General features: G+C 39.9%; 3 protein-coding genes across 6 annotated transcripts in view; all 3 read left to right on the top strand.

Moving 5' to 3' along the window:
- Positions 1–24,650, top strand: part of LOC127431314 (connector enhancer of kinase suppressor of ras 2-like) — a 68,334-nt gene extending 43,684 nt beyond the window's left edge. For both annotated transcript variants that reach the window (XM_051681706.1, XM_051681707.1), the window contains exons 10-22: positions 2,545–2,678; positions 5,547–5,737; positions 10,506–10,595; positions 11,199–11,404; positions 11,551–11,602; positions 12,030–12,205; positions 12,339–12,412; positions 13,877–13,948; positions 14,141–14,208; positions 15,984–16,078; positions 19,824–20,355; positions 23,248–23,447; positions 23,644–24,650. In XM_051681706.1, coding sequence (XP_051537666.1) covers positions 2,545–2,678; positions 5,547–5,737; positions 10,506–10,595; positions 11,199–11,404; positions 11,551–11,602; positions 12,030–12,205; positions 12,339–12,412; positions 13,877–13,948; positions 14,141–14,208; positions 15,984–16,078; positions 19,824–20,355; positions 23,248–23,447; positions 23,644–23,694 — 1,941 coding nt within the window. In that variant the 3' untranslated portion in view covers positions 23,695–24,650. The remainder of the gene's footprint in view (positions 1–2,544; positions 2,679–5,546; positions 5,738–10,505; positions 10,596–11,198; positions 11,405–11,550; positions 11,603–12,029; positions 12,206–12,338; positions 12,413–13,876; positions 13,949–14,140; positions 14,209–15,983; positions 16,079–19,823; positions 20,356–23,247; positions 23,448–23,643) is intronic.
- Positions 24,651–33,638: 8,988 nt separating this feature from the next.
- LOC127431325 (spermine synthase-like) lies at positions 33,639–48,427 on the top strand. Its single transcript, XM_051681723.1, has 11 exons — positions 33,639–33,813; positions 34,846–34,966; positions 39,003–39,090; positions 39,565–39,629; positions 39,721–39,896; positions 40,006–40,162; positions 44,088–44,175; positions 44,557–44,671; positions 44,765–44,844; positions 44,938–45,053; positions 47,416–48,427. The coding sequence occupies exons 1-11, from the start codon at positions 33,768–33,770 to the stop codon at positions 47,444–47,446; spliced, it is 1,083 nt and encodes a 360-aa protein (XP_051537683.1). The 5' UTR covers positions 33,639–33,767; the 3' UTR covers positions 47,447–48,427.
- A 1,483-nt stretch (positions 48,428–49,910) lies between these two features.
- On the top strand, positions 49,911–67,278 carry LOC127431323 (protein phosphatase methylesterase 1-like). Of its 3 annotated transcripts, XR_007895571.1 has the most exons (15): positions 49,911–50,166; positions 53,274–53,368; positions 54,728–54,819; positions 57,631–57,688; positions 57,870–57,921; positions 58,001–58,155; positions 58,308–58,398; positions 58,630–58,695; positions 64,341–64,470; positions 65,468–65,597; positions 65,768–65,812; positions 65,917–65,981; positions 66,308–66,479; positions 66,572–66,639; positions 66,742–67,278. XR_007895571.1 is itself a non-coding variant. In XM_051681722.1 (14 exons), coding segments are annotated over exons 1-14 (1,185 nt in total). In that variant the 5' UTR covers positions 49,911–50,029; the 3' UTR covers positions 66,743–67,278. The 3 variants fall into 3 exon arrangements, 2 of the variants coding, with proteins under 2 accessions (XP_051537682.1, XP_051537681.1); XM_051681722.1 differs by lacking the exon at positions 66,308–66,479; XM_051681721.1 differs by lacking the exon at positions 66,308–66,479 and having other exon boundaries at positions 66,572–66,659.
- The last annotated feature ends 4,811 nt before the right edge of the window (positions 67,279–72,089 follow it).

The raw sequence follows: 72,089 nt of genomic DNA, 5'->3' as shown, positions 1-72,089 counted from the left end.
CTCCAGGATAAGGTGTTGGAGTGATGGCTGCTGGAAATGGGGCCTGTCTAGATTTGATCAAAAATGACTTTTTTCAAATAGTGATGGTGCTGTTTTTTTACACCAGTAATGTCCTGACTATACTTTGTGATCAGTTGAATGCCACTTTGGTGAATTAAAATACCAATTTCCTTCTGAAACAGCAAAATCTGTTCATTATTCCAAACTTTTGGCTGCCAGTGTGTGTGTGTGTGTGTGTATGTGTGTATGTGTGTGTGTGTGTGTGTGTGTGTGTGTGTGTGTGTGTGTATATATATATATATATATATATATATATTACACACACACACACAGTTGAAGTCAGAAGTTTATATACACCTTAGCCAAATACATTTAATATGAGTTTTTCACAATTCCTGATATTTAATCATAGAAAACATTCCCTGTCTTAGGTCAGTTAGGATCACTACTTTATTTTAAGAATGTGAAATGTCAGAATAATAGAAGAGAGAATTGATTTATTTCAGCTTTTATTTCTTTCATCACATTCCCAGTGGGTCAGAAGTTTACATACACTTTGTTAGTATTTTGTAGCATTGCCTTTAAATTGTTTAACTTGGGTCAAATTTTTTGGGTAGCCTTCCACAAGCTTCTCACAATAAGTTGCTGGAATTTTGGCCCATTCCTCCAGACAGAACTGGTGTAACAGAGTCAGGTTTGTAGGCCTCCTTGCTCGCACACGCTTTCTCAGTTCTGCCCACAAATGTTCTAGCGGATTGAGGTCAGGGCTTTGTGATGGCCACTCCAATACCTTGACTTTGTTGTCCTTAAGCCATTTTGCCACAACTTTGGAGGTATGCTTGGGGTCATTGTCCATTTGGAAGACCCATTTGCGACCGAGCTTTAACTTCCTGGCTGATGTCTTGAGATGTTGCTTCAATATTTCCACATCATTTTCCTTCCTCATTATGCCATCTATTTTGTGAAGTGCACCAGTCCCTCCTACAGCAAAGCCCTCCCACAACATGATACTGCCACCCCCATGCTTCACGGTTGGGATGTTGTTCTTCGGCTTGCAAGCCTCACCCTTTTTCCTCCAAACATAATGATGGTCATTATGGCCATACACTTCAGTTTTTGTTTAATCAGACCAGAGGACATTTCTCCAGAAAGTAATATCTTTGTCCTCATATGCACTTGCAAACTGTAGTCTGGCTTTTTAATGGCGGTTTTGGAGCAGTGGCTTCTTCCTTGCTTAGCAGCCTTTCAGGTTATGTCGATATAGGACTCGTTTTACTGTGGATATAGATACTTGTCTACCTGTTTCCTCCAGCATCTTCACAAGGTCCTTTGCTGTTGTTCTGAGATTGATTTGCACTTTTCGCATTAAACTATGTTCATCTCTAGGAGACAGAATGCATCTCCTTCCTGAGCGGTATGATGGCTGCGTGGTCCCATGGTGTTTATACTTGTGTACTATTGTTTGTACAGATGAATGTGGTACCTTCAGGCATTTGGAAATTTCTCCCAAGGATGAACCAGACTTGTGGAGGTCCACAATTTTTTTTCTGAAGTCTTGGCTGATTTCACTTGATTTTCCCATGATGTCAAGCAAAGAGGCGCTGAGTTTGAAGGTAGGCCTTCAAATACATCCACAGGTACACCTCCAAATGACTCCAATTAGCCAGTTAGCCTATCAGAAGCTAATTGGCTAATTGCCTAAAGGCTTGACATAATTTTCTGGAATTTTCCAAGCTGCTTAAAGGCACAGTTATCTAAGTGTATGTAAACTTCTGACCCACTGGAATTGTGATATAGTCAATTACAAGTGAAACAATCTGTCTGTAAACAATTGTTGGAAAAATTACTCATGTCGTGCACAAAGTAGATAAACTATAGTTTGCTAATATGAAATCTGTGGAATGGTTAAAAAATGAGGTTTAATGACTTCAACCTAAGTGTATGTAAACTTTTGACTTCAACTGTATGTATGTGTGTATATATATATATATATATATATATATATATATATATATATATATATATACTGTATATATTGCCATTTTTAATTGTATTATAGTATAGCAATGAAAGGAAATGATGGTCAGAAAAGGGCGAACAGGATTTATAAATGTCATGAGCCGGCCTTGAACTCACATGAGCGCCACAGTTCAACATGTCAGAACAAATGCATTCAACACTAGGCGTGTTTAGTGTTGGTATTTATTCACAATCCAGTAAGCATGCATACATTGCAGAGATATCTGGAAAGCATCATATTTTATTTTAACCATCATTTTTGTTTAAAGACATCCGATAAACATTTTAAAGGGAGCAGATTCCCATTCATTTTAAATTTTAAACATTGTTAAAACATCTGCTGAATGTTGTTCGAACATCCGACAATGAACTTTATAGCGATGTATTGTCCCACAAAAGGAGATGTTAGCCTTAATGAAAGTGAACGGTGACTATCTTCCACGCCTTTTGCCAAGGCAAATTTTGAGAATGGCCTATATCGAGGCACAACTGATATTTGTGGGCTAATTGCACCTCTGCTTTTAGCCCATCATCCCCCTCAGCCCAAGTAGCAGTGTGGCCACGCCCTCCAGCACCCTCAGCACCCCATCCAGACGGGACAGCTGCGCTTTACAGGACCTCTTCATCCCCCCTCCCCCAGACGAGCCGTACACACCCAGGTACAGACACACCTAAAAACACAAACAACAATCACCGAAGCAAGAAGATACACCAAGAGTGTCCACAGACACACAATGCATTTACAATTCTACAATAAGCCTCTGAGATTTTGGCCATTACACCCTAGAGTGGACATTGGAGGGATGTTTGTCTGCCATTTGTGCAGCAAACTGTTAGTGTTGTATCTACAGCAGGAACTAAAAACAAAATGTTTTTCATTTTGGTTCATTCTGAGCAAAAACTATATTTTCGTTCTGGTTCAGAAGTTCCGCAGCCTCCTTTCCAAAAGGTTACCAGTTAGAACAAAATAAAAGAATGGTTAATAACGTTCTTTTTAAAATTACAGTACTCTGCGCTAAGGGGCGGGTGAAATACCAGTTGCAGTGTTGCCAGATCTTGCAAGAGATACAAGCAACCTGTTCTGGAAAAAAAAGCCACTTATTTAAGCGAAAGTAAGCAATTACATTTTTTCCTGTGTGGTGGATTTATCATCATAGAAATCAAAACAAGCCTCCAGTTAATTAACTAAAGTATAATTTTAATTACAGATCTGTCAAAACCCAGCAGCATCAAATCTGTATTAATCCATCATATCTAACAATAATTCAGTGAAGACTTGGAAACAACTGAGAAGTGTACTTTTTACCTCTAATAATGTTTTCCTTGTACCTGGATTAGCTGTGCATGTAGATGTAATAATTATACATCGTTGTTAAAAAGGTCTTCATTCACAGAATGCAACAACCGGCAATTAGGCAAAGAAATGTGTGATGCAGCGGTTTCTTTCAGGATCAAAGCACGTTTCATTTTTGGGGTCATCATGAAGTGGTGTAGTGGCAAAAAATTACTGTGATAAACCCTTTGGCCTTTAGTTTCATGAAAAAATAATCAGAAAGAAATTAACCGGTTATAACCAATTAACAGCATTTAAAATAAAGTTTTCACTACGGAACAATGGAAAATCACTTTGTTCCTGTTTTCGGTTACGTTCTGCAAAAAATCATTAGTTTTTGGTTTTCGTTTTTGTTCCTTGAACTGTTTTTAGTCCCTGATGAGCAGAGTAAAAATTTAACACCAAGGGCTCTATTTTAAGAGCGCTAGCATTAAGCGCAGCACTATGCCATAAGTCATAAGCGCAAAGTCAGTTGGCATGGCCATGAAGTTTAGGTATATTCGTGCAAGCATGCGCTAAGTCTAGGCGCAAGTAGGTTTGGCAAAATCGCACGTGCAATTTTCAAATGCAAATGGGCTGGATTATGTGCAATTCTGAGGTTCTTCTCCAGTTATTATTCCACCGTCTTTGTCCTATTATACAGTTCATTCCCTTAAGCACCAGCGATATAAACCAAGACAGCACATTCATAAGAATTTGGTAGTGTAAATGGACTGTATGCAATGAATTAGAGGAATAAATTAAGTTCTTTTGTGCATTAACTGCATTGATTGTCGGGCATATGTCTATGACAGTGACACGCTCCTTTTATACGCATGGAAAAATGTGATTCACCTCAGAATTTAGATGTAGGCTCCGTTAAATTACAGAGAATGTAAGTATTATAAATCATTTTCATCTACTGTCACACAAATCATGGCTAGTATTAACAGTGATTTTATCGGCATGCACTTCACTTCCAGACCTACAGGTCGATTTTGATTTTGAAAAATGTAATTAATTTATTGAAATACAAAAAATAAATAAACCAAAAATATTTCTAAATTGAAATTACACTTTAAAAAAAAGAAAAAAAGAAAGAAAATCTGTGGTCAAAAAATCCTAGCCTACCAATTCCAAACATTTTACTCTTCCCAACTTCTTCCACCGGCCCATTTTGCAGTGACTTAAAAATCACTCTGACAAAAAATACCTGGTAAAATACCTTTAGGCTTACAAATTAGACCATAAATACAATTGTAAATTCAAATAATAATAATAATTGAAAAATAAACTATGACATATAGATAGTTTAACACAAATCTCATAAATTTTTGTTTCATATAAGACAGCTACAACTCTGATCGTCAGGGACTTAATTTGATGTTCCACTAGATTTACAGAGTTTGGACATGAACTTTATTACCACCTGCTGGTGGAATCTACAAACTGCAAATGCTGGAACTGAGTTTAAACTGGTTTTCAAACATCTTAGCGCAATGACCTATTTCTCAGGAAAATAGCAAATTGCGCTTTGGGCCACTTCATTAAAATACAGTACATCCACCCACAATAGCGCAAACAATCACGCCCACTTGCACTTTGTACAGGCACAAAAATTGTGATTAGAATAATGCTCTCAAAAAAATTGGATAAGACGTTGCGCATGGTCATAGCGGGTAGCGCTGTGCTTTGCACGCTCATGAAAAATTTATCCCCAAGTGCCAAATGCAAAAACAGAAATGGCTTTGGAGAGTAAATAAAATCCGTGTCCAATAAATGTATTAGGAACTGCAACATACTGTAATACATACATATATAAATCGCAAAATAAGAACAATGCATTTACTATTTTTTCAATTCTCGCCAACCACTTTCTCAAATAAATAGTGTATCAGTGTTAAATCACTTTAGGATACAATATAAGTGCCAAAAGATGTAGGTTTACAGAAATGCATAGTCATGTGAAATAACATTTCATTCAGTAAACAATTTATATGGTTTATTACTCTTACTTGCTCATGTAATAGCATGTTCATTGATCCCCATCATAATACTAGAGATTACTTTCTTAATACTACATTGTAATGCAATTCATCTTTAAGACAGTCTTTAGAAGAAAGACTGATGAAGTCTTTATTTCTCCAGAATAGATTTATAGGTCCGTTTATAGGTTGTAGAAGGAGGTAATAAAAGATTGCTTTTACCATTGCAGAGAGGACATGGGGAATTTGACCGGCAACGGCCAGCATGCCGCCAAGGGTTCTGAGTCACCCAACTCTTTCCTGGATCAGGAGTGCCAGAGGCGTTTCCCTCAGCTGGATGAGGATGCGGTCCTGTACTGTTATGAGTATGATCAGAATCAAGGCCCCCCACCTGTACGCAGGGACAGCACTCCCACATATGGTACATGCTTTTAAGTACTTCTTACATACCTTACATGATGATGTTTGGACTTTACAGGCAGACTTCAGTGTAAAGAGAGGTCTAGCAGGTTGATCAGGGATCTGTCAGTCTGAAGGAGTTTTATGTCTGCAGCACAGCACTGAGAATGTGTTTAGGTATGGAGCACATTATAATCTGATTTGTAGAATTTACTTAAAAGGTGTAGAGACAAAGGCTGTGTTTCACTTCACTTTTAACATCCACTGGCTAACTCCCCTAAGTACTTCCCTTCGGGGTAATCCCCGCCGCCATTTTGGAAGTCTGTTCCGCTTCGTTAAGTGAGCGAGGGAAATTCTGTTGACAGACCCTCGACCCCTCGATTTTGACCGAGGGAGCGAGCCTACACACATGTACGCTTCAGGCAGCTCCATATCCCACGACGTGAAAGCAGATTGCGCTTCATAAACCCCACCCCCACACAGCTCTAATGTACGTATAATGAAAGTGAAGTTAGGTCAATTAAGCAGTTTAGAAAAGTTATATTGAGATTTAATCAGGGCTCGAGTTGAGGGGGATGTGAGGGGATGCCTTGTAGCAAGAAATACCAAAAACCATATCCGTTGTAAAACCACCATCCCCTCTTACCATCCCCTTCAGATCAGCTGTGTCATGTATTACTTAGAACTAATCATGCAAGTAAAATATTTAATTCTCTACATTTGATGAATAACAGATTTTAAATAGAATTAGATTTCGACATGTGTGGGGTTGCCAGATTTCAAGTGGTGAAATACCCCAATCAGATCTTTACACATATTCTGCCAGTCTTGCGCTTTATTTATGCAATCTTGCAGCCTTGAGCACGCAAGCTCTCTCTCCACTGCGAAAAGGCGCCGGTTATGAAAACAGCGGCAAACAGGTATGTCAGAGTTTAGCGATGGATTGACTTGTCCTTCCTAGTGTTCACATGAAACTTTTTCAAAAGTTTTGCAGACTTTCAAAAATGGCCAAGAGAACAGTTCAAGGAAATCCTTTGTCTTTCTTTAAAAAAAGAGAACAGAAGGTAAGATATTGCTAAAGTGTACAGTTACAACATGAACATTTTTCAGGGTTTCATTCATAAGACGCTTTTGTGTAGAACAACAACTTTTTTATACCACTGTTTAAGCATCCTTCATAGAAACAGCCCAAACTTACTTTGGTTATTGGAGTAGAAAAAATGTGTGTGACAGTGAGCGAACAATCTAGAGAAAAACCTTTTTCACGATTTGCATGGGTTCTTTTCACAGAATTCATCAAAACACAATAACAGAGGTAACAGTTGCATATTATGACCACTAAGGGTCAATGAAGTGATGCTAATTTTTTTATTTTATTTTGTCCAGAACTATTAAATTATTAAAAAATAAAAATGCAATTCACACAAAACATTTGCTTGAAAACATCTTACACCATGAATACACTTGAATATTTTCTGATCATACCAAGGTCTGTTCGAATACTTGATTCTGATTGGCTGGAATGTGTGCGGTTCAAACCGTTGAACATACAGGTAGTTTTGGTCAGTTTTAATCACCGATATTAATGCGCTGTTTGTAACCATAGCAACATAACATTACAGAGCAAGCAGAGTGAGCAATAGCTATTAAAAACATTTCCTAACCACTTTCAGCAGTTTAGCTAATATAATGGAATTCAGTTTGTTTTGCACAGAGGGAGAGAGAAGGATATCAGGACCTATTAAATGCGTCGCTTTCTGGCAAGGCGATGCAAGACTATTTAAACTGTAATGTGTTGTGTATGATGTGCTGCTGTGCTGAAGTGCCACCTATAGCCACTAGAGGCCCCCCGCACTCACATCTCTAACTCAAACGCTGAAGGAGAAGCACTGTTTGTTTACAAAATGCAGGGAGCATTTTGCGATGAAGCGCAAATGTGCAAGGACAAACTGCGAATTCATTCTTTTCTGATTAACACTTTTTATTGATTCAGACACATGAAACAGAAAAGCAAACATATATACACCGAATCAACTTTTAACCCCCATTATTCCCTTTCACCCTCCCAATCCCCAACCCCACCCTGACCCTCAACAAATATCCCTGTGGTCCAACTTGATAATGCACACACAAAATTAAAAAAAAAAAAAAGATATAATTTTTTTTAAATAAAAATCACACACATTTAAAACGCATCTCTCTCCACTTGCCCTCCCCGAGAGCCTTCCAAAAATGCCAGATAGGTGCCCCATTTTTTATTAAATAACTCCAAGTTTCCCTGCCTTCTATATGACATTTCTTTGAATGCCGCCACCATGACCATCTCTATTCACCATTCCTGAAATGAGGGTGCTCGAGCCGACTTCCATCACCTAAGGATGACCTGCCTGCCGATCATAACACTGGCTAGGACCCAATTTTTTATGTATTTATCCCCTATATTAATGACCGCCCCATCGCCTAAAATGCAGAGTCTGAGGCTAAATGAAATTTGAGTGTCCAAAACGTCACACATAAAACTCTGAACACTTAACCAATAATCTTGGATCTTAACACACCACCAAAAAACATGGCTTGTGTCCCCATCTTCTGATTGACATCGCCAGCAGGTGGGTGCGAATTCATTCGTAATTGAGTCGATCATGCAGCCGTGATGGATACCATACCGATATCTCAGCAGTCTAAATCTGCAGGTTCCAGAGTGTTTTTAATGGTTTTCCCCTTATCATACAGTAAGTGCTACTTTTACTGTCACTGCCATGTTTGTAACTTCGTTAAATAATGCATTTCCTCTGGAGTGTCAACCCCTCTACATTCTGTGGATTATTATTTCAGGATTGTGCATTTAAATTCACAGTTTTGTCCAAGTGTGTGATCACACTACTTTTTCTCTGTGTCTGATTTAGAACAGGCAGAGCTGCAGATCTAACGGCCCTTAGATAACATTAACCATTATTTTTTTATTCTTCCAGTTATAATTTTTGCTGCAAAAAAATCTATGACAGCTGTAACTAATCAGTGCTGGCAGATGACCATGGTATAAGTGGGATAATTCATGGCTAGGTGTGCATTAAACGATTTTAAATGCACGACATGGAGGCGAAGAACAACCCGACGCGAAGCGTCTGGGGCTTAAAGTAAAATATGTCATGTGGTGTCCAGAGACAGTAAAAAAAATAAACAATAAATAAATAAAAATCATTTAAAGCTGAAATTCTAGAAAAAATAAATGTTGGCATGACTAGTGCAGAATAATATTTTATTGTTTTTTTCTTTTTTTTAAAATAAACAGTGAAACATTTGTGTTTTAAAATATGATTAATATTTAAAAACACTTTTGTCCACCAAATCAAAGTCATGTGGAGCAACCATAGGTAGCTATTTTCTTTTTTATGTTGACAAAACCCATAAAACAGAGTGGGCACCTTTAGACCCTCAAGACTGAGCATGAAGTTTAAAAAAAAAAATCTAATATTTATTTTGACATTTTTATGAAAAGGGCACATTTTTTTCAGGTCATGTGGTGTAACCCTGAGAAAACTTATTGACATTTTTGTCTCAAAAATGCATTATATTTATATTTTTAAAAAAATAAATACCTTGAAAAATGTGTTTGAAAACATTTTTGAAATTAACAATTAAGTTGTTTATACTCTTATGTATTTAAGGTGCAAGGAAAGTATTATAATACTTTTTACTTGATGGTTACACCCAGCCACGGCCTTTGCATATTAAGTCTAGGTCTTCAGTGTGATTTATGCCATTAAGAAAACACAGATTCACAATGAATAAGACACCGTATGCCTATCATACATTACGTGGCAGTCAAATAATAATACCAACTGACATTTTTAAAACCCGTCCACGCACGAAAGCCAGAACCAAGGAGGTCTAATACCAAGAAAAAGCTCTCTAATAATATTTGCGATTTAAATTTTGCTTGCAATAAAATTTGTTTCGTCAGGGTACATGGTTACTTTTCAAAACAGCCTAATTTACACTTAGAAAACTCCTGATGTTGCTATAACAATGCAAAAAGCACTTACCAATTAGTTTGAAGTGAAAATCAGTCCTCCTTTCCTGATTAATTAATCAGTCGCACAATCATGCAGAACATCTCAGGTTTTTAAATCCATGAGGATCTCTTTCTCAACTGCAATACCAGCAGTGATGACAGCCGACTCATCAGCTAGATCTTGCGCTCTTCGCTTTCAAATTATGTACATCACTTAAAGCGTGATTGCATCACTCAAGGCCAGCTAGAAGGCCTGGACTGGGCTCTGCTTCGGGCATGCGATTTCTGAAACAGTTGTCACACTTTGCTTGTAAGCATCGAGGAATAAATTCTGATTGGATACATTTTTTGGTTTTTTTTGCTATTTGTTTGTAGATGAATTAGGAGTGGAAAGCGATTGAAAATACATAGGCAAAAAGGTCAATGAGAATGAAAGATGAAATGATGAAATGAGGATGAAAATTATTTATTTATTAGGCATGTTACGCCAGCAGAGAAGGCTTTGCTGGCCCTGAGAAATCACCACTGGTTACACCACATAATAAGTTTAACAATTTTTTGTAGAAAATGCTAAAAAGGATTTTTAAGAAATTCATGAAATCAAATTGGACACAAAAGATTACATTTCTAAGAACTTGAGACATGTGTTTTAAAGTAGAGTTTTAAAATATTTCTAACACCTCGGACAACCTTATTTGTCAGTGGCCCATTAAGCATTAAACACTGCTGTAATATGTAATTCGATTTTTATTAGATATCTCTGTTTGTGTACTAGGACGGCTAAGGCCTATTTCCATGCCTGTGGAGTATAATTGGGTTGGAGACTATGAAGACCCAGCCAAGCTGAAAAAAGAGCTCAGGAGAGGTGCGTGCTTGTGTGTGGGTGAGAGAGAGGGGGCTGTTGTTTTTATCTCTCTTCCGTAGGTTATTTGGAACCTATGATTTCATACATTTTGCCTTGACCTCTTAATTGGCATATTTTATATATCATATCTTTGGCCACTGCTCTCAATTGGTCCCCCATATCCCCTATTATATTTACCTAATTTTGTGCTTAAATCTGTCTGCCAGTATCTTCATGGCTCTTTGTTTAAGATTTTGGGATTTTTTGGTTTTCCATTGCCATGGTAACGCCAACATAGAGGTCTTGCCAAGATGCTGGGTTCTGATTGGCTAAGACCAGGCTCGGTTGCTGAAGGAGTGGGAGCAGAGAAAATGCTTTCTTTAGTCACACTGGCAGATTTTTTTTTTATTTATTTTTTTCATGCACAACCCAACATGTTTCAGCCCTGTTCTTTGATCATAAACCCTTTGATTTCAACTTTAACCATTACATTATTCAGGAAAGCAGAATCAAAACTGAACCTTTGTTTAACAAGAATTCTGAAATAGAGAAAACACATTGTAGATGTGCTGTGTCCCATATTCTAACCTGCATAGTTTTATAATACCACACTTTTGTTAACAGAAAATTCCCAGCTGCGATATGTGAGTGAAGAAAAGGCGGGGCCAGAGGAGTATCACATAGGAAGTCGCAGCAGTAGGCGTAGCAGGAGGAAGAGTGAGAAAGGTAGTAGCCCCGCCCACTATGCCCTTGTCCCCGCCCTGCAGATGGATATGCTGCAACAGGACTCCCTGGCCACGCCCACATCAGAAACCTCTACTGTCTATCTTGTGAGTGTACTGTGTCTACTGAGGAGAACTCAATGTATAAATCAATCGAAAGTATGGGGGACTGCATGAAATTACATTTATTTCCAACTTTTATTTATCATTAATAATTAAATAATTAAATGTATTATTTATTTATTCCCTTTCAGACGTTTGATCGATCGTCAATGCACTCCCGGTCAAAGAAAGTTAAGTTAAGAGGTGAGATGTTAACTATTAAATATTGCTAGAAAACATTTTGATAAAGATTACATAACAAGTTCTTTCTTTGACGTGTAGTAATTATGTACATTAAAGTGCTTCACAGTTTATTTTTTTAAACAGTTAAACAACTGACATACCAAATAAAAAAAATGTAATTAAACATTTCATTCAACATTCAACATTTCACTGAGCATTTTTGGATTCAATTAGAAAAGAATGCAAAATAGAAGCATTTTCACAAGTGATCTCAGACTTTGGACCCCACTGTATTCGTGCACAGAATAAACATTATGTCAAGACATTTCTCTGTCATTATATGGCTGTAAATCAAAAAATCTTCACTGATTTGATGCTGTTATTGCCCCCAACCTTTCATTTATAATGCCCATGCTGACATCTCTGGTCTCTCTCTCTCTCTTTTCAGCTGGCTCCCTGCCCTCCATCAGCAAGCGGCGAATCTCCTGCAGGGACCTGGGCCATGGTGATTGTGAGGGCTGGCTTTGGAAGAAGAAGGATGCAAAAAGCTATTTCTCCCAGAAATGGAAGAAGTACTGGGTTGTGCTGAAAGATGCCTGCTTATACTGGTACACCAATGAAGAGGTGAGGGCATGAGGTCATTCTTCTGTCTGCAGCACTTTAAACAGAACAGTCCATTTGGTTGCTTACAGAAGCACCCTGCCTACCCATAACACATCAATCTATCTCAGTTTTCCAATCCACTGTTCTTTCTCAGGATGAGAAGGCAGAGGGTTTTGTCAGCCTGCCTGAGTTCAACATTGATCAAGCCAACGAATGTCGCAAAAAGTTGTGAGTACACTCAAAAAATATAATTTGTCCAATTATATTATTGAATATAATGTTTCCATGCAATTTAATAAGTTAAATTAAACATTTTCAACTATTTAAATAATTGTGGATATTTTCTAGTCTTGTTAAAATAAATGTAAATTATTTTATTTGTTCTTACTACGGTAGATACAATAAAAATGGAAACTTATCTCGATTTTAAATTAAATACACTATATGGGCGGGTGATTTTTAAGAAATGCTTGATTGAATTTCCAACGTTTCTGTGTCAGTCTTTGTGCTCTATTTTAAGAGTGCTAGTGCTAAGCGCAGCACTATGCCATAAGTCATAAGCGCAAAGTCAGTGAGAATGGCCATGAAGTTTTGGTATTTTCATGCAAGCATGAGCTAAGTCTAGGCGCAAGTGGGTTTGGTGAAATCGCTCCTGCAACACGCTAATGGGCTGGGTTAAGTGCTATTTAATTCTGAGGTTCTTCTCCGGTTATTGAACTGTCTGCATCTTATTTTATTTCCTGTCAAGCACCAGCGATATAAACAAAGACAGCACATTCATAAGAAGTTGGTAGTGTAAATGGACTGTATGCAGTGAATTAGTATAAACGAAAGTATAATCAAAATAAAAAAAAATCAAATCAAATCCAAACATTTTATCCTCTACAACTTCTTTCACTGCCACATTTTGCAACAGGTGGAAACATACCAATACAAATTAGATACATAAATACAATTGTAAATATAAATATAACATTATTAATAATTGAAAAATACACCATGACCTATAGAAAGTTTAACACAAATCTCATAATATTTTGTTTCATAAAATGGCTACGACAGTGATTGTCAGGGACTTAGTTTAATGTTCCACAATATTTTCATAGTTTGGGCTTGAACTTCATTACCACCTGCTGGTGGAATCTCCAAACTGCAAATGTAGGAACTGAATTTAGACGTTGCGCTGAAAACAGACATGGTATTTAAACGTCTTAGCACAGTGACCTATTTCTCAGAAGAATAGCAAATTGCACTTTGCGCCACTTCATTACAATACAATACACCCACAGTTTACACACATACACCCACAGGCAGTGCAAACACTACCACCAGTGCCCACTTGCACTTTGCGCTGGCATGAAAATTGCACTTAGAATTAGTGCTCTCACAAAAATGTTGCCCTTTATCTGGATTTCTGTGTATCCGGTTATGGCCAGCAAAAATTATTCATGTAGTCCTGACATGTAGTCAACTTCCATTTACAAATTTTAATTAAATGCACACAATAAAATTACTAGAACATTTTCAAAAATTAATTAACTACTTTTAATTAATTATACTGAACAAACAGCAAAAATAATTTGAGTGTAAAATTTAGAAACCCATTAGGTTCGTTTGCCTTTTTTTTTTTGTAGCTTAGAGATGCAAGGTTGCCATGTTTTGACACAGTTTGTATCTTTTGCCTGTTTTCAGTGCTTTTAAGGCTTGCCATCCTAAAATCAAGAGCTTCTACTTTGCTGCAGACAACGTGGATGATATGAATAGGTAAGAAAATGTAAATGTAAAATAAAAAATTTAAACATGCCTTGTTTTAATTGCCATTAAAACATGATTCATAGTGTAGATTCAAAGGTACTAATTTTAGCAACATCCCAAATGGCTCTTTCAAATTCATGTGGCATTACAGCAGTGTTAAGAGCTTCCCAGGTAACTGCTGTTTACTATGTATGCTTGCAGGTGGCTCAGCCGAATGAACATGGCGGCAACAGCTCACTTGGAGCAGAAGAGGATTCGACAGGATCATGGTGAGAGGATGCCTTCATGCTTGGCTAAGCCTGTCAGATCAATTATTCTCACACTCTGATGTTGTGTGGTCTGGTTTGCGAGTCCTATAAAGATATGTATATGAAGTAAAACGTGTTAGATGCGTGTGCTGGCCGTTCAAATTTAAAGTGTTCTCATGACAAGAACATGCGATAAATGGTATAAATTAATATAATTTCAGTCATGACAACGGTCGGAATGATTTAGCATGTTAATATGGGTATGACATAATGGTAGGATTTGGTCTTGGCAAACTAGATTTTCTACTTCTGCAGAACAAGTATGGAGACTTGCTACTACTAGAACATACACAGACATACTGTGTTAGAATGTGAACATGCTGCTGTTGCTGTTCAATTAGACAAACACAAGACATGCTGTATCGAGCATGTAGGACATGCTGCTGCACAATTAGACATGCATACAATCCCCCAACAAAGCAGGGAATCCACACAAATGCATAACACAAAACACAAACCCCACAGCAGTGGAGATCTACCTTGAAGACTTGTGTACTACTGATGCTCTGAAGAGCCATGCGCACCGAGTGTGTACTAGCTACATGTGGCTGGGCCAGCTTAGAAGAATGGCTACTGACATAAATCTCTATGTGTGCCTGAGCCAGCTTGGCCACTTTATTTAACTAGTGACTTAGCCTTGCTAAATGTGGATACATTTAATTACCTAAGATGGTGAAGGCTTACCTTGTTAAAAAAAAAAACCTTCTATGTGTCATGGCCAAAGCTGACCATACCGTGCAAGTTGATAAAAGAAAACCCCAGCAACCACTTGATGAAAATTCATTGTAATGAAACCAGCTTATCTGCAAAACTGCACAATTTAAATGTTAGACTATGAGTATGAAAGCTGATTGACTAACTGATTGCATGTCAAAGGCCCTATCAGCTATCACCATGCAAGCCGATTGGCTTAACACATCGCATGTGAGAAAGCCAATTTGCTAACTGATAACAAGTTGACAGAACCTATCAGCTTGCGCCATGTAGTTTTATGACTGAACTTCAAGTCATTTTATCTGTATAGTTCACCCAAAATTCTGTCATCAGTTATTCACCCTCATGTTGTTCCAAACTTGTATGACTTTCCTTCTTCCATGGAACACAAAAGTAGATGTTAGGCAGATTGTTACACTCAGTCAGTCACTATTCACCTCCATTTTCCATGCTATGAAAGTAAATGCTGACTGAGGCTAACATTCTGCCTAACATCTCATTTTGTGTCATATGGGTTTGGAACAACATTATGGTGAGTAAATGATGACAGACTTTCTATTTTTGGGTGACTCTTTAAAGCTGAAATGTAAACAGTGTCACTGCAAAAATAATAACTGCTTTCAAACAGGTTTCCTGAATACTCCTCTGTTTGCTCTTGGTTGAACAATGAGATAGTCCTGCCCAAAAACACACAATTGGTAGAGTCAGTGTTGCTGTTTTGGGCTGGCTGGGATGCTCAAACAAACAGAGGAGTGTTTCAATAGAACCACAGAGCCACAGTGTTTACACTTTGGGGAATTTAACCTACATATTGCTTACATATATGTAGCTGTCTATACATATTAAGTTGGGAAGCGAGAACGTATTTCTGCATCAAAAAAATTACACATTTCAATACAGTAAGAGGTCACATTATGGTTACATGACACACTAGCATCAAATTGATTGTGTGTGCAGCCTTCAAATTTCAGAATTCTTGGACTCGTCATCTGTTAAATGCATATTTGCTGTCTTTTCCTCAGACTACTGGAGCGAAAGTGACCATGAGGATGCTGATCACGTGTCTAAACAGGACAGCCCTCCACCTCCCTATGACACTTATCCTCATGCTACCTCTGTAAGTCTTATCTGTCATTTTGCCTGTTTGTCTCTCTTTGTGATTGGGTTCCTTAATTTTGCTAGGTCTTTGTATTACTCTTTGTCTCATATAATGTCTTTCTCTCTTCTCCTTCACTTTATTTCTTATTACGAACCCTGACAGACCTCTGTAAGCACATCTTCTCACCTTCTATCACTGCATGTCTGTCTTTGTCACCATTTCTCTGCATTTGTATGTGACATTTATAGAGTGCAACAGTCGATTCTTGGAGTAAAAATTCCATTAACTTTTTCCAAAGAAAATAATTTTTTTAGCAATAACATATAAGCATTTCAAGACAGACTTACCATGAGCTCTGAGATTGTGAAGTGATGATATATGATTCTGTAGAGACCACAAGTCTTTGATTTCAATTTCAACTTCTTATGAGGTGAAACAATGCAGAAAGTCATGGGGGAACAAGACAAGGACAGGGAGAAAGAGGGAGGGAGAGCAGGATGAAGAATGAGATGTGAAGGAGCAGAGAGAAAAGGAAGCTGAAGGACAAATTAATTATTTATACCTTGGGGATGATTGTGGCTGCTGTAAAATCATAGTCAAAAAGCAATTTTTAAAGTGGTCCTCTGGCTCCAGCTCTCTGTTATCTTAAAAAAGAGACACAAATCAGCCCCATAATCCAAAACTGGAGAGTGTGTGCTGCTGTTTCAGACTTCTCCATCCAGGCTGGGCCTAACTAATGGTGACAGGAGTGAGCTTGTAATGGAAGACAGCAGTGAGAATAGGACAAATGAATATAAATACCGCACTTTGTTTATCGGTTATTGTTGTCCATTGGTACTGTCCTGGGTCCTGACTGGTGCTGTGTTGCTTCTTTCTGTACAAACCTCAAACTCATAAAATATACCAAAACCTTGTGTAAAGGGGTTCAAAGGGAAAGCAGGAGACAAGAACCGGCTTGAAGGTGCAACTCATAATTTAATAGTGAATTAAAGCAAAAGCCAAATAACAACCAAACATACAGGACAGCTGCCTGAAGCTCTCTCTCTCGAACTGTCGTCTCCGGTCACCTTTATCCCTCGCTTGCCTCATCAGGGTGATTGGGGTCCTGGCGTGCGTAATTCTGGGCTGGCCCCGCCCTCCTCCGCGCTACACTCCTCCCTGCGTTGCCTCAGGCCGGGGAGCCCCCGGCATGATGTACATCCCCCCCTCCTCTCCGGGAGGGGGCGTGCCTTGCACCCCGCCTTTCGGCGGGACAACCCTGCCTTCTTCGACCTGGGAGGAGACAGGAGAAAAAAAAAAAAACAGCCGAGGGAAAGGCCAACACAGAGCGGCATTGAGAGAGAGAGAGGAGGGAGAGAAAAAAGAAACTCACTCACCGGTTCTCTGATGAGCTGTCGCGTGGTCCTCAATCACTCCTACACCCTCTCAGGCAGATGACAGCCACTCCTCCCCGGGTGGACCGGAGTCAAACCTCCGATCCCCAGCGGACAGAACGCCCCTCCGTGTTTCCAGCGGCACGTGGGGACACTCCTCCGCCCCTAGCAGCGGCCCTACCGCTCCAGGTGGTCGGGGAGTCGATTCCCTCCTCCCCTCGCGGATGGCGGTCTTCCCTCGACTCCTCTGCATTTCTGGTGGCTGGCAGGGCACTCCTCCGCCCCTGGCAGCAGCTCCATCGCTCCAGGCGGTCGGGGAGTCCAGTCCCTCCTCACCTCGTGGACGGCGGCCGTTCCCTGCGGATGGCAGCAGCGCTCCCCTGGGTGGACGGCAGTGTTGAGGACTCTACGACGGGCATCCTCCATCCCGGGTTTCGTAACCAATGTAAAGGGGTTCAAAGGGAAATGAGGAGGTGGGAACCGGCTTGAAGGTGCAACTCATAATTTAATAGTGAATTAAAGCAAAAGCCAAATAACAACCAAACATGCAGGACAGCTGCCTGAAGCTCTCTCTCTCTCTCTCTCAAACTGTCATCTCCGGTCGCCTTTATCCCTCGCTCACTTCATCAGGGTGATTAGGGTCCGGGCGTGTGTCATTCCGGCCCAGCCCTACCCTGCTCCGCGCTACACCTTGATTGCTAAAGAGATCAAAAGGGCCATTCACACATACAGTACACTGATATGCAGCAACAAAGCAACCATAAGCCATTCGTTTTTAATGAGAGTTGCCGATTTCCAATAAACTGAGCGACAGCGACTGTTGCAATGTAGGCATGTTCAGCAATGCGACAAAGTTAAGCAAAGTTTACCTCATGCAAATGAGCAGCGACACGATGCAACATCTAACAATGGGGGTGAAAACATCAGAGCACACATGATCAGTCTCCTGAGAGATACTGTAGTAAAGCTTAGGGAAGATGCATTAATTGAATGTAACTGAGCAATTTCACTGTTTTATATAATTTGTCTCTGTGTCCACATGCAGGAATATAATTAAAAAAAAATAATATGTGTGGAGAACCGTGTCAGGAATTTTCAGGAATGCACTGATAATCGTTAGGGCTGTTGATGTAAAGCGTTAATTTAGTGCAATTAATAATGTAAAAATAACCCAATTAATCATGCCTCCTCACCTAAATTCCATAATAAAAGTATTTTTCTACCATCTGAGCAATTCAAGCTTGAAATATCTAACTGTGTTTTTTCGAGCCACGTTAGCAGGGGGCATTCAGCGCGCCTCAACAAGCCTCACAATAGCACAGCCACTTTTTGTATAGTCTAATCAATGCTTTACTCATCTGCCACAATAATTCAATATCAAGTAAGCTGTGGGGGCCTGGGTAGCTCAGCGAGTATTGACGCTGACTACCACCCCTGGAGTCGCGAGTTCGAATCCAGGGCGTGCTGAGTGACTCCAGCCAGGTCACCTAAGCAACCAAAATGACTGGGTTGCTAGGGAGAGTAGAGTCACATGGGGTGACCTCCTCATGGTCGCTATAATGTGTGGTTCTTGCTCTCGGTGGGGCGCATGGTGAGTTGTGCGTGGATGCCGTGGAGAATAGCATGAAGCCTCCACACGTGCTACGTCTCCGCAGTAACGTGCTCAACAAGCCATGTGATAAGATGCAAGGATTGACTGTCTCAGACGCAGAGGCGACTGAGATTCGTCCTCTGCCACCTGCATTGAGGTGAGTCACTAGGCCACCATGAGGACTTAGAGCGCATTGGAAATTGGGCATTCCAAATTGGGGAGAAAAGGGGAGAAAAAAATAAATAAAAATCAAGTACGGTTATAAAATAACTTCAACTCAAATCAATATTTCATATCCATTTATTTATTTATTTAGTGAGTACTTATGTAATAAGCAGGATATAGAGCAGTCAGATAGTCACTTTGCAATATAAACACCTTGCAGAATTTTAACACAAACCTGGAGGTGAAATTCAGCTGTTTCTGGAGACTCTGCTATCTTTTACTTCTCACATAATAACATTGTTTTCAACTCAAAACAATATTTCCTGTCAATTTAATTACTACTTTTTTTTAAGAAGCTGAGTGATAAGTGGAATAATTTACAGTCAGCTGGTCAATATCAGCTGAGTTGACATTTTCTCCTACATTGCAAGAGCTGATTGCTTAACTGATTGCTTGTCATTCCATTTGTGGTCCTATTTCAGTGGTCAGTTATCGCCAGTTGCATAACCCACCACAAAAGTTAGTGCATTCAGCAGTAGGAATGCCTACTAGTGGCCAACAGTACATTGACTTACAGCAATAAAATTCCTTTGTGTAAACAGGGCATAACATGTGGTCCTACTCTATATTACAGGCCAGTCCGTTCCAGGAGTCCAAACATATCCGCCCCTCCTCCGCGGAGACCATCCAGTCTCGTTCTGCCCAGGAGGCATTCCACTCCGAGACACAAGGGGGCAGTGTGAGCAGTGCCAGCTCTCCGGGCCATAGGTCTGCCAGTCAGCGCCGTTCGTGGCAAGACCTCATTGAGACGCCCCTCACCAGCTCTGGCCTCCATTTCCTGCAGACACTGCCACTGGACGATGCTGTGTTCATCGATTCCAACCGAGCTGTGCCTGTAGAGCTCCATCGCCAGTCCACTCTCCCTGCCCAGCATGTGCTGCCACCAGAACACTATGTCCCTCACACTACACCCACCCAACCCAGCCAGAAGCCCATGACAGCTGGAGGAGGAGGGGGAGGGGGAGGACTTGGAGGAGGAAGCAAGCACCGCAGCTTTACCTTGCCCCGTGATAGTGGTCTTCATGCCATCCTGGCTGCCACCAGTGCAGCTGAACACGGAGATGCCCAGCACTACCAACTGGGATGGGCTCATGCCAGAGACACAGGTTAGTGCACTGATAATGCATACGAGGGTAGGGTTTCATATGTAGGCAAAGGCAAGTTAGTGGACATGTTGGAAAGTGTGGGCAAAGGCAAGTTAAGGATCTGTGCCAGTTTCATGAGTCCATATAGAATTGTGTTGTTATTTTGTTTTTTTCGTAATATTGTTGATAATTTTATGTGTGTTTGTAATTAATTTTGTGCATGTGCTACTAATTTGAAAGTAATAATTTTCAAGGAGTTCTATAAATCCTGGAGAGGACTATCCATTCGTCTCAGTGGCAGTTGCTCAGCTGGCACATGCCGCCCCAGAAGTACTCGATGAATACTGCCATCTTTGCTAATGAACACTTAGTTCCGGAAACATTTGTCATGTGACTGCAGCAGGAAAATGACGTCATGTCAGCACTGATTGGCTGATGCCACCACAAGAACATACACTGTCCCAAACCCTTCACTAGCTTCAATCCTGAGCTGTGACGTCTAAGGCAGCAGACAGGGAAAAATAGAAGTCCATTACATAGACTTTAATATAATGAAATATTTGTGATTTACTGTATTTGTTGCTTGCAAAATGTTTATTTTGCCAGAATACACAGCTACTTCTGCAGTGCTGAGGAGTAACTAACTTAAGGTAGCGGTGCTACTAACTTAACTACATTTTCAGTAGCTTGACAGTAGCTCAGCTGTTTTCAAAATAGCATAGATTTTCCAGTAGCAAGCTACTTTTTCCAACAAGCACCAGTGTAACTGGTTTTTGACACATTATTGCGCACGTATGCAGCAATTCAGCCAAGAAAATGTGCGCTCGTGTTTATCACCATGTTTTCAACGTAGCTATATAAAATAGGCTGTTTGCTTGTTTTATTAGTTATATTTTGTAAAAATGTATTTAGGTTCAGTGTTTTATTTAGTAAACATTGTTAAATGTATAAATATTATATTTAGTATAAATTTATGTTGTATATTTGTTCAATCTAATGTCACCTCTCTAATTGTTTAATGTCACCCTAATTGAGATCTTCATTTTTTTTGTGTCAAAAGTCTGCTCTGATTGCAGAGTTAAATAACATAATCTATTTTAAATAGATCTCTCATATTATTAAAACATTTTTCTTTTTCTAGCTACTTCTCGTAAGTAGCTTGTAGTGTGGCTAACTACTTTTTGTAAAGAGTAGCTTTACTGTTGTTTAACTACCTTAAGATATGAGTAGCTTGTAGCTTGGTTAGCTATAGTTTCAAAGTTGTTTCCTTAAAGGTGCACCCAGTATTTTTTTCCCCATTAAAAATGTTTTACTCTTAAAGAAATGAATTGTAATTGTGAAACATTCGTATAAAATCATGACCACTCACATGAGATGAGGACTCTAGTCATATCAGTAACTTTATAAAAGCTGTTTTATTCTACATGGGGCATGGGCGCCCTCATAGTTGCTGCCATTTTAGAATCACATGACCAGCTGAATACTACTCGCTTAATCTCAGTAACCAGCTTCTTATTGGACAGTTTCACTCTTGGATTAAATTAATCATAGCTGATTGTGAATAATTAATTTCTACAATGGCATCTGTAACTGAAAAGTTTTTATTTTGAATGATGCTGCATCCAAACCACTAGGTGTCACTGTAAGTCCAAGATGACATGAACAAAAAGTTACTGAGTGCACCTTTGACACTGAACTTTTGAGGCCTTTGAGAAAGATGCTTTTTTTTTTAGCAGAATGGTAGAACTATGGCATCTACCTGCAGGGGCTAACTTTCAGAAGCTAATCAATGACAATGAGAATCACCATCCTGTGCTTATGTAGTTTTTAGTATGGCTTGACAGCTTGTTAGCCAACTGGCAAAATGTATGTATGCTCACCATTTGTATTATGCTTCAGTTGGTATCATGATTGAATTTAATTTTTGCAAAATGTCCCCGAGAGGATGCTGTGTTTTCCTTCAACACTCAAGCTGTTTGTATCGTGGCCTCAAATGATGAACATATTTCTGGTTGATTGAGATGCACTGTAGCTGGAAATCTCCGCAGAATACCCATCTCCCATAAGACCTTCAACAGCCTCATATTAGGTGCAGTCCTTATAATCTGTTGTGACAGCTCGCGATCCTGTTTCGTCCCTCCTTTCTGTTCCACACACACACACATTTACCAATTCTCAGAAACTACCCCAAAGCACACAAGAAGGAGTCCCTTCAGTCCATGTTAATGTCGTCTCATAGATATAGTTAGATGAGTATGGCTTCAGGGCCATTCTCTCTCGCTGTCTTCCTCCTTTCTTTCTTCCTGCTTGGGATCCCTGATTGTCTTGCTAGTGTATAGTTAAAGCTATCTCCTTCATGCAAACAGCTAATGGGGTCATTACATAAACATTACTGGTCATTAATGCTGTAATTACGTCAGTGTACAGTGCCTGCCAATTTTATCCTATAACAGGTTCAGTATGGTTTGAAGAAATGAGATCAGCTAGAGGAATGACATAATATTCAGTATTCTACAGCTTTTAACATTTTTGTCTTGATCACTTAAAATTTTCCTATTTTGTCATCATTTACTCATCCTCATTTTGTTCCAAACTTGTATGACTTTCATTCTTGTGTGGAACAAAAAAAAAGGAGATGTTAGATAGAATGGTAGTCACCATTTACTTTCATTGTATGGAAAAAATGTTTTTTTTTTTTTTACTTTCATTGTATGGAGAGAAAAAAAAAGATTAAGGCACTTACATCCGTTTAATCTTTCTCATACCGCAAGGATTTTTCAAAAGTTGTGATTATGTTCAGTTTAGATTCCTCTGTTGACAAATTTGTTTCTTGTCTGTTGAGTTTTACAGTATTTGATAATCACAGATTTCAAATCATTGTCATTGTTTATAACACTTCAATGCCCTCTACAGATCCAGGGCGGGAGCGCAGGCACCAGGCTGACTCATTGGTAGATTTGTACAGGGCTCTGGAGAGGACTAGTCTATCACCAGTCAATGAGCACAGGTCCTCTTCTCGTTTAGAGTACAAGCGATCATTCGTCCGTCGCTGCAATGATCCATTATTGAATGAGAAACTGCACCGCCTGCGGATCCTGCAAAACTCATTCAAGGTGCAGTTTTCAAGTATTTCTTTTCATTTCTACCAGCATTTTTGTTGTTGTTGTTGTTGTTGTTTGGAAACACGAATAGAACACCAAATAACTTGTCTTTGTGTGGGTGGATGAGATTTGTCATTGATGTCTTATGATCATAGACGTGCTGCATAATTAAATACACATCATTAATCATCATGTCATGTTTTGACAGGACATCCCTCTTCAAGAGGCAGAGACAAAGATCATTCATCGCGATGTGTAGCCAGATTTACAAAAGAACACAGCAGGGCACAGCACCAGCTTTTTCAGCCATATCTGCTAAAAAGTTGTTACACAACTCTTTTTACCAAACTTCCACTTCTTTCTTAAAGGATACTTCTCTTTCTTTTGCTACAACGTTCATGATTTTCCTCCGGTTGCACTCACTTTACTTCTGTCTAGTATTTACCCTCTCTTATATTTATGTTCTTGCACATGCTAATGTTGGCATTATTTTGTACATACAGATTCTTTTCTTTTTTGAACTGCTTAAACATTTGTGTTTGTAATAATGACTTACTGACTTGAATTTGCCCTCCAACTGGGGCCAAATAACTGCACTTCCAATGAACTCTAAAGAACTCTAGCCTATGTAGTGTCTCATGACTTAAAAAATAAAAAATACAGGGAAAGATTAGAATTACTGATCTAGATATTATTTTATTATTATACGATTTGCATGGCCATTGTCTGGTTAATAGATTTCCTGTATGTGATGTTTGTTTTAATGGTCTTAACTGAGAGTGTTAAATTCAACTTCATTGAAACTAACATTTTTCAATGGTAACTGTTACTGTGACTGAGAGAAGGACAGATTGTGTGTCTGTGTGTGGGTGCATGTTGAAATCATAGGTTTGTTGTATATAAGGTATGTTGTAATATTCTGACCGTTTGCACCCTAGTTCTTGAAATATTCTGTGTTGAGCAGCAAGGTACTTGCTATAATATTGAACTCAAATAATTAGTTAAACACTTTCTATTTTTGTAAGCATGATATTTATTGAGATGTTTGGACATCGTTTTGTATGCTGAATTCTGTGTTATCTTAAGATAACTGCAAGTGTAAAATCCTTTTGTGTTCCCAAAAGATCTTTAACAAATTGAAACTTTTATGTGAAAGCACCAGTGTTCTAGTATCTTCAAAAAGTAATTTTATCAATAAATTGTGTGATGTTTTGACATTCTTTTAAAATATCTAAATAACTGTATCTTATGAGTATGACTTATAAAATAATTTTAAGATTTACGCAGTTTCATAACAAAATTCCATAAAATTTAATTGAGTAATTTTTAATAAAATACAATTTTGTTTTATTAATTTAATTTGGTTAAACAGGACACAATTCCATTTGATGGAATTTTATGAGAATAAATATAAAAGATTTTAAAGTGAAAGCAAAAGTCATCTAGTATTCTTCTAGAAAAGAAAAATAATTGTATCAAATTTATGTAGCATCTTTAATCACTGCATAATATTCTAATCTGTAGCTGTCTGAAATCCAGTATTCCTAAAGCTATTTCAGATTAACAACAGTACTTAATGTACAGATGTGGATGATGACAGCTGAGCTGTACTTGGCCTACATTTATTCAATGATTAGTTAGATCTCACTTGTGTTCTGGCACTGTACATTGCAGAGACAATGCACATGCCCACAGACGTGCTAAATAAGGAATCTAGTCTTGTTCAGCTGGCAATTAAAAAGCTTGGATTGGCAAATAAGGAAAAAAAAAAAAAACTTATGTAAAGGAGCTCAGATGAGGGCTTAGGGAGTCTGAGAGCAATGTGATTTTTTTCAAAACATTTTATTTAGTCTTCCCCTGAATAAAAACAAAAACAAAAAGACTATTATTGGTCCCTTATGTTTTGCAATTAAAGGACCACTTGTAAAAATACTACTTGTAAATATCAATCACTAACAAAAATGTACCAAAAAGTACCATTGTAACGAGGCAGACGTGGAATGAGGATCTAAATGCAGCTTTTAATGGAAACGTCATGGTTACTTGTGTAACTTCCGTTCCCTGATGGGGGGAACGAGATGTTGTGTCGATGTAGTGACACTAGGGGTCACTCTTAGGAGCCCAAGACACCTCTGGTCTTTGATAAAAGGACAATGAAAATGAAAAGAGCTGCTCAGAGATCCTAAAGCTCTGCGTGCGATTAAAAAAGATGCGTAAAGTGTGCACCGGACACAGCAATGACAGGGCTGGGTCTGCCTTCTCCTGGGGCAGCGCTTGCAGGTTCACCTCCTGCTCCCTAAAAGGGGTGGTGGGAACCTTGGGCACATAGCCCGGTTGGGGTCTCAGGATCACGTGAGAGTAACCCGGACCGAACTCCAGGCACGTTTCGCTGACAGAGAACACTTGCAGGTCTCTTGATGGAAGTGAGCGCAGTCAGGAGGGCAGTCTTCAAGGAGAGTGCCTTAAGCTCTGCTGACTGCAAAGGCTCAAAGGGGGCTCTCTGTAGACCCTGAAGAACTACAGAGAGGTCCCATGAGGGAATGAGGTGCGGTCTGGAGGGATTCAGCCTCCTGGCGCCTCTTTGGAACCTGATGATCAGGTCGTGCTTCCCTAAGGACTTACCGTCGACTGCATCGTGGTGTGCTGCTATGGCGGCAACGTACACCTTCAAGGTGGAAGGGGACAGCCTCCCTTCCAACCTCTCCTGCAGGAAGGAAAGCACTGATCCGACTGCGCATCTCTGGGGGTCTTCCCGTCGGGAAGAACACCACTTAGCGAACAGACGCCACTTAAAGGTATACAGGCGCCTCGTAGAGTGTCTACCACCGTCCAGGGGCCAGACATGGAGATTCCAGAGGTCTGGTCGTGGGTGCCAGAGGGTGCCCCGTCCCTGAGAGAGAAGGTCCTTCCTCAGGGGAATTCACCGGGGGGGGGGGGGTCTGTCACGAGGAGCGTGAGGTCTGAGAATCACATCTGGGTGGGCCAGTAGGATGCTACCAGGATGACCTGCTCCTCGTCCTCCCTGACCTTGCACAGGGTCTGTGCAAGTAGGCTCACTGGGGGAAACACATATTTGTGCAGGCCAGGGGGCCAGCTGTGTGCCAGCATGTCTATGCCGAGGGGAGCCTCGGTAAGGGCGTACCAGAGCGGGCAGTGGGAGGTGAACAGGTCCACCTGTGCCCGTCCGAATCGACTCCAAATCAGCTGGACCACCTGAGGGTGGAGTCTCCACTCTCCCCTGAGGGTAACCTGCCGTGACAGCGTGTCCGCTGTAGTGTTGAGGTTGCCCGGGATGTGAGTGGCTTGCAGCGACTTGAAGTGCTGCTGACTCCAGAGGAGGAGACGGTGGGCGAGTTGTGACATACAACGAGAGCGCAGACCGCCTTGGCGGTTGACATATGCTACCATTGCCGTGTTGTCTGTCCGAACTAACACGTGCTTGCCCTGGATCAACGGCCGAAACCTAAGAATTGCCAAAAACTCGAGGCAGTTGATGTGCCAATGCAGTCGCGGGCCCGTCCACAGGCCGGCGGCTGCGTGCCTGTTGCAAACAGTGCCCCAGCCCATTTTGGAGGTGTCTGTCGTGACCACGATGCGCCTGGAGACCAGTTCTAGAGGAACACCTGCCCATAGAAATGAGAGGTTGGTCCAAGGGCTGAAAAGACAGTGACAGACCAGCGTGATGACCACGCGATGTGTCTCGTGGCACCATGCCCATCTCGGGACTCGAGTCTGAAGCCAGTGCTGAAGCGGTCTCATATGCATCAACCCGAGTGGGGTGGCTACCGCCAAGGATGCCATATGCCCCAGGAGCCTCTGAAAAAGTTTCAGTGGAACTGCTGTTTTCTGTTTGAATGCCTTCAAACAGGCCAGCACCGACTGGGCGCGCTCATTCATAAGGCGTGCTGTCAAAGAGACTGAGTCCAGCTCCAAACCGAGAAAAGAGATGCTCTGAACCGGAAGGAGCTTGCTCTTTTCCCAGTTGACCTGAAGCCCTAGTCGGCTGAGGTGTGAGAGCACCAAGTCCCTTTGTACTGATACGCCTGACCCTCGAATGCAAAGTGCAGAAAGGGTCTGTGTCGAGGAAGGATCGAGACGTGGAAGTACGCATCCTTCAGGTCTACCGCCGCGAACCAATCTTGATGCCGGACGCTCGCCAGAATGCGTTTTTGAATCAGCATCTTGAACGGGAGTCTGTGTTAGGCCCGGTTTAGTACTCGCAGGTCCAAGATTGGCCGCAACCCAGCGCTTTTTTTCGGTACGATGAAGTAGGGGCTGTAAAACCCCTTCTTCATCTCGGCTGGAGGGACAGGTTCTATTGCGCCCTTCCGTAGGAGGGTAGCGATCTTCGCGCGTAAGGTAGCAGCGTTTTCGTTCTTCACCAAGATGAAGTGAATTCCGCTGAACCTGGGCAGGCGCCTGGCGAACTGAATCGTGTAGCCGAGTCGGACGGTCCGGATCAGCCATCACGACGGATTGGAATGTGCGAGCCACGCGTCCAAGTTCCGCGCGAGGGGGACCAAGGGGACAACGTCGTCGGACATACCGGCAGGTGGGGCCTCGCGGCGTGGCGGAGCTCGAGGTGCCACACCATGTCGTGGCCGTGCTGAGTCTAAGGACATCGAAGCACTTACCTGGCTCCTTGTGACCACCCCTGGATCAGCCTGGGACGGGGGAGGAAGAGGCCTGTCCTCATAACCCGTGGAGACTGCCACATCGGGGGCAGCTGTGTGCCACAGCTGGGTGCTCAGGGGCGGAAAGACCACTGCTGGAGCGCCAATCCTGCAAGGAAAAACCCGTGGACGGTGGTCGTGATGACGACCGTGCACACCGGGTATGTGATCCAGGGAGGAAGGAAACCGCTCTTTTGCTGAACTGTTGGGTACCGCAGCCACTTGGGCATGTGGCAAAATCAAATAAAAAGGCAACAAAAGATTTTCCACCCGGCCCTCCACCGGGGGATGGAGTGGTCTTCTTACCAGCTCCAGGTGAGTGGGTTCCTTCGTCCTTGGGTCGCCCATCTCAGGGGCGCTTCGATGACCTCCGTGGGTTCTTAGGCGCCGACTGTGAGACGGGTGGGGTCTGCTTCCTGCGGTGGGCTCCACGCCAGGGCCGGGCCGAAGGGGTGGGCTGTGGTGGAGCCGGTGCAGTCACCGCAGGGGGACACCCTTGGCGATGAGCAAACGGGGTGCGGTATCTGATAACCTCCGTCTGCTGCTTCACCACCGAGAACTGCTGGGTAAAGTCCTCGATGGTGTCGCCGAATAGGCCAACCTGGGAAATGGGGGCAGCAAGAAACCGTGTCTTGTTGGCCTTACCCATCTCAACCAGGTTGAGGCAAAGGTGGTGCTCCTGGACCACTAATGTGGCCATCGTCCGCCCAAGAGACCGCGCCGTGACCTTCGTCGCTCAGAGAGCGAGGTTGGTCGCCAAGCACAGTTCCTGCATTAAATCTGGGGCGGAACTACCCTCGTGCAGTTCTTTCAATGCCTTGGCTTGGTGGACCTGCAGGAGAGCCATGGCGTGCAGGGCAGAGGCGACTTGTCCAGCAGCGCTGTAGGCTTTAGCCGTCAGGGACGACGTGAGCCTACAGGGCTTAGACGGGAGCTTAGGGCGTCCGCGCCAGGTGGCGGCGCTCTGCGGGCATAGGTGCACTGCGAGTGCCTTATACACCGGGGGAATCACCGTATAGCCCCTGGCCGCCCTGCCATCGAGGGTAGTGAGAGCAGGGGAACTGCTGAATCGGGGCCTCCTACGATTTCGTCAGCTCCTCGTGCACTTCCGGGAAGAAAGGCACTGGAGTGGGGCGTGGCTGCTTTGAGCGGTGCCGTGAGCCCAGGAACCAATCATCAAGCCGTGAGGGTTCAGGGGAGAGCGGAGGGTTCCACTCTAACCCGACACTCGCGGCCGCCCGGGAAAGCATGTCCATCATTTCGGCATCAGCCTGTGACTGGGCAATCGTCCCCGAGGGGGGGAGCCCAGCTGAGGCTTCTGCGTCTGACTGGACAAGCCCGCTCTCCGATGCTGCGCTCGAGAGCTCATCATCTTCGTGGGCTCCGAACAAGAAGCCAGACTCGCTGTGAGACGAGTCAGCGAACTCATCCGGAAGCCCGACTGGGGCAGACGAGCGTGCTGGGGAATGGGAGGTCCGTGGGGGGATACCCGGTGGAGGCGATCATATTGGGGTCCCCAAATCTCCCCCAGTGCTAGCCGCGCTGGCCTCATAAACATAGGTAGAAGGACCGAGGTGAAAGCAAGCCGCGACCGCAACGTTGCCATGGTCATGTTCTCGCAATGAGAACATGAACCATCCACAAATGCTGCCTCCATGTGGGTCGCGCCCAGACACGAAAGACAGCGATCATGACCATCCGAAGTTGAGAGATAACGACCGCAACCAGGAATAACACACAATCGGAAAGGCATCTTTAAAAAGACGCGTCTTTTAAAAAGACATTCCGTGTGTGCCGCTCTTTTAGAGAAATATACTCTTTTAGAGGAAAAAGTTATTTCAGAAAATATACTCTCTTTGTTTTCTGCCGAAGCGCCCAGGGGCGTTCTCTGCAGTGCACCAGTGCAGAGGAGGAAGAAGCCACTGAAATGCACTGTCAGATCCAGCAGAGGTGAATGAACAGTAGAATTCAGCTCAATGAGCATGACCGTTCGGCTCCGAAGAGAAAATCTGAATGAGTGGTTGCAAACCAGCTCCTTTTATACCCGTATGTCCGGGGGAGTGGCATGCAAATACCACTCGCCAATTTTCATTGGCCTTTTATCAAAGACCAGAGGTGTCTCGGGCTCCCAAGAGTGACCCCTAGTGTCACTACATCAACACAACATTGAGTCAGTGACAGATAGGGAACCAAAGATAAACAAAATAACTCAGAATAAAATGAAACAAAAACACAGGAAACCAAGCACAGAATATGACAACACATGTAAAGACTGACAAAGAAACCAGGGGAAACAAGGGCTTAAATACACATGGGCAAACAAGGAAACGAGGAACACAATCAGGGGAAAACCAATCATAAAATGAAACTACAAAAGGACTACAAACTAACAGGAACTAAAGAATTTCAACATAAGTCAACACAAAAATAGGGAATATGTGACAGAGCCCCTCTTTTAAGGAGCAGATTCCAGACGCTCCAAAAAACAAAAACAAATTGTCCATGGAGTGTGGGGAAAAACAGGTAGTTCAGGGGGGCACAAGGGGTAAACAGGCAGTTCAAGGGGGCACAAGGGGAGCAGAGGAACAAGGCAGAGCTCGAGGGATGGAGAGCCAGAGTGACGCTGCAGGCTTGGAGGACCAAGTAGACCAGAGCAGATCAGGCGGGCGGCCAGGGAGACCAGGGCAGATCAGGCGGACGGCGAGGGAGAACAGGGCAGATCAGGCGGACAGCCAGGGAGACCAGGGCAGATCAGGCAGATGGCCAGGGAGACCAGGGCAGATCAGGCATGAACGACCTCTGTGGTTGTGGGGGGCAGAGACTCGGGAACGACCTCTGTGGTCGTGGGAGGCAGAGACTCAGGAACAACCTCTGTGGTCGTGGGGGGCAGAGACTCGGGAACGACCTCTGTGGTCTTGGAGGGCAGAGACTCGGGAACGACCTCCGTGGTCGAGAACATGGGCACAGACTTGGGAACAGAAACTTCTCTTCCTCCTCCTCCGGATGGCTGAAGTTGACAACGCTGGCTCTGGGACGGACAAGGCTGGCAACGCTGGCTCTGGGATGGATGAGACTTCTGGCTCATTGGCCATGGCGGGCGTGGGTACTGACAAGCTGTGAGGAAGGGTCTTCGTGACCCTTCACACCGACATAAGTGGTGGATAATTTAACTTGGAAACAATAGCCGTGGGAGGCTGGGCTGTGGTATGGCGTGAAGCAGACTCAGGCGTAGCTGTGGCATGGTGTGGAGCAGGCTGAGGTTTTACTGTGACATGGTATGGAGCAGGCTGAGGCGTTGCTATGACATGGTATAGAGCAGACTGAGGCATTGCTGTGACATGACATGGAACAGGCTGAGGTGTGGAAGACTTGGAAACTGGAACCGGGGTTGAGAGGGGAGGTTCCTCAGAAGCGAATGTCTCTAAAATTAACTCCACATATTCCTCCCACGTGTAATCACCGGTCCCCGGCAATTCCCTCCACTTGTGAGCTAGGAGGCCAATCTGATACAAGGACTTCAAGTGGGAATCGGTAAATCCCGTGTATCTGGCAATGGTGCTAAACAGACAAGAGCATTCTCTAACTGGTAAGTTCGCTCGGCTCAACTGTACAAAGCACGCTGCTAGATCCATTTCGGATGGTCAGTCTTTCTATAACGAGGCAGACGTGGAATGAGGATCTAAATGCAGCTTTTATATGGAAACCAAAGATAAACAAAGTAAATCAGAATAAAATGAAACAAAAACACAGGCAACCAAGCACAGAACATGACAACAGCACATGTGAAGACTGACAAAGAAACCAGGGGAAACAAGGGTTTAAATACACATGGGCAAACAAGGAAACGAGGAACACCTGGGGAAAACAATCAGGGGAAAACCAATCATAAAATGAAACTACAAAAGGACTACAAACTAACAGGAAACAGGAACTAAAAAGTCAACACAAAAACAGGGAATATGTGACAACCATGGTACTACCATGGTTTTTTGGACATGGTACCATGGTAATAACAAAAGAATTATGGATATGTGCATGTCAATACCTACATGTCAAACCTTGGAGTACTATGTAAAAACCATATGATACTGAATGACTACCATATTTATGTACCATGTTATTGGTACTCCAAGGCAGGTGTGAAAAGTACTCAGAAATTATACTTAAGTGAAAGTATGGATACTGAGTGAAAATTTTACTCAATTAAAAGTCCAAGTATCTAGCTAAAAAAATACTTCAGTAAAAGTAAAAAGTATTAAAAAAGTAAAAAGTAACTTTTTTCCTAGTTGAATGAAATCAAGAGAGGAGATTGTGTGAGAGAGGATGTTGTTAAATTTGATTGGTTTGTTAAGTCACCTTTTTACTGTCTCCAGCGATTGTCATATTGCTCCCCCAGTGACATTCGCAACCTGGTTAAAGAATAATTTTACGATAACTACATTTTTGCAAAATGAATTTTATGTGGCCTGTTGTATATAACAGCAATTTCCGGGTGAAATGAACACTAGAGGCTCTTCAACAATTACTTTTATCCCCTTTCACACAAATCATGAATAAAACAGCAGATTATCGGTTCATAAACACTTACTTTTCACCCTGTTCCTCACACAATGCAATATTATGACATATATAAACACTTTTACCATAGCGGATGACTAATTTGAACATTTTGCTTTGGCATATTTTTGGAAACTAGCAAGAGCTGTGGAAAAGCAGAGCTAGCAGCCACAGTCACTCAAAAGCTACTGATAAGAGCCGCAACGATCATATTCCAGCGCAGGATTGCCACTAGTTTTAACACACACAAACAAAATAGACAATCGTGCTGAAGAACTAAAGATGTTTCCTCTGCATTTGACACATATCTGATGCAAGGTATTTCAAAAAGTGGTGGAGACAAATTTGCCAAAGGCGAAAAATGCTGGGGACATGTCCCACCCATCACATCCATAAATGACGCCTAGGGGGTGAAGGAAACGTTGATGTAATATTTTCAGAATTAACACAAAATTGTTGATTACCAAAGAAAATAGTTTTGATTTGTCCCTCGTTTAACAAAAAGATACAAGAAGCAAAAATCAAAGGTACAGAAAGGCACTTACAATGGAAGTGAATGGGGCCAGTCTATAGAGGTTAAAATATACACGGTTTCAAAAGCATAACCGCAAGACGTAAAAAGTATGTGTTAATCACATTATATGTGTTTATCACACTAAAATCATGTTAACATGTATAATGTTTAGGTCTCTTGTGTCTATACTTTTGAAACTGTATATTTTAACATTTATGGACTGGCATAATTCACTTCCATTGTAGCCTAAGTGCCTCACTGGTCCGCGTTTTTTTCTTTTATCTTTTTTAATAAACGATGGACGATTCGAAATTATTTTATGGTCAGTATCATTATGCAAGAATGTTGTCGATTGAGCTTAACTTGTTTAGAACTCAGAACATTCCTTTTATCGGGTTGGACCTGAGCGCCGGGTGCTGCAGTGTCACTCCACCCACTTCCAAGCTTCAGAGAGACAGACAGAGAGCACAGAACACACCTCCCTCCCACCACCAGTGTGTCCGATCTCTCTCCAACTGTCTCCGCAGACTCTCCACCGTTTCACCACCGGCTGCCTCATCCAGGTATGGCAGACGGCTTTACCCCATCATGGCAGTGCTTCATTACACCCTTGACTTCAAGCTCCGCGCGCCAGGTAAATTTCGTTGAAATGAATGAGGGGGGCTCGTGTTGCACTACAGACACTGTATATACGGGCCTCCTCGCATTTGCACTGTAAGCGATTTATTGTCCCTCTAGTAGCACCCAGGCTGCCGTCCCAGTGTTGCATTGCTGAAAGTTGCAGAGGAGACAAGCGTGCATGTGTCATTGCAATCAAGCGTAAAGCTTGTGTGTTTTGTGTATCCCTCTCTGACGTTTGCTGTGATACATGACCTTCCAACCTGGTAGCATAGCGGCGTTAGCAGATGCTAATGTGGGTTGTTCTCTGGAGCTCGCGGCGGCTTTTTATCATGTATTTGAATAAAGCTCTGGCCAAATACTGCACAAGTAAATTGCTAGCCGCTGAGTCTCAGCTCCTTTTGTCTGGTGTTCCCTGGCTGCACTAAACAAATAATTAGACAGCAGGTGAATAAAGACCTGGCTGCGGAATATTAGCTATTATCATTAAAGAGCAGCGCGTAAAGCCGTTAAGTACTTATTAGTAACTAAGTTAGGCACTAGTCCTGTACACATATTCCGCCGATTTTGTATGAGAGGTGTTTTTCTGCATGTTTTCATGCTCTTGACACCTATAGAGGAAGGAAGGTCGGTGGTGCCTCTGTTTTCGCTGGCTAAGAATATCGCAAGCCGACGAGTATCCCATGCAGCGATCATACTTAGATATTCTGTGTCTGTTCTGTGAGCAGTGTGACAGGTGCAAAGTTTCATGGTGTGCAATTGTGCTCAAGTGCTTGCTTTTATATTTAGATTAGATAGTTATACATACTGATACAGATTGGCATGTTGCATGCAACTCACCTCTTGATTGTTTTAGAATAATGAATTTGGATAGCAAGAATAGAAAACAGCAAGAAAGTGCAACTTAGTTAACCCTGTAAACCAGGAAGGATGTATGCATTAAAATCAGATGTTGGGATTGCCTTTACTCCCAGACTACAGTTATTCTGTAGTCTGGGAGCGTTTGAAGCGGAGGATTTATGCATCTGTTTTCGCTCTCTCTGTTTAGCTGATGTTTCTGTGACTGTGCGTGGCCTGCAGTCTATATTTCAAGAGCAGGAAATGACAGAGACTGTCCATGAATCAGAGGGACATGGATATTTGGCCACCTTCACTGGCAAGAATGGCAGGTAAGCACCTTTGCCTTATGTCCCACATTTATGTGCACATTATTTTCTGATCAATTTCTATCCTAGTTAAGACTTTATTACACAAAAATGTGGTTTACATGCTTTACAGCTATTGGAATGTACCTGTAAACATGGTATTTGCTCAGCATATTCCAATTAAACTAAGACATGAATGTTATTTTCCTGGTATTCTCTACTGAAAGTACTGAAGATTAGAGGTAGACGGATGTATCGGTTTTACCGATTAATCGGTGCCGATAGTTGCTTTTTAGAACTATATGTTACTGGCAAAAATGTATGCCGATAGTTTTTACTTTTTATTATTGTCCCTCCGCATTCCTCTGGAGGATTCTACAATTGGAATGCTATATCTAAAGCCATCTTTACACTGCCAAGGTGGAACAGAAGCTGCATTTAAACTGGCATTTAGATGCATTTACACAGACTGTTTAATGCTTCTCAGAGCTGCCATAAATGCATTTACACAGAAATTACAATTGCATACATAATATGAGATTAATGTTTTAAATATAAAATTTTGAATATAGAAATATGAAATGAATGAACATATGAAATTATACCATAAAAATGTGAATCAATTATGAAATGGCTTCTCTGAGGTGGGTTAGAGCAGGCTTAATTTAGACTGGCTTTTATGCTGCATTGCGTCTTTACACAGAGTTTTAAGCAGGCACTGAGCAGGATTAATTCGGCTGTGTAAAGACGCCTTAAATCTATCATCATAGACAACATTCATCCATATTTTTAACATCACTTCAATGCATATTTTATTATTTTGATTAGATAATCGTTTTAAATTAAAGCGAGGACATGCAAAGAAAAATGTGACTAGATGGAAACATGTCCCAACAGCACGTATATTGTGTCTCTAACTTCCTATCTTGTGAATAATAATAAATCTGGTAAAAAAAAAAAACATATAAAGTACGTATGCATATATAAAAATCCTTGATCTGGTGAATATATAGGCTATAAAAAGCTTCATTTGGTAAATACTTAAATATAGAGCATTGTAACTGAGCCAAGTTTTCATATTTAAAAATAAGAGTCCCGAAATAAGTACATTTTGAGCTTGTTTATATATAAAAGTCATGCGTTATGCACCAAATGTTCGTTTTTCTGTTTTTAGTGGGATTTTGGTTGCACAATTATTCTTTTCAGACTATTTGAAGCCTCTGTGTTTGTAATTTTTCTTTACATTCTTTAAATCGATTTTAAAAACTTTTTGGTTATCTGCCTTTTTAACACTTACTTAGTTTGCACATTTTAAACCATGACCTGCACTGCACACAAATAACTAATATTGGCATTATATTCTTGTTGTTTAGCCAGAGGGGAACTGGCTCCCACAGTGAGTCTGGTTTCTCTCAAGGTTATTTTCTCCATTAACCAACATCTTATGGAGTTTTGTGTTCCTTGCCACAGTCACCTTCAGCTTGCTCACAGGGGTTCTAAATACAATTATTATTTAATTATTTAATTTTTATACACAATTTACAATCATATTTAATCAAACTATACAATTATCACTCTGACTTTTTTTTGTTAATGCATGATTTCCTGTAAAGCTGCTTTGAAACGATGTGTGTTGTGAAAAGCGCTATACAAATAAAAATGATGACTTTTCCACCACCTTAGTTATCGGAATCGACAAAATACACTATCGGTTGACCTCTACTGAAGATGCCTGCTCTGGCAGATAATTTTGCTGCATTTTTGTTATGCTTCACAGAAATTAAACCAACAGATTAATTCTCATTCATGTACTTGACTACAGAACACAAGCAATAGCTAAATGTAGGCCATGAGACACTTAGGGCTTCGCCTGGCTGTATGTTGATATCTGTCCACCGTTAGCCCCAACAGTGTGTTTCCTTTATTGCTTGACTTTTCACAACTGCCTGTATCATGAAGCAATGAGAATTGCTTTGGTTTGCACACCTGCAGATATAAATGCATTCCAGTACAAGGAATATTCAGAATATTCTAGTTCTCTTTGTGAAGGAAGAGGCAGGAGCTGGATAAGCAATCCACGTAGTCTTTTATTAACACACTTTTCAGCATCACATAAAGCTTTGCACATAATACAAAACACATTTCAACACTGCTGCGTGCATCTCTCTCTCTCTCTCTCTCTCTCTCTCTCTCCTCTGGCAGTCTGGATTGCCTTTTATCCCTCTCCGGCTCTCACTGCAACATAAAATAGCTGTTAGAGATAATTTACCACAGGTGTTAATCCTTAACGCTCTTCCTCTCCCAGCCTCGCTCTCCACAGACGTCACTCGGCCACGCTCTCATCACCACAGCTGTTTACATGACTAAGAATTTTTATTAATACTAAATTCTGATTAATGCACATTCCAGTTGTTTTTAGAACAGTAGAAACCAGAATATTGGTTTCATCGAGTTTGCATGACACAGACATAATCGGAACATGACCAAATTCTGGTTAATATAGGAGTATTTCTGTGCATGTAAACACAGTCATTGTCATTGTAGTTAGAAGATCAGAGACTTGTCAGGAAGATTTTACAACATGCCACAGTTTGTGGAAAATCATGATTTTTTAAAATTTTTTAGGGAGGAGTGACCATAGTTGCCCTGTTAATTATATAGAATTTGTTTGTAATTACTCATGAGTGAGAAAAAAAAGAGAGGTTTCAATTCCATTGTTACATTCCATGGAGTGTTTTCATTTTTGTCCTGTAACAGCTAAGGACAATGTTGAATTTTACTGACTAGAGTTAGACAATAATGATGACTGCATCCATCCCTGACCACACAAACGTCTCCCCGGTTACCCCCAACTGAAAATGCCAGGTGTGCTCCTGTGTTCATACACTTTTTAGGATGACCATTGATTGGCCAGTTAAGTTCATCCTCTGTCCAACAATGGGGCATTTAGATGAGCGCAGGGTCAGTTTAGTGGCTTTGTGTATCTGATCTATAGGCTTTGGCCCTCACTTCCTGTTTTGTGTGTGGCGTGCTGTAAACACAGCTGGTAGGTCATTGTTTAGGCTTAAGCTGGGATGAAGCTGACCTGGACACAATGTATCACTTTAAAGTAAAGTCTCTGCTTTTAACCACTTTTGTGCTCCGGCCTGCCTACCAACGCATGGCCCAGTGGAGCCTGCTGTTCCAGCACAACTTAGGGGAACATGAGGAGGTCCCACAGTCCATTGTCTTGGACTGTTTTAACTGTAGTCCCATTTAAAGCCCTGGAGATCTTAAGGTCATTCATAGAATTTACAGTAGATACTGTAAATCATACAGCTACACATATCCCACATTGTGTAACATATTCTGCATATACAGGTTGTACTTGTCAATACGGAAAGACAAGGAGATTACAGCACTGTGTAGTGTACAATGATGAATTCTTACCTGTACATACTGGTACCTCAGCTCCTTCACTCTCACCATTCCTCTCAAAAGATACCTAGTAGAGTTGCTTCATTGTAATCTGATTTCTCTTCAGCACTCTATCAATTGTGGAGAGGCTGACGGTGTTGACATTTTGAAAGATGCCATCATCTTGTATGAATGTAATTTGAATATTTTTTTGTCTAAAAGCATTGCTTGCTATGACTGTATTGCAAATCTTATGAAAATGGGCACTATCCATTGACAATTCTGTTTGAAGATTTTTGGAACAGAAACTTGGTAGAATGACCACCTTGGTTAATAGGTAGTTAATAGGTACTAATATATAGTAAACTACCTAAAAGATAATTTTTGGCCGATGACAGTAATTTCTTAATGGCCAAAATATTGGCTGATTAATTAGCCTGGCCTACATATAGGTCTATCACAAATTCATAGCACTTTAAGCACTAATGAATGTTGGACAAAAAAAAAAAGGGATTGTACTTTACATTGTAAAACTCAGTATTTTTGTTGTAAAGATCTGACTGCAGTTTTATCTTTTGTTTCTTTCATACATCTCTTTGTGATCTCAGTGAATTGGATGATGTTTTGTGGTTTTAATTGCATTTCTGTATTTTCCTTGCTTTAGGTTTGCCATACTACGAATGCACACTCATGGTCTGGTGACCTTTGACCTGCAGTGTCTGGAAGGGGATGATGTAGCGCAAGTGGAAAATGTGAGTTAACAGATTGTAGGTGTTGTCAGGATTGTTAGAGATACTTGTGTAATGAGCCCATGCAACAATTTGTTTCAACATTCTTCCTCAAGGATAAGCTGTAAACATAGAGTTCATTACCAAAAAGTCTGAATTCTGATTATCAAAAAGGAGTAGTATTCAGTTGCTCTTTGTAACTTGATGATCCTGTGCACCATATGGATTATAGTGCATGCATGAATTTTTACATTTAATAGTATTTGTCTGGACGCCATGGATGGTACCCATTCTACCACAACGTGCTAACCACACAAACACCAGGAGATAAAGTGTGATTCAAACGTTTCAGAATTTGCTTGCTTTCTCTTTAGAGGTGAAGTGTTTTTTATGTTAAGTAATTTCTCCTGGTCCAGCTTAATATGTCGAGATGATTTTTCACTCTTCACCATTAAAATAAGGCAATAAAATAGAGTCATTTATTTGCTCACTTTGTAGCTACTGAATGCACTGGAGAAGAAATTCAAGGCTCTCCTTAACGGAAATGTCCAAAGGATCAAGAGGTGAAACGTAACTAGTATTATTTTCATTTTGAATCACTTGTCATCTTTGATATTAAACATTTAACTACTGTATATAAATGCATCCTCTCAGACTCCCTGCGCTGATTCGAGGCAGTGATGTGGACAGGTATTGGCCCACTGCTGATGGCAGGCTCATGGAGTACGACATTGATGAAGTTGTGTACGAGAAGGATTCTGATTACCAGAACATCAAAATCTTGCACTCACGGCAGTTTGGCAATATGCTCATCCTTAACGGGGATGTCAGTAAGTTAAAAGGGTCACATTTTATTCATGTGCGTACATTTGCATGTTTCTGATGCTGAAGTAAGTGGTTTTTTTGAGTGTGTGGTAATTTAGTGTGATCAAATGTCAGATCTGGCAGAGAGTGATCTGCCCTACACTCAGGCCATTATGGGTAGTGGCAAAGAGCACTATGCTGGGAAGGAGGTACTCATTCTGGGAGGAGGAGATGGTGGAATTCTTCATGAGGCAGTGAAGCTCAAACCAAAGATGATCACCATGGTTGAGATATCCTTTATGCTAACACTTGACTGCAACTAATTGATTAACCATGATTCAGTAGGTTCAAGTCCCACATTAACCCTCTGTTTTTGGAGAAACAGACCGGTCAATAAAGACCGGTAGAAAACAGTAAATATACACTGCCTTCCTTTTGATTATAAACATGAACACTGACATAGGTTTATCACACTGAACACAAGCTTTTATAGTAGGATTTCAATTGAAAAGAGCCCCACCAAAGACCTTTCAAGGCAAGTCGGTCCACTCGGCGGCCATCTTTGGTATGCTCGCGGGCAGGCTGGGCAGCTATTTTCAGTGTAACCAAGTGGCATATAAGTACAGCTCCTGAATGGGGAAAGACCTAAATCTCCAAAACGGTTGGTCAAGATTACGATCAAAGAACATTTTTACAGTTTTTTCTCAATTGATTTGGCACAGTTACTGAAAAAAAAAAAACTTAAAATTGTCAAAACTCTATGTACAATCCTCACATGGTACATTCAGCACACCACTCCATTTGACCTGCAAAAGGGGATTACTCAACCAGAAGAATTAACTCTTGTTTCAAATGTAAATAAATTCATCAATGAATAAATCATTGTCATCAAAACAATAGGTTCCTCAGTGTTCATTTCTTAGACTAAGACAGTCAAAATGCAAAGACATCTTGTCAAATGACAGTGTACTCTGAAAGTGTGATAGTTACCCACTATGTAATATTGTCCAATTGCTAACATTGTATATGTAGGCAGCTGAATTGTATTGATGTCAAAAAGTCATGGCGCACACACACTGTACTTTCAACAAAACATTTATTCAAACACTTCATTGTATGTACACACTTTACAGCCAATCGAAAATACGTAAAGAAAACTTGTACAGAAAAAAAATAAATAAAACAGCAAAATTATCAGGAACTACAATATGTGCAAGAAAAGAAAATATGCTGCAAGTTCATCAACCTCATGGGTCTTCCAATCTCTCCTCTCTGTCTGGCCACAACATTTCATCTACATCACACCTGATATCCTCCCTTGCAATGCAACGAGGGAAAAATCTTTTGGCATGATGCAGCCACCCCCTACAACAATCTGCGGTGATATCCTCACAACCAGCATCCATTGCACCCAGTAAGGACAACTGGTCGTGAAGACGGTGATCATAGACCTTCCATCTCCATGCAGAAAAGAACTCCTCAATGAGATTTAGGAATGGGGAGTATGGTGGGAGAAACTCCATCAAAAAAACGTGGGTGGGCAACAAACCATTCCCTGACTGTATATAAACAATGGAAACTTAGTTGTCCCAAACTATAACATATGTTGGCAAGTCACTTCTTACCAGCCCCCTCTCATTCTCAGGAATGAGATCCCTGTAAAGAGTTTCCAGGAAATTGAGACGACGTTGTGTGTTATAGGGCCCAATGATGGGAATGTGGTGGAGTACTCCATTCCCACATGTGGCAGCACACATTGTAATGTTCCCTCCACGCTGGACTGGCACATCAACAGTGGCTTGGTGACCAATAATATTAAGGCCAAGTTGAATCCATCTCATCAACATACACAAAAATGTGTGGGGATTCATCAGCCTCCAGCTCCATCACTCTCTATAAAAGATAGAGAAGCAATTTAGGAAATAATTTACAGTAGATATTGTAAATCATACAGCTACACATATCCCACATTGTGTAACATATTCTGCATATACAGGTTGTACTTGTCAATACTGAAAGACAAGGAGATTACAGCACTGTGTAGTGTACAATGATGAATTCTTACCTGTACATACTGGTACCTCAGCTCCTTCACTCTCACCATTCCTCTCAAAAGGTACCTAGTATAGTTGCTTCATTGCAATCCGATTTCTCTTCAGCACTCTATCAGTTGTGGAGAGGCTGACGGTGTTGACATTTTGAAAGATCTTGTATGACTGCACTTCGAATATTTTTAAGTCTAATAGCATTGTTTGCTACAACCATATTGCAAATTTCAAGTTCTTGTTGAGCAGTGAAAACTGATCTTCTGCCACCACCATGGGGCAGACTCTAAATCCTAGACAGAAAATACACCACAGTAAAGTCATAAATTCTGAGACTTGCATTGGCTAAGTTTACTGGAATACCAGTGTGAAGGTATATTGCAGTACAATATTTGATTACACACCTGTTTTCTCTCCTGAATGTCTGGACTATTGACGACACCGTGGACCTGGCTCTGTCATACTTTGCCCCTGTCTGTCTCCTGCCTGCTCCATATTCCACAGTTGTGAAATTCAGTCTTACCCTTGCAGTATAAATGTATTTGAGAACTGATAGGTTATGAGTTTCACCTTTCAGCTAAATTGGACAGCATTTGCATTTGGTTGCTCTAAATTGTGAGGAAATTGAATTGTTCCCCATCTAGCCTAAGTCTATCCATCTAACAACTATTACAACAATACCACATAACTATTATGTATCTAATATATGTGTGTCAGGTTATTGTGATTGTTGGTTGTTCTATTTAGCATTTAGGGATTTACACAATGAACATGTATAATTGCATTTGAGAGTAATATCATTCAATAGCAAATGAATGCAAACTATTTTGATCTGCAAGGCTTACTCAATGCATTTTGTGCCAAAGCAATTATAAATGACTATAGTCATGTGAACAAATGACCTAATGTTCATATAGTTAGTCATATAGTTTGACGAAGTTTAATAGTCATTCGATGATTGTGCCAAAGCGATTGAGAAAAACTGTAAAATCAGCATTAAAATCTGACAACAGTGGTATCATAAATTGTGACAGTCAATGTCTGTATCTAAAAATGTATTGTCTCTTTTACCTGTAAGGTGAGACTTCCTTTTTTACATCCCTTGGCTGTTCAAATTTCTCCTGTTAATTTGTAATACCAGTGCTCCGTCTCTGCGAAACTTTCTCTGGTGTCACCCATATGTCAGTGGTGGTACTATTTTTACATTAGAAATATAATAAACCCTTCATTTGGAGTGAAAAAACTGATAACTGGTATACTTTTGACTTGGATCAGTAAGCAACCATTTAGTAATACCCTAGCAATCACCTAGCAACACCTTAAGCCCAAAGTATCCTTCGGTTTTGATGTGAACACTTAAGTATGCATACAGTTGAACACCAGCCTTTTAAAGTATTCTTCATTTGACAGCAGTGCGCGCATACACAGGCAGTTGGTGCATGCGTGCCACAACAGCTATGAGATACTGAACTGTTTCTCTACAGGAGTTTAGACCCATAATCATGTCTTTATATTGCTTCAGACTTGAGTTATACAAATGCAGGTATCTCTTGACCTCCTCACACACATCCACTGTTGTTGTTTCCACCTCCATCTTCTATTGTTTTAGCGGTGATTACATAATCTTCAAGTGCTCCTTCGTGACAGCAAAAGCTCAACAGTGATGTTGCCACCTTGTGGACTCACTTATTAGTGCAAATAATTCCAGGCGCATTCAGAGTACGCGCTCAGTGATCGAGCACTCTGCTGATTACAAAATTTGCATCACACGTACTGCGCGCAGAAGCTCAGTGTTCATGTCTGACCAAAGTATACTTTGGGCTTTAGTAACCACCCAAAATGCCCTGACATTACATAAATATAAACAAGTACCAGAAAAATGCAGTTATTTATTGTTGTGGAGTATCTAAAGGCATTTTGACCAAATACAAGATTAAGATTTGTTTTTCACTATTTTTAACTATTAAATGGGTCAACCAAGGGTCAGTTCACCCAAGAGAGCTCATCTTCTTTGAATGAGAACTCATTATTTTGTAACCCTACCACTTAACTGTCTTGCGGTAACCTCAACCGGTTGCCAAAATGAATGAATAGGTATTCCCTTGTGCCTCTCATTCAGCTGTAATTAAGTGTGATTAAAAATATTTGCGTTCCTTAATTAAGCATTTACATCGACAAGCTGGTGATTGACGGATGTCAGAAACACATGAGGAAGACATGTGGGAATGTTTTAGATAACTTGAAGGGAGATTGTTATGAGGTAAGGATTTGATTGGCTTTTCCATGACATTTGATCAGTTAAAGCTCATGTTAATGTCAGTCCTGGTTCCTAAACATAAAAGCCAAGCTTTTAAGTTTTGTCAGTTTCACTCCAGTTTAGACTAGAATGCAAATTCATGTTTAGTTGTTCTGTCTTTGTTCTCTGTCAGATCTGTTTATCTGTTGCTTAACATATTTCTTTTTATGCTGAAATTACAAAGAGGCCCCCTTTCCTGCTTTTGAAACAAGTCCCAAGTAATCAGTTGGGGGAAATTACTCAAAACTCTGGGCAACTGCCAGTTTTGCATGGCTAACAATGAATCTATATTTCTCACAATGAAGCAAAAATGTTTTCTTCTCACTTTCACTTTTGTTTCTTCAGATTTTGGTACAGGACTGTGTTCCAGTACTTAAAAAGTTTTCTGAACAAGGGAGGACATTTGATTACGTGATCAATGACTTGACAGCTGTCCCTATCTCCACAGCACCTGAACAGGGTTAGCGAATGCAGCTCACACCTTTCTACCTGATCCTTGAACCAACTTTTAAAAAAATGACATCAAATGTATTCAATCTTAATTCTCCTTTAGACTCAACATGGGAATTCTTGAGGCTTATTCTTGACCTTTCTATCAGAGTTCTGCGACCTGGTGGGAAGTACTTCACACAGGTGAGAGGGGCTTGTAGTGAAAGGTCTGAAGTTTTCCTGGTTTTCATTCTTTCAAATATGAATATGTTATCATGATTTATTTTCTGCCTGCAGGGTAATTGTGTGAATCTGACTGATGCACTCAGTGAATATGAGAAGCTTTTGGGGAGACTTTCATGCAAAGTGGACTTTTCCAAAGAGGTGGTGTGTGTGCCCTCATATATGGAGCTGTATCCTTTTCGAATTAAGTTAGCTGCAATTGTTTATGTGCCAAACAAGTTCAGGAACTTATCTCATTAAAAGAGTTCTGTCTGGGGTCTTAAAGTGCCAGCAAACAATTTCTGTTTATAATCATAATTTATTTAATGTATTATTTGGTCTTGGGATGTTTGTTTCAATTGTTTATTATGTTTAGCATTAACTCTTAGAAGTTTACACTGGCAGCCAAAAGTTTGGAATAATGAACAGATTTTGCTGTTTCGGAAGGAAATTGGTACTATAATTCACCAAAGTGGCATTCAGCTGATCACAAAGTATAGTCAGGACATTACTGATGTAAAAAACAGCACCATCACTATTTGAAAAAAGTCATTTTTGATCAAATCTAGACAGGCCCCATTTCCAGCAGCCATCACTCCAACACCTTATCCTGGAGTAATCATGCTAAGTTGCTAATTTGGAACTAGAAAATCACTTGCCATTGTATCAAACACAGTTGAAAGCTATTTGGTTCATTAAATGAAGCTTAACATTGTCTTTGTGTTTGTTTTGAGTTGCCACAGTATGCAATAGACTGGCATGTCTTATGGTCAGTATTAGGTCATAAATGGCAAAAAATGAAACCACTTTCTCTGGAAACTCAGTCAGTCAATCATTGTTTTGAGGAATGAAGGCTATACAATGCTTGAAATTGCCAAAAAACTGAAGATTTTGTCCAAAGGTGTACACTACAGTCTTCAAAGACAAAGGACAAGGACAGAAAGAGATGTGGAAGGCCCAGATGTACAACTAAACAGGAGGATAAGTACATCAGAGTCTCTAGTTTGAGAAATAGACGCCTCACATGTCCTCAGCTGACAGCTTCATTGAATTCTACCTGCTCAACACCAGTTTCATTTACAACAGTAAAGAGAAGACTCAGGGGTGCAGGCCTTATGGGAAGAATTGCAAAGAAAAAGCCACTTTTGAAACAGAAAAACTAAAAGAAAATGTTAGAGTTGGCAAAGAATCAGACATTGGACAACAGATAATTGGAAAAGAGTGTTATGGATCTTAACCCCATTGAGCTTTTGTGGGATCAGCTAGACTGTAAGGTGCGTGAGAAGTGCCCGACAAGACAGCCACTTCTATGGCAAGTGCTACAGGAAGTATGGGGTGAAATGACACCTGAGTATCTGGATAAACTGACAGCTAGAGTGCCAGTGATCTTCAAAGCTGTCATTGCTGCACATGGAGGATTTTATGATGAGGACTTTTTGAAGTAGTTTAAAAAGTTCTGAATTTAAAAAAAAATTGTAATAGTAATGTCCTGACTATACATTGTGATCAGTTTAATGCCTCCAGTGTATTTCTTTCCTGGTATTTCACCTAAGCCGATAGATGTCAGTATAAGTCCAAGATGTATGCGGACTTCTACTGACACCTACTGTAACTATCATGGATAGAATACAAGGTAAAAACTGTCATTGTTTAGAAATTATTTACTATCCTTTGAACCATTTTGGTCACACTGAGCAGTGCAACCTATTTTTAAATTTGACTTTAAATGGATAGTTCACCCAAAAAGTGAAAATTCTCTCATCATTTACTCACCATCATGCCATCCCAAATGTGTATGACTTTCTTTCATCTGCTGAACTCAAATGAACATTTTTAGAAGAATATCTCAGCTCTGTAGGTCAATAAAATGAAAGTCAACAGGGTCCAAAACTTTGAAGCTGTAAAAGTACATTAAGGTAGCATAAAAGTAATCTATACGACTCTGTTTGTTAAACCCATATCTTCAAAAGCTATATGATAGGTGTGGATGAGAAACAGATCAATATTTCAGTCCTTTTTCTTTTCTTTTTTTCTTTTCTTTTTACAATAACTCTCCACTTTCAAACAGCCCACCTAAGCTATTTCTTCTGTCCTAAGAGTTCTTCTTTAGCATTAGGCGATTTGCATTCTTCATACACATTGCAACCTACTGGGCAGGGAGGATAATGTATAGTAAAAAAGGACTTACAAATTATCTGTTTCTCACCCTCACTTATCATATCACTTCTGAAGACATGGATTTAACCACTGGAGTCATATGGATTACTTTTATGCTGACTTTATGTGCTTTTTGAGCTTCAAATTTTTGGACCCTGTTGACTTGCATTGTATGGACCTGCAGAGCTGAAATTGTTTGTGTCCTGCAATAGAAAAAGTCATAAACATCTGGGATGGCATGAGGGTGAGTAAATGATGAGAGGTTTTTCATTTTTGGGTGAACTTATGTTTTAAATAATTTTTCTCCTGTCCATTACAGTTTTGAGGGGTTTTAACAAATAAACACAACATAGCATCTCTCACATGAGTGGACTGTTCTTTAACATGCTGAATCAGGTGGGTGTTTTACACCATATGGAAGAAGTAATGTCTCTTCCTCTTTCACTCTCTCCTCCCAAGTCCTGCCGGAATGTGAAGACTTCTCCCTTACCCTCTGATGCACTGAGGGGGGACGTGCACATATCTCCCCAAGCACTGTTTCTACTGTCCCCTCACGTCCAAAAATTAACAGCCTTCCCAAATGTTTTTTTTTTTTACATTGCTTTTTGTGTTTGCAATTACACTGAGATCATAATTTCATTTGTTTGTTTGCTAGTGTTGGTTTGATGTAGTTTGCATGAGGCCCCCAGGGTGCGCTGTAGTGCGGTGTGTGAGTGGACACTGCTGATGTTACTGAAGGCCTGGAGGGTGGTGAAGCATCCAGGCACAGTTCTGACTCATTCCTTTGAGGATGGGCTGTTGCTTTTTTGAGTCACAAAGAACAGCAGAGACAAATAGCTCTTTTGATTCTGATTTTACAATGCTCTGTGTTTTACCGTAGCTCCACAAATTAATATTATTATTATTTTTTTATTATTTTTTTGCCTTTTGTGTTTGAAGTTTTTGCATTCTTTTGTTATTGTGGCTTGAGTGTGATCTGATACATGGTCCTTCATGGGGAGCTTAAAGGCAGTGTTGCATTCTGAGATTGCACCAGATGGTCTCTTTTTCTAATGAAGCAGAAGCTAAATATGTCTTAAAAGGGAAAAAGTTCTGCTGTGGCAATTTTCATTGTTTTTTTTTTTTAAACTGTGAATGTTTAATTTTTTATGATTAGCACAAACTAGGTTCAAAGTAGGTTTCCCTGCTTGATGTTGTTTTTGCATTGACATTTTTTCTAGTGAAAAACGTTTTTACTGAATGTAGGCCCCTTAGGTTCATGACTTTTATCCATACAATGGTGCTTCATTTAAATTATTTATTTGATTTTATTTCACCAGTGATTATATTATCTATGGTCCTGCCCTGAAAAACAACTTCTGTTAATGAGAGTGATAATTAACTATTAAAGCCGTTAAGGGAAAAAATACCAAGTGTCTTTTTTTTTGTCTTCTCTCTGAACCAGTGAATGGCAACACCTTTGAATTAACATGTGCACAATTATTGTGCAGTGTGTAAAGTGATTGTTTATATGCTAAATAATTTTTTTTTACTAAGACCTCTTCACCAGTTTACCAACTGTTTTAATGTCAAAACAAACGAATAATTGCACAGCAATAAGTATGGACACTTATTTACTTAATGATTAAAAAAATAATTTTCAGTCACACTTGGAACTGCCATCAAGCAAGCTAACACCTTTCAGGTTACATGGTCATAGTGCTCAGAACAAATCACTTTTTAAAATTTGAACTGTATATAAAATAGGTTGTTTACCTCAAAACACTAAAGATGATGATGATGGATGGTCAGATGGATTTTTCTTTTCTGTTATTATATACATATTAACACATAGGACACTAAGATACATTTTCCTTTATCTACAATGAACAAAAATGTACAGTTTACATGGTTTAAATATGCAAACAAAAGAGATTAAAGATACTAATTCTCTCTCTCTCTCTCTCTCTCTATATATATACACACACACACACTGGTCAAAAGTTTTGAAACACTTGACTGAAATGTTTCTCATGATCTTAAAAATCTTTTGATCTGAAGGCGTATGCTTAAATGTTTGAAATTTGTTTTGTAGACAAAAATATAATTGTGCCACCATATTAATTTATTTCATTACAAAACTAAAATTGTATATATATATTTAAATTTTTTTTTTAAATTGATTACTTGGACCTAATAATAAAGAAAAGCAGCCAATAAGTGCCCAACATAGATGGGAACTCCTTCAGTACTGTTTAAAAATCATCCCAGGGTGATACCTCAAGAAGTTGGTTGAGAAAATGTCAAGAGTACATGTCTGCAAATTCTAGGCAAAGGGTGACTACTTTGAAGTTGCTAAAATGATTTATTTTGGATTTTGTTTAGTCACAACATAATTCCCATAGTTCCATTTATGTTATTCCATAGTTTTGATGACTTTACTATTATTATAAAATGTGAAGAGATATATATATATATATATATATATATATATATATATATATATATATATATATATATATATATATATATAATTAACGTTTTAATTAACACTATTAATAAAGAATGAGTAAGTGTTTTAAAACTTTTGACCGGTAGTGTATATTCTATTCAACAACACAAAACATTTAAAATATTTACAGCAAATAACAAAACAAACCAAAATATATATATATATATATATATATATATATCTTTGAGAATTCGCACTTATGGGTATAAAATGTTGATAAGAAATAGTATTGTAATGCATTACGTCATGTTTTTCAGGCTGGTTTACGTGCGCGAGGAAACGAAACTGGTGTTTTCTGTTAGTTGTATTTCTTTCCATGCGCAGTGCCATGAGCGTCACTATTAAAATTCAGTGACATGACTACAAGCCCCACAGTGCACTCTGGTCAAGAAACTTTGGTGGGCGGAGACAACTTGCGTGATCAAAGGTTTTTGTACCTGTCTGCTGAACTAGCCGGATTTCTCGTTTATTTGTTAAGTGTACAACTGCAATATTTAGTCTTTATAGACAAGGACTCGTATGGTACAAAGAGGACTAGACGTTTTACGTACTGAAAGGGTTTTGCTTCCCATGGAGAAACAGTTGCATTTGAATCTGCTAGCCTCCAAACCCCCAATGGCAGGTTTGCAGCAGTCGGGATCTAAAATAAGAATGGGGTGAGTTTACACTTTAATCGTATATGTGTGTTAGCAACCTCGAAATATCAAACTGAGTTCAGTGCACTCAAGATATTTTAACAGTCCCAAGATATTTAAACAGAGGATGTCCCCTACTGTGTTTAATCCAGCAGCCACCACAATCACGACGTGAGAAGGCATGTCTTCTCAATAATAATTTCACACGTTACCTGAGCTCTAGAGATCCCTTTGGTCAGCCAGCCCATTTAAACTGTGACCCCTAGGGTCATTTGACACTTTAAACCTCAGATTTTCACCGTTCAGCCACAACATTAAAACCACCTGCCTAATATTGTGTAGGTCCCCCTCGTGCCGCCAAAACAGCGCCAACCCAAATCTCTGAATAGCCTTCTAAGATGCTATTCTTCTCAACACAATTGTACAGAGCGGTTATCTGATTTCCATCCGCAGAACTGCCCCTCACTGGATGTTTTTTTTTTTTGCCCCTCACCATTCTGAGTATATTCTAGAGACTGCCGTGTGTGAAAATCCCAGGAGATGAGCAGTTACAGAAATACTCAAACCAGCCCGTCTGGCACCAACAATCATCCATGCAATTATGTAATCAGCCAATCGTGTGGCAGCAGTGCATAAAATCATGCATACAAGCAATATTAGCTTCAGCAACCCTACCACACAACATATCCAAGCATTATAGCAGGTAAACAACTTCACCAAATGGATAACAGATAAACATTCATCCAGATTGTTGCGATGCTGTCCGGAACAGTGTGTGTGTAACTGGCTGAACTGTATCTTCGTTCTTCTTTTTAACGGTTACTCGCAAACTAAAACAGTGCATTACCGCTATCTACTGTTTACATGGGAACGAGACAGCCAGCTCTTCTTTCCTATGTTCACGGACCTGATGTAATGACACAAGGATGTACGTCATAATCCAGCGATTTCATGCCAAATCCAACCCGACAGCTCAAAATACAAATAATCTGTATAGCCTTACCTTAGTGAATTTGGGTAAGGTAAGGACATTGTTTTGAATTTTGTTTATGTACTCAGTCAATAATGGCACTTAGTTAATTGTTTACCAAAACATTTTACATAGTGCAGCTTTAAACAATGCTTGTTATGATATGATTTCTATCCTGAAAATTCCCCCTCATTAGAAAAAATTTAATTGTTTATTTTGCTAATAAGGCAAGTCCCTTATTTTGACCTTGTTTTCCCCAAATCAGGTGCCATGTTTCTTTTGTGAGATCAGGAAACACTGCAATTGGTAAAGTTGAAGTCAGAAGTTTACATACACCTTAGCCAAATACATTTAAATTCAGTTTTTCATAATTCCTGACATTTAATTTTAGAAAATATTTCCTGTTTTAGGTCAGTTAGGATTACTACTTTAAGAATGAGAAATGTCAGAATAATAGTAGAGAGAATTATTTATTTCAGCTTTTATTTCTTTCATCACATTCCCAGTGGGTCAGAAGTTTACATACACTTTGTTAGTATTTAGTAGCATTGCCTTTAAATTGTTTAACTTGGGTCAAACATTTTGGGTAGACTTCCACAAGCTTCTCACAATAAGTTGCTAGAATTTTGGCCCATTCTTCCAGACAGAACTGGTGTACCAGAGTCAGGTTTGTAGGCCTCCTTGCTCACACACACTTTTTCAGTTCTGCCCACAAATTTTCTATTGGATTGAGGTCAGAGCTTTGTGATGGCTACTCCAATACCTTGACTTTGTTGTCCTTAAGCCATTTTGCCACAACTTTGGAGGTATGCTTGGGGTCTTCCAAATGGACAGTGTCCCATTTGCGACCAAGCTTTAACTTCCTGGCTGATGTCTTGAGATGTTGCTTCAATATATCCACATAAATTTCCTTCCTCGTGATGCCATTTATTTTGTGAAGTGCACCAGTCCCTCCTTCAGCAAAGCACCCCTACAGCATGCTGCTGCCACCCCCATGCTTCACGGCTGGGATGGTGTTCTTCGGCTTGCAAGCCTCACCCTTTTTCCTCCAAACATAACAGTGGTCATTATGGCCATTTTGTTTCATTAGACCAGAGGACATTTCTCCAAAAAGTAAGATCTTTGTCCCCATGTGCACATGCAAACTGTAGTCTGGCTTTTTTTTATGGTGGTTTTGGAGCAGTGGCTTCTTGAGCAGCCTTTCAGGTTATGTCGATATAGGACTAATTTTACTGTGGATATAGATACTTGTCTACCGGTTTCCTCCAGCATCTTCACAAGGTCCCTGTTGTTCTGGGATTGATTTGCACTTTTCACCCCAAACTACATTCATCTCTAGGAGACAGAATGTGTCTCCTTCCTGAGCGGTATGATGGCTGCGTGGTCCCATGGTGTTTATACTTGTGTACTATTGTTTGTACAGATGAATGTGGTACCTTCTGGCGTTTGGAAATTGCTCCTAAGGATGAATTTTTTTTTCTGATGTCTATGCTGATTTCTTTTGATTTTCCTATGTAGTCAAGCAAAGAGGCACTGTGTTTGAAGGTAGGCCTTAAATACATTCACAGGTACACCTCCAATTCAGTACACCTCCTATCAGAAGCTAATTGTCTAAAGGCTTGACATCATTTTCTGGAATTTTCCAAGCTGCTTAAAGGCCCAGTTAACTTAGTGTATGTAAACTTCTGACCCACTGGAATTGTGATATAGTCAATTAAAAGTGAAACAATCTGTCTGTAAACAATTGTTGGAAAAATTACTCATGTCATGCACAAAGTAGATGTCCTAAATGACTTGCCAAAACAATAGTTTGCTAATGTTAAATCTGTGGAGTGGTTAAAAAATTAGTTTTAATGACTTCAACCTAAGAGTATGTAAACTTCTGACTTCAACTGTATATCACCCACCCTTAGCACAGGGTACTGTAATTTTAAAAAGAATGTTATTAACCATTCTTTTATTTCATTCTAACCGGTTACCATTTGGAAAGTAGGCTGTGGAACACTGGAGCCAGAACAAAAAAATAATGTTTCTGCTCAGAAAGAACTGAAATGAAAATATTTAGTTTTAGTCCTTGAGTCTAAAGACTACGACAAGGGTATACAGTATCCACACACACACACAAAAAAAAAAATTCACTGTTTTGTTCTCTGTGCAGACCAGGAAGAAAACGAGATTTTACCCCTCTGCCCTGGAGTCAGTACTTTGAAACTATGGAGGATGTGGAGGTAGAAAACGACAACAGCAAAGACATATCCTTTTTTTGATTTTTATGCAGACGCTTGGAAAATAATTATATATTTATCTATATGTATCTCATATTATACAGTGGTCTTGGAAAGTATTTGGACACTTTTGGATGCTCAATTCACACTTAAATATGTTTTTATTTCCTTGCATAGACAAAATATATCAAACCAAGTGGTATCTGCAAACAAATTATCCTAGAGCTTTTCTCAGAAATAACTTCACTTCAAACCAATTTTACGATTACTTTTAACCAGCTGGTCCCAAGGTTGTTTTAGTAAATGTATGAAGTCAGTTTCCCTTAAGTTCACACAAGTTTCCTAGCAGAGTAACCACTAGTTTTGTTTATCACAATAAAGGAATAGTTCACCCAAAAATAAACAATTCTCTCATCATTTAGTCACCCTCATGCCATCCCAGATGTGTATGACTTTCTGTCTTCTGCAGAATACAAACAAAGATTTTAAGAATAGTATCTCAGCTCTGTAGGTCCATACAATGGAAGTGAATGGTGGCCAGAACTTTGAAGCTCCAAAATGCATATAAAGGTAGCAGAAAAGTAATTTATATGACTCCAGTGGTTTAATCCATGTATTCTGAGGCGATCCAATTGGTTTTGGGTGAGAACAGACCAAAATATAACCCTTTTTTCACTGTACTTCTTCCCATTGCAGTCTCATGATTTCAAGCTCTATTACACTTCCTACTGCTTGACGCTAGGACGTGTAATTGAGCTTGAAATCATGATCGCTAAGGAGACTACTGTCAAGATTTATAGTGAAAAAGAAGTTATATACAGTTCTCACCCAAAATCGATTGGATGACATCAGAAGACATGGATTAAACTACTTTGTACTGGTTACTATTATGCTGGCTTTATGTGCTTTTTGGAGCTTCACAGTTTTGGTCATCATTCACTTGCATTGTATGGACCTACAGAGCTGAGATAGTTTTTTCTACAAATCTTTGTTTGTGTTCAGCAGAAGAAAGTCATACACATCTGGGATGAAATGAGGGTGAGTAAATTATGAGAGCATTTTCATTTTTGGGTGAAGTATCCCTCTAACTATGGATATGTTCCACTAACATTTGACAACCAGAAAGTGTCCAGATACTTTTGTCTTAATTTTAAACTGTATATTTATAACCTAACAAACTTCTGATTTTATTTTTTATTTTTTTATTTTATTATTATTATTATTGTCTGAAAAGTGTGTTAGTGCTATTTTCTTATAAATAAATGTGAATTAAGTATACAAATATTTTTAGGGCCATTGTACAATACTTCTTTTTTTCATAAATAGAAAATCAACTAAAACATACAGTAGATTGATTCTGTAAGACTTTCCTTTACTCCTCTGTACACATTCAGAATTTACAGCAGTGGCTCTCATGGTCCTGTCCTGCTGCTGCTTCATGGAGGAGGTCACTCTGCTCTTTCTTGGGCAGTTTTTACTGTGAGTGTCATATATCTATAATAACGATACACCACTGCTACCCTTCACAAGTTTGGAAATTTGGCATCTCTTGCAAAGATCAAATGATTATAAAGGAATCAATCCAGTTATGAATGGAGGCAAAATTACAGCTTGCTTTAATGATTGGCTATACAGTGGGGTCCAAAAGTCTGAGAACACTGGTGAAAAATGTTGCATTCTTTTCTAATACTGAATTATGTCACCAGTAAAAAAGAAAGAAAGTGTGAAGTGTAATTAAGGAAGGATCACAGGAATTTCTTGGTGTTAGATACACCCACTGAGCACTTTATTAAGAACACCTGTACATGTACTTATTCATGCTATTATCTAATCAGCCATTCGTATGGCAGCAGTGCAATGCATAAAATCTGCAGATACACGTCAGGAGCTTCAGTTAATGTTCACGTCAACCACCAAAAATGTGATGTCAGTGATTTCGACCGTGGGACTATTGTTGGTGCCAGACGGGCTGGTTTGTGTATTTCTGTAACTGCTAATCTCCTGGGATTTTTACACACATCACTCTCTAGAATTTACTCAGAATGGTGCCCAAAACAAAAAACATCCAGTGGACGGATGCCTTGCCTTGTTGATGAGAGAGGTCAATGGAGAACGACCTGACTGGTTCGAGCTGACAGAAAGGCTTCGGTAACTCGGATAACCCCTCTGTACCATTGTAGCGAGCAGAATAGCATCTCAGAATGCACAACACGTCGAAACTTGAGGCGAATGGGCTACAATGGCAGGAGACCACGTCAGGTTCCACTTCTGTCAGCCAAGAACAGAAAGCTGAGGCTGCAGTGTTGCAATTTGGCATCAGCAGCATGAATCCATGGACCCAACCTGCCTTGTGTTAACAGTCCAGGCTGGTGGTGGTGGTGTAATGCTATGGGGAATGTTTTCTTGGCACACTTTTGCCTGTTAATCATCGCTTGAATGCCTCAGACTATTTGAGTATTGTTGCTGACCATGTGCATCCCTTCATGGCCACAATTTACCCATCTCCAGCTTGATAATGCACCCTGTCGCAAAGTAAAAGTTGTCTCAAACTGGTTTCTTGAACATGACAATGAGTTCATTGTTCTTCAGTGACCATCCCAGTCACCAGATCTGAATCCAGTAGAACACTTTTGGGATGTGGTAGAACAGGAGATTTGCAGCATAAATGTGCAGCTAACAAATCTGCAGAAATTGCGTGATGCAATCATGACAACATGGACCAGAATCTCAAAACAATGTTCCAACATCTTGTGGAATCCATGCCATGAAAAATTGAGGCTGTTTTGAGAGCAAATGTAGGCCTTACCTAGTGTTTGTATGTTGTTCTTAATAAAGTGCTCAGTGAGTATATTTCCCTCATGGGCTTTAACAACAGCCTGCACTTGAGCTGACATGGATTCCACAAGTTTGTGCAAAATGATCCATGTTATCTGGTATGATTTGAGATTGTTACAAAGAGCATCTTGTATTCTCAAGGCAGTAAATCTTTCATAGGAGTTGCCAATTTGCTTACATTTGAGTCGGGACCTAAAGATAGCAGAAAATCGTATATTTTTCTTCTACATTTTAAGTTATAACTCTTTTTTTTCCAAAATACTAATGCTTTCTCTTTATTTCCAGATTTAAATGAAAAACAAATGGAAATCAAATTGATCCTTCGCAAAGCTCCACCCTCCTTGATTACGGTTGCTTGCTCTGACAAGCTCTGCTGAACTCCCCATAGGAATGATTGGGAGATTGCTGTGAACAGCACGATTTTTTTTTGGCAAAATATGATCCTAATCGTGGATAATAATGGATAATATTTGTACGTGGACTTGAATGCAGTGACACTGCTAGGCATAATTGTCTGATATTTTTAAAAATAAATTGTTAAATTATTCAGTAATTTGATTGAAAACCATGGAGACTGTTAATCAGAATTGAGGCAAATGATTATCACAGTCACTTGAAAAGAGAAAGCGCCTTTAAATGGTGATTCCACACCTCATAACAGCATAATAGAACAGAAAGGTTTATAACATCTCGTATCACACTCACTTTGATGATGTGAACTCTAATCTTTACTATCACCTTTTCCAAGGCCTGAATCAATTCATGAATAAATCATGTATTGATTTCATTTATTGAAATCAATTATTTATTGAGTTCATTTATTAGCTTTAATTTACCTTGGAGGAAATGTAGGTGTCCTCACTGATGTTATACATGTTCATTTTGGAATGAGGGCTGATACAGTTTAATCCATAGCATGTCAAGTCATTTTTATTTGTATAACGCTTTTCACAACATGCATCGTTTCAAAGCAGCTTTACAGAAAATGAAACTATAATGTCTATAAAGTCTTAGAGTCATCGTGTAGTGCTCTTCTCAAGATTTGTTTAAAAAAAGAAAGAAAAACACTGCGTGTATCTTCTCTGGGTACCTTCTATCACTATTTCAAGTGACCCAGCAACAACTTTTTTTTTTTTTTTTTTGGATCATTCTGATAAAATTCTGTTTAAAACTACTCAAACACACATTACTCCCATAGGCTCTCCTTGGAAAACCGCAAACGCGTGTCAGAGAAATGGCAGATGACAATGGTTACTAAGACAGGATTGGTCAGAAACGCTTTCAAGGTGGGGCTTAGCAAAGGATCATTTGTTCCGTAAACACCTTTGGACCCCACTGTATATAGTTTAAATTTGAGATGAGTGGATACATACATGAAAAGGACAGATGCTAAAATGGTTGTTTGTTCTGTCCACTGATTGATTTCATGATATTGACTGATGTTTGTATTTTCAGTCTGTTATATGCAGCAGGATTAACTGCAGGGTTGTAGCTATGGACCTTAGAGGACATGGTAAGCGTATTCAAATCCTTCTACTTCATACTTTGTGTCTGTGTTAATTGCAGATAACAAACCATGAACATTAATGTTTTCTGTCTTTTAGACACAGGTCACTAACCTACCAATGAGTAACACAGAATATATTATTTAAATTACCAGTTTTAAAATGTCAAATTTTTTAAATAAAATTTAGGTGACACTAAAGTCAAGAACCCTGACGATCTCTCTGCTGAGACAATGGCCAAGTAAGTACATATTCATGAAAGGGTCTTTACAAATAAGATATATGCATAATCTAATTTAGGGATTTTACTTGCTCTCCAGGGATATTGGAAAAGTGGTGGAGGCACTTTATAGTGAAAACCCACCACCTATCATGATTGTTGGTCACAGTATGGGCGGAGCAATAGCAGTTCACACCACTGCAGCCAGTCACGTGCCATCACTGCTTGGTCTTTGTGTAATTGATGTAGTGGAAGGTAAGTGCAACATGCTCAGCACAGCAAAAACAAGTTGAAATGTTAACTAGTTCACACAAGAAAAAAGCTTTATTGACATAAGTCATGAAACCACAGTACTGCATGTTTTGTGACTAATTTTCTTGCTTTCTGATTAATGCTGTATTCTACAGGTACAGCCATGGACGCCTTGAACAGCATGCAGAACTTTCTGAGGAGTCGACCAAAAACTTTTAAATCTGTGGAGAATGCCATAGAATGGAGGTGTGCAGTTATGAGGATATTGTTAAAAATAATATATTATCAGCAACACATTTAGTTATTTAGAGGAAATAGATGGATCGATGGATAGATATTTGTATTAGTTGAAATATAATATATATATATACTGGCTGGTAAATCTGACTTTAATCAAAAGAATATATACTGTTTATCAGTGGTGCCAACCTGTCATTATCACTTTAAAATTGATAACTGTGTTTTGTTTATTACCAGTGTGAAAAGTGGACAGATCAGGAATGTTGAATCTGCACGGGTGTCCATGGTTGGACAGGTGAAAAAGTAAGTCTTTCCTAGTAATGGCCTAGGATATAGGCAATTTGGAGTATTTTGCTATTACATACTGTACTCTGTGTGTATGTATGTATGTAGAGAAAGAGAGAGAGAGAGAGAGAGAGAGATAAAATTTTCCAAAAAGTTTGGACAGTATGAAAAATGCTAATAAAACAAAAAGGTTTTATTAGAAGAAATGATGCTTCACAGTGGTAAACACTCGACTGTCCCAACTTTTTTGGAGCGTGTTGCAATCATCTTATTTGAAATTACTGTAAAAATTCACAAGGAAAAACATCATATAATATGTAGTTGTAGTGCTTTCAATCTAGCAAATGGTGAATATAATTTATAAATCACTCCTTTTTGTTTTTATTGGCATTTTTCATACTATATATATATATATATATATATATATATATATATATATATATATATATATATATATATATATAATATATAATGTATGTATGTATTAGGGATGTGCGAGACTAGTCGACTAAATGGTTCTGATGCTGCTAGTTGACACTGGAATTACTAGTCGGTTAATATTCCACCCCCCCCCCCCCATTAAACTGATCATCATTTGTACATATTTACGTTTAGCTTTATATTTTTACAGAGGCTTTACTTAAATTACTGTCATATTAATGTTACATATTTTAAATAGAATTAATAATACAAATATTATTCTTTCTCATAGATTTGGCTTAGTCTACCTGTTAATTATTTTCAACTATGTCCTGGCTGTTTTAATATGTTAAGCAATTTTTACTTGGTGATTTCCGTTTAGAACAGGCTTTTAGGGTTGTTCCATTGATCCTGCACTATTCATTCAATTTTTTTCAATAAATATGCCTGTTAAATATTCACTAACGTTGATTCAGTGAATGTGTGTCATATTCTATATTTAATGTACAATGATCATAATGCAAGGCAAGCACGTCGCAGATAAATGCTCCTTTTCAGTGGAATTTAGCATCGGATTTGATATAGATTAAGTATTTAAAATGGGGCGCATAAATTATTTTTTTTTTTTTTTTTTTTTTTTTTTACTGTTTTCTGAAGGTTGGATTCTCTTGAGACTAGTCCACTAGTCGGTTACAAAACTTCCGTTTAAACAACAGTCAAATTAGTCGTAGCGCACATCCCTAGTATGTATACATTTATATAAACCGATCAGCCACAACATTAAAACCACCTACCTAATATTGTGTAGGTCCCCCTCGTGCCACCAAAACAGCGCCAATCCGCATCTCAGAATAGCATTCTGAGATGATATTCTTCTCACCACAATTGTACAGAGCAGTTATCTGAGTTACCATAGACTTTGTCAGTTCTAACCAGTCTGGCCATTCTCTGTTGACCTCTCTCATCAACAAGGCATTTCCGTCCACAGAACTGCCCCTAACTAGATGTTTTTGTTTTTGGCACCATTCTGAGTAAACTCTAAAGACTGTTGTGCATGAAAATTCCAGGAGGTCAGCAATTACAGAAATACTCAAACCAGCCCATCTGACACAAACAATCATGCCACGGTCCATATCACTGAGATAACATTTTTTCCCCATTCTGACCCGTATCTGCTTGATTTTATGCACTGCACTGCTGCCACATGATTGGCATGATAATCACATGGATGATTGTTGGTGCCAGACGGGCTGGTTTGAGTATTTCTGTAACTGCTGATCTCCTGGGATTTTCACACGCAACAGTCGCGTGAATTTACTCATAAAGGTGCCAAAAACAAAAAACATCCAGTGAGGGGCAGTTCTGTGGACGGAAATGCCTTGTTGATGAGAGAGGTCAACAGAGAATGGCCTGACTGGTTCGAACTGACAAAGTCTATGGTAACTCAGATAACCGCTCTGTACAATGCTATTCTGAGATGTGGGTTGGCACTGTTTTGGCGACACGAGGGGGACCTACACATTATTAGGCAGGTGGTTTTAATGTTGCAGCTGATCAGTGTGTGCGTTTATATGTGTGTATAATATATGTATACACATACAGTACTGTGCAAAAGTCTTAGGCACATAAGATGTTTCACAAAAACATTTATCTTAAGATAGTTATAATAATTTTATTTATTTATCACACATTATACATTTGCACATATACAGTGAAATTCTTTTTTTTCACATATCCCAGCTAAGCTGGGGTCAGAGTGCAGGGTCAGCCATGATACGGCGCCCCTGGAGCAGATAGGGTCAAGGGCCTTGCTCAAGGGCCCAACAGTGGCATCTTGGCGGTGCTGGGGCTTGAACCCCTGACCTTCTGATCAGTAACCCAGAGCCTTAACCGCTGAGTATATCTTCAGCTTTAGTGTGTCAATAGGAAATATAAATTTTAGACTCCCAAACATTACTATTGTAAATGGAAAAGATTAGGATAGAAGAATAGGGAGCCCTACAACAGATAGCATGGCCCCCACAGAGCCCCCTACTGAACATCGAGTCAGTCTGGGATTAAATGAAGAGACAGAAGCAATTGAGACAGCCTAAACAGAACTGTGGCAAATTTTCCAAGAAGCTTGGAACATCCTATCTGCCAACAACCAAGAAAAAGTAGAGTACCTAGGAGAATTGGTGCTGTTTTGAAGGCAAAGGTGGTCACATCAAATATTGATTTATCTTTTTTATGTTTACTGGACTTTGCATGACATTAATTGATAAATGAAAACTATTAATGGCATTATTTTTGAAGACATTCTTACTATGCAACATTTTTCACCAGTGCCTAAAACTTTTGCACAGTACTGTGTGTGTGTGTGTGTGTGTGTGTGTGTGTGTGTGTGTGTGTGTGTGTGTATATATATATATATATATATATATATATATAAAAAGAAATGTCCCTTTTTCAGGACACTGTATTTTAAAGATAATTTTGTAAAAATCCAAATAACTTTACAGATCTTTATTGTAAAGGGTTTAAACAATGTTTTCCATGCTTGTTCAATGAACCATAAACAATTAATGAACATGCACCTGTGGAATAGTCGTTAAGACACTAACAGCTTACACATGGTAGGCAATTAAGGTCACAGTTATAAAAACATAGGACACTAAAGAGACCTTTCTACTGACTCTGAAAAACACCAAAAGAAAGATGCCCAGGGTCCCTGCTCATCTGCGTGAACATGCCTTGACATGCTGCATGGAGGCATGAAGACTGCATATGTGGCCAGGGCAATAAATTGCAATGTCCGTACCGTGAGACGCCTAAGACAGCACTACAGGGAGACAGGAAGGACAGCTGATCATCCTCGCAGTGGCAGACCACGTGTAAAAACACCTGCACAGGATCGGCACATCCAAATATCACACCTGCGGGACAGGTACAGGATGGCAACAACAACTGCCCGAGTTACACCAGGAACGTACGATCCCTCCATCAGTGCTCAGACTGTCCGCAATAGACTGAGAGAGGCTGGACTGAGGGCTTGTAGACACCAGACATCACCGGCAACAACGTCGCCTATGGGCACAAACCCACCTTCACTGGACCATACAGGACTGGCAAAAAGTGCTCTTCACTGACGAGTCGCGGTTTTGTCTCACATGGGGTGATGGCCGGACTCGCGTTTATCGTCGAAGGAATGAGTGTTACACCGAGGCCTGTACTCTGGAGCGGGATCGATTTGGAGGTGGAGGGTCCGTCATGGTCTGGGGCAGTGTGTCACAGCATCATTGGACTGAGCTTGTTGTCATTGCAGGCAATCTCAATGCTGTGCATTACAGGGAAGACATCCTCCTTCCTCATGTGGTACCCTTCCTGCAGGCTCATCCTGACCTGACCCTCCAGTGTGACAATGCCACCAGCTATACTGCTCGTTCTGTGCATGATTTCCTGCAAGACAGGAATGCCAGTGTTCTGCCATGGCCAGCGAAGAGCCCGGATCTCAATCCCATTGAGCACATCTGGGACCTGTTGGATCAGAGGGTGAGGGCTAGGGCCATTCCCCCCAGAAATGTCTGGGAACTTGCAGGTGCCTTGGTGGAAGAGTGGGTTAACATCTCACAGCAAGAACTGGCAATTCTGGTACAGTCCATGAGGAGGAGATGCACTGCAGTACTTAATGCAGCTGGTGGCCACACCAGATACTGACTGTTACTTTTGTAACACTTACTTTATACCCTTTGCTATGATGCTTGAAATTTAGCTCAGTTGCATTCCATTTCTCTGGATCATCGAGATATTTCTACACTTTGATTGGAGTCCACCTGTGGAACATTCAATTGATTGGACATGATTTAGAAAGGCACACACCTGTTAATATAAGGTCTCACAGCTGAAAATGCATATCAGAGCAAAAACCAAGCCATGAGGTCAAAGAAACTGCCTGCAGAGCTCAGAGACAGGATCGTGTCAAGGCACAGATCTGGGGGAAGGCTACACATTTTTTTTTTGGCTGCATTGAAGGTTCCCAAGGGCACAGTGGCCTCCATAATTCTTAAATGGAAGAAGTTTGGAAAAACAAGGAGACTTCATAGAGCGGTCCGCCCAGCCAAACTGAGCAATTGGGGAGAAGGGCCTTGATAAGAGAGGTGACCAAGAACAAGATGGTCACTCTGGTTGAGCTCCAGAGATCATCTGTGGAGATGGGAGAAACTTGCAGAAGGACAACCATAACTGCAACACTATGTCGATCTGGGCTTTATGGCAGAGTGGCCAGACGGAAGCCTCTCCTCAGTGCAAGACAGATGAAAGCCTGCTTGGAATTTGCAAAAAAAAAGCACCTAAAAGACTCTCAGACTGTGAGAAACAAGATTCTCTGGTCTGATGAAATGAAGATTGAACTGTTTGGCCTCAATTCCAAGCGTCATGTCTGGAGGAAACAAGGCACCGCTCATAACCTGCGCAATACCATCCCAACAGTGAAGCATGGTGGTGGTAGCATCATGCTGTGGGGGTGTTTTTCAGCGGCAGGGACTGGGGGACTAGTCAGGGTTGAAGGAGAGCTGAATGCAGCAAAATACAGAGATATCCTTACTGAAAACCTGGTCCAGAGCACTCAGGACCTCAAACTGGGCTGAAGGTTCACCTTCCAACAGGACAGTGACCCTAAGCACACAGCCAAGACAACCCAAGAGTGGCTTAGTGACAACAATGTTTATGTCCTTGAGTAGCCCAGCCAGAGACTTGAACCCAATCAAACATCTCTGGAGAGACCTGAAAATGGCTGTCCACTGATGGTCCCCATCCAACCTGACAGATCTTGAGAGGATCTGCAGAGAAGAATGGCAGAAAATCCAGGTGTGCAAAGCTTGTCGCATCAAACCCAAAAAGACTTGAGGCTTTAATTGCTGCCAAAGGTGATTCAACTAAATACTGAGTTAAGGGTTTGAATACTTATGTGATATTTCAGTTTTTTCTTTTTAATTTGCAAAGTTATCAAAAATCTGGTTTTTGCTTTGTCATGATGGGGTATGGAGTGTAGATTGATGTAAAAATAAATTATTTAAAGCATTTTAACATAAGGCTGCAACATAACAAAATGTGAAAAAATGAAGGGGTCTGAATATTTATATATATATATATATATATATATATATATATATATATATATATATATATATATATATATATATATATATATATATGTGTGTATTGTTCAATTGCATACCATTGATCAGAGGTGTTTAAAATTTTAGATGTGAGCAGCCCTTAAGTAGTCAAGGGGTTTCCAAGGGCATCAGTGAAGGAATTATTGAAGAAGAAGAGGAGGAGGAGGATGAAGGAGGCGAATCCAACCACAAAAGGAAGAAAGAAGATGATCAAGAAGTAATCTACATATAATTTTTTTTTTTCAACATGAACAAAAACCTTACATTTAAATAAAACCCTGTCGTTTTCCAGCTGGGATTGGGTCAGTTTTTCAAGTACAGGGTGGGTTAGGGACTGTTAAAAGTTCAAACATGCGTCTGTGTGCGTCTGCGCTGTTTCTCTTATAACCTACTGTTAACATGCGCTGGACGGACATCAATGACTTGTGCCAAATCTCACAGTTTTTTCTTTCAGTGTCTCACGCAGCATTGCCACATTTTTAGACACCAAATAAAGTTAAAAAGAACTTTTAATTTTTATAAACTCATCACGAAACACCTGCATTGTGCTTCATTCATTGTGCTGCGTTCCGAAGAAGTTCAGGTTGCAAAAAGGGACTTCATGTGAATGTTACACCATTAACCATGATTTCAAGTTGTTTTTCACCAAGCAAAGTTTCAGCAGTTGATAAACATTAAGATTGTTTTTATTCCCTTTTGCTCTGGTGTGCGTATTTACGTACAATAATTGGAAAAAGTTCAATGCCATTTGATTTTAAACCATTTAAAAAAAAAAATCAAAGCTCTGCGAAGAGGCTAATTAGCCGCAGCAGTGTAACGCCTGTTTTAACTCGCCTGACAATAATTGCGTTCACTGCCTCACGGAAATGTGAACCTGCCTAGGCAGAGCGCATATACCTTGCGGTTAATTGAATGTTAAAAACGGTAACCATGCACATCCCTGTTTATTACACGACTCTCTGCAAAACTTGATTCTGATTGGCCAATCGTGACATTCTTTGGTCAGATATTTTTCCTTAGTGTCTGTTTAACAACTGATCACCCTTTTAGGGTTTATTGTGCTATAATGGCTGGCTAATTGTACATTGTCCCTTATTTGTTGTACGTCTACTCACAATTCAGTTTTCACAGTGACTTTCCTAATGTTAACCTTGACAGAAACATCACATTTTGTTTTGTACAAGTTTTGAGGATTTTTACATTTGTACCTGCAGATAAAGAAAGAAAGTCTGTACACCTGGCGTATTGAGCTCTCAAAGACAGAGAAGTATTGGGAAGGCTGGTTTAAAGGACTGTCTTCACTCTTTCTCACCTGCACTGTGCCAAAGCTTCTCCTGCTGGCTGGTAAGTGGCCTGGCTTTTATCTAAACTGAAGTATGCAATTGTCTTCACTAGTGGCGCCAAACAAAACTGCAATCAGCATGTTTAGAATGTATACAGAATTTACACACGTCACAATTAAGACTTACTCAATGGCAGATCAAAGATCTGTTTAATTTGTGTGTCTCCCATAGGAGTTGACAGGCTTGATAAAGATCTTACCATTGGGCAAATGCAGGGTAAGGCCTCGGTTATTACTTAATCCTCAGGCTAGCAATAATAATACAGCAAAAGTCATATTCCTATGGCCATATGTTCCTCATGTCTCTGGTCTTTGTAATAGGAAAGTTCCAGATGCAGGTTCTTCCACAATGTGGCCATGCTGTTCATGAAGATGCCCCTGAAAAAGTATGTCTGTTTTGAAACAAGCTTTTGAGTTTTTGTACTACAGTCCTAGAGGCGTTATTCTCTATTTTTTGGAGGGGCACCAGTGGCAGTCCTTAACAATGTAGTAGTTCATATTATACTGTATGTGTAAGACCTGTTAGTCTAGATGTAGATTTTTGACAACCAATTAAGGAGACCTTAGTTTTTAAATCCTGACCAATTACTTTTCAATTACTGACCAATCAAGCACATTTGCAGCTGAATTTGACAGACAGTTATCACCATGTAATTTTGTTATATGGAAAAGAGCATCTTTGACATTTTGGTATTAACTCTATGGTCCTCAGGAAAGAAGTCATAAAAGTTTTGAGCAATGGGAGGGTGCATAAATGACAGAATGTTCAGGCAAAATGATCTGCGGAAGGTGTGACTCTATTGGACTGACCAAATTTTGACTGAAAACAAATAATGATTTTGGAAGTTGCATTTAAAATCCACTTGGCTCAAAAATCTAAACGGGTATGACACCTTTGAGTCCTCATTAACATTTCTTTGGAAGTCTGCTGCTATAGTCTTTCAGCTGCATTGGCTTCCTCCATTTCTTTATGCAGGTAGCTGATGCTCTAGCCACCTTCATGGTCCGCCACAAGTTCACTGAATTCAAGGAGGGTTTTCCCTGGTAAGAAATCATGTGTTGAGGTAATCATATCAGAGATAATTAAATGTTTTTCATTTTTTTGATCTGGTCCTTTGTCTCATTCTCTGCTGTTTGCTTCTATAGACGATGTGTAGTCTCCACTTGTAGTCTCATCCAGTGACATGCCTACACCAGGGATTACAACACAACCAAAACCATGACAACGCCTCTGCTGCAAAGTCATTCTTAGCACTTCGTTCATAAATTATATTCTGTTTTGTATAGCTTTACATTTGTTTGCTGTAGTCATTATGATTACCATGGCAATTTTGGCTGGAATAATTAATAATAAAATAATCATTTCAAAATGTTTTGTATATTTTAATTTTAATTTTCCCCTGAAATAATGTCTTATGCGTTTCCTTTGATGCCTTGCTTATTTGTTGTTGTAATTAGGATGATTGCATTATGTTGTGTTCAAAGTGTTGGTCATTGCTGATTTCCAAGGAAATAATAAAAGAGGTTTCAGCAGTCTGTGCCTTTTTTATTCTGATAATGACATGAAATTGTATTCCTTTGTCTTTATCTCTGATCACGAAGAGTGCTACTGTTCATTGTGTTCTCAAGTTTAATACAGGGGAATACTGTATATTAATAGTGAAAATATATTAAAGGAATAGTCCACCCAAAATTGTAAATGCTCTCATCATTTCCTAGATGTGTATGACTTTCTTCTGCTGAACCTAAGTGAAGATTTTTAGAAGAATATCTCAGCTCTGTAGATACAATGCAAGGGAATGGTGGCCAGAATTTTAAAGCTCCAAAAAAAAAACAGGCATCATCAAAGTAATCCATAAACAGGGATGTGATTTTTCGTATAAATACGGATTTCCGTATTTTCTGACCTCGGTGGGATGACCCGTGTAAATTGCGTGAATCCGATTTTTTTATTTATTTATTTTTTTGGAGAGGGGGCATTGCGCGCGTCGTCCTCATCCAACCCGCCAACTGGATCCTTGGTGCTTTCAACGTTCTACGTGGTGCTTGTTGAGAATGCGCAGAACGACTGCTTCATTCGGGACGTAATTCAGGTAAGTCATCTTTATTTTAATGAATCCAGAGAGTCCGTGAAAAATAGACCCCAAACATAGATGGATTGGTACTCATAAAAACATGTAGTGTCATTTTTATTAACAGTAATTTTTCATTTTGGTGGGAAACTGTAACAGACATGACCGTTACAAAACGCTGTAAAACCTTAACATTTTGGAATTCTTGCTTGTTTATGTGATATCCATTAAAGCATCATAATAAACTATATATAGACTGAAATCGCGAAATGGCCGTAAACAATTTTAAGGCCATTCCATGATTTAATGGCTAACAACAATACAAATGCTTGACTTACTCCTCGTTTCTAAGTCACGACGGAATAAAGGGTCTACTTAAATGTACTAAAACTGCAAAATGCTGCGTTTTTAAATGCGGTTATTACATGCGGTTTAATGCCGACAGCACTGCATGAGTTAGAGGCGCCATCTAGCGGCTGTATGTGGAAATCTCCTGAGCCCACTGTATTAAGTTTTTACGCGTGCGAATTATTGCTGAAATTAATTATTGCTTATGCATAGTGAAGGAATGCCATTGTTAATCGTATTTAACATCAGCATAAGACAGCTTTGCACAAAGTATCAACCTATTTGAATAAACATTGTTAGTTGACTATTAAACTGCTAAAAAAAAAATTACTGATAAAGCTAAAATTGCCAATCAGAATTGAGTAATTACAATGGTTCGTATTTTGTGTGGCCAAATGTGAAATATTTATTTCAGAAAAATAGTTGCTTATAGGATTTAGCCTCCTCCCTGATGTTGACTTATGACTTATAATTGATTTAACATTTTATTATTAACATTAGAGCCAATTTGTTGTGTTGTATTTGCCATTTTACTGTCAGATAAATTAATTACATGTCAACTACATGTCATTTATTTATATTATTCTTTGTTTCCAGCATACCATAAACTCGTGGCTAGGATAGATGTGAACAGCCCTGAAGTAAAGAAGATGAAGGGGTAAAAAATCGTTTTAAATGGAGTTGGTTGCAGGAGAGTGTCCAGGTTGAAGGGTGCACCCTTTCATTGAATTGTTTCAGTAAAATCAGTGAACCAGGCAAGACAATTTGCAACATATGTAACCAACCTATTAATTATAGAGCAAATGGTAAGACTGCACTGCGGAAACATATGGAGCATCCAAAACACATTAACAAAATGGAGAATCCAACAGCAAAACATGCGCATTGAGATAGCTCCCACAAATAATGCTATTGTTGCGGCTCCTCACAGCGAACGTCCAAGGTCAATTCCTCCTCTGTGTGACCTAATATAATATAAGGTGTGTGTGTGTGGCTCCTTAAAACTTCAATGTAATCACCCACTGTTATGATTGGCTAACATCATGTAACCTCTGGAATACAGCCATATTTGGAAACTCAAATGGAAGAGAATAAACAAGCTCTATAACATTATAAATCTAAAGGGTTTACACAGTGCCTGCAGTGGCGGTTTTAGGCATTGTGGGGGGAGGGGGTTGGGGGGTCAGAGTGTCGGTCCGAGGCCAGTCTGCAGGGTCAGTTGCCCATATAAGTGTATCCATATAAGATCCCCAAACGATATTAACCCCCATCTGGTATTACCCACGTGGGTTATTCATTTATATATACACTTAAGGCATGTCTTAAAAGTCATCGGCCTGTAACTGTATTTAAGTGTATATACCCTTAAGGGTGTGAAGTCACAGAGTGCGGCGGGATGGGATTCTGTTCCTCATAGCAATGTCAAGTGAACTGAATCGAAAAGGAACATCTCTGGTTACACATGTAACCTCGGTTCCCTGAGATGAAGAGAACAAGACTTTGCAAAAGCTGGCTGCACTACTACTTCAGAGATTTGAGGAAAGAGTAATGTCCTCTGTCCCTCAGTCAGAAAAATCTGAAGTAATGGTGACTGGGTGAGCACCCGCTTATATAGGCCAAATGCGCACCTAAAGGGGTGGGGCTCAAACACCATTGCCAATCAGAAGATTAGCGTTATTGTACAAGGGTTTCAACTAGGGCGTCGAGGAAAGTATTTCCCCATAGAAATGTCTCATTCCCTTCATCTCAGGGATTCGAGATTACATGTGGAACCGGAGATGTTTTTCACAATACACATTGTTTCAAAAGCAGGCTTACAGAAAATTATTCTATAACACTATGTAACACAATTTTTGTTCCTGGGTAGTAAGTGTTATTTCCTAATTGCTTATGCCTCAAAAGTATAGAAAATGGCTATGAATCCCCACAAACATGGCTTTTGTGGCCAGGACAGTGATATTTTGAAATGTACCTATTTCCAATGAGAAAACAGGTGAATACTCATTAAAGTACTCTTTGAGCAGTTTCATTAAAAACATAATTGAAAATCATGCCAAAAACTTTATAAAAATTGCCTTAAAATTAACACATACCTTCATGCTGTCTCGTTTCACATTCCTGGTGTTTTTTCTCCTGTTTTTCTACTGACGGATGGTAGCTTCACTTCAAAACATAGCCATGTCTACTTCTATGTTATGCATCATTACCTGGGCTACTGTAAACATCTTTGACAGCATGGGGGCCCTTCGCAACTTTCATAGTTTGCGTATACTAAAGGGAGGACGGGCACTGGGTTTACACATAACGCACATCCAACACATTGCATCCAAATATATTTAACTGTTCATTCAAGCCATAAACCATAAACTATCAAACAATCATGACATTTGAAATATTCATGAATGAAACTTTTTACTTACGGTTTTGCGATCGGGTCCGATAGTGTTTTTATCTACCCCATCCTTTAATAAAGGCTCCTTTGCAAAGCTTGAATCATATTATGACTGGTTCACAAGCAATCCACACTGATATGAGTAGAAAATGCACTTACATAGTCCAAAGCATGGTGAACAAGACACACACACATAGGCGCACTGAGGCACACACCGCCGAAAACACATCAAAATGGTCAGTCTAGTGCATGTTTACATACAGCAAAAATTAAAAAAAGCGCAGATGGATGCAAGAATGCAAGAGGCAGAGCAGCAGCTGAATTAAACAGAATGAAGTCTCCTTTTCAGAGTTGCAACTTGACACTGCGTTTTTTAAAAGCAGCGCGAGATACATGACAATGGTCAAAGACCTCTGTCTAGTGCATGTCTTTATACAAAAAAAATTCAAAATTGTCCAGATGGGTCACCTTTGGTGTTCAGGAATAGTTAGTAGGCCACACCAAGCCTGTCTGTCCTGCTCTCTGTCTCTCTCTCTCTGCTTACAATGTGAGCACCAGTGGACAAGGGTGCAGTTATATAAAGCAGGCATTGATGCTGTTGCTGTAGAGGAAGTCATGAATTGATGGGCCCCCTAGTGACATAGGGAAGTCGTGGAAGTATAGAAAGAGGCGTTTTTGCAGCTTGGTTTCAATAAATGCTTTTATTGCATTGGGGATTAAGTTTTGAGTTCTGAAATTTACAATAGCCTATGTTTTTATTGTAGAATTACCACTTATGTCAAAATATCAAGGAAAGTTTTATTCTTCATGACAAGACTCCTTTAATGTTTTATCCTCAATTAGACATCACAGTACTGCTTCTTTGTTTACATATAATAGAACCGTGAAGCACGTTTCTTTTGTTGGTTTCTTGTGTGTGCAGCCAAATGAAGATGTTCCAGATCAAACACAAATTGTTCTTGTGAAGCATTGAATGTGCATTTGTGGAACAAGAGATACACAGACATTCATTGACATCTGTTTGTGTTGATTCCCTTTGATTAATTAGAATTTCGAGACTTCATTTCCTACTGGTTTTGCCTTGCACGATCCACACGTAACTTTGTGAGCAAAGCAGCTACCACTAAATGGCAGTCTCATTTTACAGAAATGCCATCAGAAATGCGGGGCATGGTTTATTCACATGGTCAATGAGCAAACGCTCCACACTTCAAGCAAACAGAGACTGACATCAGCAGCAAGGATCAAAGGTTTGTCTCAATTTCTCTCATATATAACCAAGGATAATATCATATATAAAAGGCGAAAAAAAGCCCATTTTAGAGTGCAAATCCTGGTGACAATGCGTTTGTGTTACATGTCAGTAGCTTCTAGTTAATAGGATTCCAACATCTGACTGACTATCTCGTTGTTTCTAGCACCAGTCAGCGTTAAAGTCTACTGCTTTACTCTTAACAAAGTTTATAGACTGACAGTGGGTTGCGCCAACAAGGAATCTGATCATTTTGTTGCACTAAACTTTAAACCTTGTTTAAAAATAATCACGGTTACATTTGTGACAACGATGGCTCATCTTGTTGGCAGTGTGATTACCCGCTTCCCCATTGTTTACATGTGGAGACATGGGACAAACAGATCGCTCGAACAGAAGGAGAGCATAGCATTTAACGAGAGCGCCTACA

The sequence above is a fragment of the Myxocyprinus asiaticus genome, chromosome 40 (genome assembly GCF_019703515.2).
Source record: "Myxocyprinus asiaticus isolate MX2 ecotype Aquarium Trade chromosome 40, UBuf_Myxa_2, whole genome shotgun sequence".
NCBI classification, from domain to species: Eukaryota; Metazoa; Chordata; class Actinopteri; order Cypriniformes; family Catostomidae; genus Myxocyprinus; species Myxocyprinus asiaticus.
This window is presented reverse-complemented; position numbering and strand designations above follow the sequence as displayed.

What these genes read in the sequence shown, in the direction of transcription:
- LOC127431325 (XM_051681723.1), top strand. Translation starts at nt 33,768, where the DNA reads ATGGCAGTGCTTCATTACACCCTTGACTTCAAGCTCCGCGCGCCAG. An exon ending in TGAAGGGAGATTGTTATGAG is followed by an intron (nt 44,176 to 44,556) that starts GTAAGGATTTGA and finishes TTGTTTCTTCAG; the next exon opens with ATTTTGGTACAGGACTGTGT. An exon ending in GTGGGAAGTACTTCACACAG is followed by an intron (nt 44,845 to 44,937) that starts GTGAGAGGGGCT and finishes TTCTGCCTGCAG; the next exon opens with GGTAATTGTGTGAATCTGAC.
- LOC127431323 (XM_051681721.1), top strand. Translation starts at nt 50,030, where the DNA reads ATGGTACAAAGAGGACTAGACGTTTTACGTACTGAAAGGGTTTTGCTT. An exon ending in TTTCTTGGGCAGTTTTTACT is followed by an intron (nt 54,820 to 57,630) that starts GTGAGTGTCATA and finishes TTGTATTTTCAG; the next exon opens with TCTGTTATATGCAGCAGGAT. An exon ending in AAAGCTTCTCCTGCTGGCTG is followed by an intron (nt 65,598 to 65,767) that starts GTAAGTGGCCTG and finishes TGTCTCCCATAG; the next exon opens with GAGTTGACAGGCTTGATAAA.